Raw genomic sequence first — 72,089 nt, 5'->3', positions numbered from 1 at the left:
TTAATTTGTTTGAAAGGTACGGTCTAAGATTAGGCCAGCACTCACATCCAAATATTTTAAAAAAATTATAATCTGGTTCACAATGATGAACAAGAAAATGAGGTGATTTATTTTTAATAGCTGGAGAAGGGAGAAGATTAATTAAGTAAACGACGGTTTCCAAGGCATCAGCCCGGTACGAAAAAGGTAAAGAAGAATGGGCTAAAAGGGCTAGTCCCGTTTTGACTATATGTCGATGTTTGCGTTCAACAAGCCCCGTTTTGTTGATGAGTGCGATGGCACGAAAAACGATATATAATACCAAATTTTTGACAAATTGGAGTAAGGGATTTGAACTCCCCACCACCATCAGTTTGAAGTGTTAAAAGTTTGGTATTAAATAATTGTTCAAGATAAGGTAGAAAGGTAGAAAAAATTTGAGCAACACCAGATTTTAATTTGAGTGGAAAGAACCATGTATAACGTGTAAATTGATCTACAAAAGAAAGATAATACTTAAAACCAAGTCTAGAAATGTGGGGAGCTGGCCCCAAACATCAGCACATAATAATTCAAGAGCCTTGGTATAAAGTAGTCCGATTACTACAAAATGGTAATTGATAAGCTTTTGCAACTGGACACTCATTACAAAAAAAAGAAGTAGAAGGACTAGAGACAGTGGGTAGACAATATTGACGTAGAACGTTGGAAACAAGACTCAAAGAAAGGTGTCCAAGTCTTCTATGCCATTGGGCCGTGTTTGTCCTTTCACCAAGATGTGTAGAGGGGCTTGAATTTGGAGGAGAAATTGAGGGAAAAACATAGAGTCCATTATGCATGGGCCCTGTGAGGAGCACTTTTCCCGTCTGTTTGTCCTTCACAGAAAAGTGAGATGAGTGAAATTCAAAATAACAAGAATTATCTATGCAAAAACGCATATTAGACACAAGATTTTTTGTTATGGCAAGAACATGCAATAAATTTCTAAGATAGAAGGAGGAGGTGTTAGATGAGAAATAAGAGTCACTGAAATTCTGGATAGGTAAGCCCGAGCCATCTCCAACACAGATTGAGTCACTACCATTATATTTTTCTGAAGAAATATTCAAGTTACTGAGTTCATTTGTGATATGGTGCATGGCGCTAGAATCAGAATACCACGAGGCTTCAGATAAAGAGCTAGGAGCAGTATAATGAGCAGGGAAGGATTTTGGAGCTTCAAACTGATATGAGTGATCAAATCTGTAACGACATTGCACTGCAACATGTCCATATTTGCTGCAAACTTGACATGTAGGGCATTGGGTGTTATATTGCTATGATGAATTTGCTTGAGAAAAAGAGCGGCCTCCTCGATTGCTGCTAAAAGAGCGTCCCCGTCCACGTCCCTGTCTGCCTCCAAGAAAATTTCCACAGCCATGCTGATCCTTATTTTCAGATATACTGAAATTCACAGAGGGCTCAAGAGAGGAGATAAAACTCCTAGTTTGGTGAGAAAATCGACTTTCATGAATAAGAAGCAATTGATATAATTCATGAGAGGAAAGAGAATCAACTCGTGTAGTTACAGAAGTGGTAAAAGTTTCATATGAGGGACCCAATCTATTGAGAAGGTAAGTGACAACTTCCTTGTCAGGAAGAATGTTGCCAGTAGTAGTCAAGGACTCCACAAGGGAACGTACCTTCCCAAAATAACCTGAGACTGTTTGGTCACCTTTGGAGAGGTTGGTGAGTTGAAATCTGATCTGAAACTCTTTGGCTTGAGAGTGGGATGCAAACATAGACGCTAGAGAGGTCTAGAGGGAATGAGAAGTCGTCAAGGAGAGTACATGAGCAAGTATAGATTTGGAAAGGGAAGAGAAGATGACACTTAGAATTAACTGGTCTATACGCTGCCATGATGAAAAGGCTGGGTTGATTGTAGGTGTGGGACTGGTAGGTTCTGGAAGAAATTTAGAAGGAGGAGGAAGTGAGCCATCGACATGAGCATAGAGCTCTTGTCCGTGTAGATAGGCTGAGATCTGCACCTTCCAGAGAAGGTAATTGTCATTTGTTAACTTGGTTGTAACTAGGGGTGTAACCGGTCTGATCCGGTTTTGGACAAAATTTAAGACCGAACCGGTATGTACTGATTTTGTATTTTTCAAAACCGATTACGCATCGGTTACCCTCCTAAACTGGTACTTCCGATTTTACCGGTTTCCGGTCTGTTCCGGTCTGGTTTTTAGATTTTTTTAAAATGTAAATTTCACAATTTGTCATTAAAAATTTGTTTATAAAAAAAAAACTTTTAGTATTAATTATAAGTATTAGTATTAGTTATAATCTTTTAGTAAAAACTTTTAGTATTAATTATAAGTATAACTATAATCTATAGTCTATATTAGACTATTAGTATTATTTATAAATTTATATATTAGTATTAACATTTAAGTAATAATTTATAAATTATAATATGAAATTATTTCATATATATGTATATATATGAAATTATAAATTAACATTTAATGTATAAATTTATAATTATACATTATATATAAAACTTATTTATATTAATATTTAATATATATTTAAAATATTTTGTATAAAACTTATATATAAAAATATTATTTTTTATTTTTTTAATCAATCGGTCCGGTCCAAAAAATTTCAAAACTGGAACCGGACCGGAATCGGCCGGTTTTTACATTTTAAAAATCGGTTTCGGACCAGACCGGTCTGGTCCAGATCGATTTTTCGGTTTTCCAGTTTGAGTTTACACCCCTAGTTGTAACAATATGAGAGAAGGAATAAAGGGTAGAGGAAGCATATGAGACAACCATGGATTCAGAGTGACGTTAGTCATTCATTGCTTTGATACCATGTTAACAGAAATAAGAAATGGAGAAACTTCTCTAATTTTCATAGAGTACATTGAGTGGTATTTATACACAAGAAAAGAATAAAGAAATGTTGGTTTGTTATAGATAACTTGAGAGAAAGGATAACCAATTTCTCTACAATACTTATTCTAGAATATTTCAGATTCTGTTGTAATGCGTGGCTGATGGCAGAGCTCTGTTTTTATGCTTGCAGTGATACGCCTGTGATGCCTGCCTATTGTTTGTGCAAATGCTCAGTTGAGTCACTGAGCTTGATATTAAGACACTAAGACTCACCACCACCTCTATTCTCTTCAAGCGAAGCTAGAGAGAAAACTAGAGAGTTGACTTATATATATATATACACATATATGTATATATATAGCCTAAATGCAGTAAATTCACCCTTAAAAGAACATGTGGAAAATTAGGTAAATCTAGGCACTCCCTCTTGATTTATATTCCCAGCATTTGACTTACTGTTTAACCATGAATAAGCGTCCTCCACATCGCACCACTGTCCATGTACCACCGTGTACCCTTCCGTCTGTACATGTAGTTAGCATCCAGAGTGGACAAAAGAAATGCATCAACAATATGCTGCTAAGCATTAAACATTGGATTCATCAGAAGCCAACACATCTTCAAAATTTGAAGAAATGTAGATAAAATCATCTACATTTGCTTCATCAAAATGCAAAAGTTTGAAGTTTGAGTTATAGTGATTTTAAGTACATATTTCAGATTCTGTTGTAATGTGTGGCTGATGGCAGAGCTCTGTTTTCATGCTTGCAGTGATACGCCCGTGATGTCTGCCTATTGTTTGTGCAAATACTCAATTGAGTCACTGAGCTTGATATTAAGACACTAAGACTCACCACCACCTCTATTCTCTTCAAGCAAAGCTAGAGAGAAAACTAGAGAGTTGACTTTATATACACACACACATATGTATATATATAGCCTAAATGCAGTAAATTCACCCTCAAAAGAACATGTGGAAAACTAGGTAAATCTAGGCACTCCCTCTTGATTTAGATTCCCAGCATTTGACTGTTTAACCATGAATAACCGTCCTCCACATCGCACCACTGTCCATGTACCATTGTGTACCCTTCCGTCTGTACATGTAGTTAGCATCCAGAGTGGACGAAAGAAATGCATCAACAATATGCTGCTAAGCATTAAACATTGAATTCATCAGAAGCCAATGCATCTTCAAAATTTGAATAAATGTAGATAAAATCATCTACATTTGCTTCATCAAAATGCAAAAGTTTGAAGTTTGAGCTATAGTGATTTTAAGTACATATTTTAGATTCTGTTGTAATGCGTGGCTAATGGCAGAGCTCTATTTTCATGCTTGCAGTGATATACCCGTGATGCCTGCCTATTGTTTGTGCAAATGCTCAATTGAGTCACTGAGCTTGATATTAAGACACTAAGACTCACCACCACCTCTATTCTATTCAAGCAAAGCTAGAGAGAAAACTAGAGAGTTGACTTTATATATATATATATACACACACACACACACACATATGTATATATATAGCCTAAATGCCGTAAATTCACCCTCAAAAGAACATGTGGAAAACTAGGTAAATCTAGGCACTCCCTCTTGATTTATATTCCCAGTATTTGACTTACTGTTTAACCATGAATAAGCGTCCTCCATATCGCACCACTGTCCATGTACCATCGTGTACCCTTCTATCTGTACATGTAGTTAGCATCCAGAGTGGACGAAAGAAATGCATCAACAATATGCTGCTAAACATTAAACATTAGATTCATCAGAAGCCAACGCATCTTCAAAATTTGAAGAAATGTAGATAAAATCATCTACATTTGCTTCATCAAAATACAAAAGTTTGAAGTTTGAGCTATAGTGATTTTAAATACATATTTCAGATTCTGTTGTAATGCGTGGCTGATGGCAGAGCTCTATTTTCATGCTTGCAGTGATACACCCGTGATGCCTGCCTATTGTTTGTGCAAATGCTCAATTGAGTCACTGAGCTTGATATTAAGACACTAAGACTCACCACCACCTCTATTCTCTTCAAGCAAAGCTAGAGAGAAAACTAGAGAGTTGACTTTATATATATATACATACACACACATATATGTATATATATATAGCCTAAATGCAGTAAATTCACCCTCAAAAGAACATGTGAAAAACTAGGTAAATCTAGGCACTCCCTCTTGATTTATATTCCCAACATTTGACTTACTGTTTAACCATGAATAAGCGTCCTCCACATCGCACCACCGTCCATGTACGATCGTGTACCCTTCCATCTGTACATGCAGTTAGCATCCAGAGTGGACGAAAGAAATGCATCAACAGTATGCTGCTAAGCATTAAGCATTGGATTCATCAAAAGCCAATGCATCTTCAAAATTTGAAGAAATATAGATAAAATCATCTACATTTGCTTCATCAAAATTTGAAATTTGAAATTTGAGCTATAGTGATTTTAAGTACATATTCAAATTTGAAAATGTACTGTGCATCATCAAAAATAATATTTTATTATAGAAATTAAGGCCAACTTCTTTCTTGCGTATAATAGTTTGTTCTTTAAACAATAATCCAATTAAATTCGTATAAAGTTAATACTATAGAGTTGTAGCTACAATAATTTTTATTTGTTATAATAATATAATATTATTAGATAAAAAATCTTGTGCTCCCATCTAATTTCAGGCCAATAAAAAAAGTTGCCAATGCTATCTGGGATGCCTTTTGTTTAATTTTTGATTATTAATCGTTGGGCTTTCTTTAGATAGTGTAATTACAAAATATGAAAAAAAAAATTAAAAAATTATTATTAAAAAAATAATATTATATTATTATTTTGATGAATCTAATGAGTAATCCAATGTGGGGTTATGGATATGAAGGTTTTGGAATTATGGAAAATATGTATTTTTCATCAAATTTTGAAGATAACTTTGATAAAGCCAATGCCAAGCGTCCTCCAATGGCTTTGAAGATGACTTTGACTAATCTAATAGCAATTGACATTGATTTCATCAAAGTCATATTCAAAATCTGATAAAAAGTACATGTTTTTCATAATTCTAAAATCTCTCTATCTATAACCTCACATTGTATTAGTAAAAATAATAATATAATATTATTTTTTTTAATCATAATATTTTTAATTTTTTTATATTTTACAATTACATTAACTATATGTTAATTTATAATAATATTTCTTCTTTCACATATTTCAAAACTGAACATAAAAATGAAAATGAAAGGGCATTCGAGGAAAGTGAAAATCATGGGAAATGAAAACTGAAATTAGGGTAATTTTTATAATAAAATATGACTTTTGAAGATGAATAATATATCTTTAAATTTAAAGATATATTTATAAAGATATATTTAAAATTATTGTAGCTCATAATTCAAATTTTTATTTTTTAAAAAAATTAATATAAAATATTTTATTTATATTTTTTTAAATTTTGAAGATGCATTGACTTCTCAATATCAATGCTTCAAAGTAATGAGTATTGTTTCTTTTATATATATATATATATATAAATGAACAACGTTAAACTTTTACTGTGCGATTCTTTTCAGTTAATTATTGCCTCTTATATTAGATATAGTGTACACTTTATAAAAAAAAGTGAATCCCATGATAACGACAAAAGTTGCCTCAATAATGTGCAAATTAATGACAAAACCCACAAACAATTTGACCTTCGTAACAATGCAGGTCAACCAAGTGATTGCTGAAATATCGTTGCTGAAATATTGAAAAAAAAGGGTGAAGTGAGATGATTTTAAATAAATTAAATAAAATATTAATTTTTAATATTATTATTATTTTAAAATTTAAAAAATTTATTATATTTTAAATAAAAATTTAAAAAATTTAAAATAATAAAATAACAGAAGATGAAACAAATTAAAAATGTACGAATATCTAAACTTTTGGCATTATCTATTACCTCTTCATTGTCTTTGGGTTTTGAGATAGAGAGAGAGATGGCTGCTGCGGACGAAGGGAGAATCCTCTTGGAAGATGATGCTCTTCAGCAGGTTCTAACCCATGATCTCCCCATCTCCTTTTATTCTGTTTATGCATCTCATAATTCTACTATTTGATCTCTTTAACCTCTTCTCCAAGCTTTATTTAGCGTGAGTGAGTGCGTTTGTTTCTTCCTTTCTTTTATCGTCTGAGCTCCACCATCTTGACCTCCATCGGCCGTAAATCTCCAATTTGTGGCCTTGGATTTTTGCCTCTTCTTAAAAATCAAGGCTCTGTTGGGGGGTATCCCAGATTAGAAGACATGGCTCTACAAATTTTCCAAGCAACACAGATTCCTTTTTACTTTCTCGGGCAAATGGTACTTCTCGTTGAAAATATTAGTATTTCTCTGGATGTTCACCAATTATTGTATGAACCCGTAGAACTCGCAAAAGAAAACAGTAAGACAAAAAAAAAAAAAAAGTCGCTAAGATATGACTGACACGTGGCTAAAAGCTTGAGATGATCATTTGATTACTCAATTCATCTCAATTTATCATTATAATTTTTTTAAATTTTGATATAAAATATAATAAATAATTTAATTTTTTCAAATTTTAAAATAATAATAATATTAAAAAATAATATTAAAAAATAATATTCTAATAATATTTTATCATCTCAATTCAATTTAACTCAATTCAATTCAACATCCAAACGCAACCTAAGACCCTCCATCATTCTTTTCATTGATTGGATTGGAACTATTTTTGACCGTTTGGTGTTGACCGTAGAACCAAAAAAATGGACGATATTTATTGTGGTTTTCTACAAAAAATCTACTCAACCTCCTACTATTCACACAACCTCCACACTCCACATTATTTTTAATTTTTATTATTTTTTTCTTTTATTAAATATTTATTATATGAATAATGAATAAAAAATTTGAAATAATTTAAAAAGAATAAACTCAAAAAAAAATTTAAAAAAATATTAAAAATTTAAAAAATTTAAAAAAATGTGGAGTGTGGAGTGTGGTGGAGGTTGTGTAGCAAAGCTCGGTTTTCTAATTTGCATATACTATTTTAAAATAATAATTTTGGTTTAAATATATATATTTATTTTAAGGAAAGTGCTAGTATTTTTATTTTTTATTTTTTACTTAATAATTAATACTGTATTCTTTTAATAATATTGTGATTTAAAAAAAAACATTTAAAAGCGTTTGAAAAAATACAAATAAAACGCACTATTGGGAGCTCCAGTGCTATAGAGCCACCATTATTTAATTTTATTATTTTACATTGAATTCAACACAATTTCACAACCACACACTTAGGGCAGGTTTGGGACCTCAAACCAAACACAAAATTCTCATCTCATCTCATCTCATCATTACACTTTTTTCAAATCTCCATACAAAATATAATAAACAATTCAACTTTTTTAAATTCCAATACACATTTTTCAAATCCCAAAACAATAATAATATTAAAATTTAATATTTTAAACTTCAAAACAAAACACAAAATTCTCATCTCACCCCCCAAATCTACCCTTAGGACTCGTCTTGGTAATGAATTGATATGAGAGTACTATGAGTGAAATGATTTGTGAATAATGATAAAATAGTTTGAATTATGAGTTGTTTAGATTAAGAGTTGATCTCAACTCATCTCATCTAATCATTACAACTTTTCTAAACTTTTAAATAAAATATAATAAACAATTCAACGTTTTCAAATTTTAAAATAAAAACAATATTAAAAAAATTATATTATAACAATATTTTATTCAACTTTTAACTTTTTCTCATCTCAACTTAACTCACTATCCAAATTTTCCTAATATGTTTTATTGAGTTTTGAGAAAAAGAGAGATAAATTTGAATAAAAATATTATAAAGTTAAAAGATTATTAGAATATTTTTTTAAATATTATTGTTGTTTTGAAATTTGAAAAAACTTATATCGTTTTTTGTGTTTTGTTCAGAAATTTAAAAAAGTTATAATGATTAGATAACGATTAGATAACAAAGTTAAATATTTAAAATTGAAAAGTGTTTGTAATTGACTGATATTTGTGAAGGAAATTTTGAGACGAGATCATCTCACTTCCCAAACAAGTCCTTATTCCATCAAGAAAATATTTTAGCAACAAAAAGATCTCACAAAAGTAAATCTACAAGCTGATATAGCTTGGTGTGATACGTTAAATTGTAATTAAAACTACTTTTATTGTAAAGCAGATCTAACATATCATACAAAATCATGTTAATTTAATGGTTTATTTTTATAGAATCTCTCTATAGTTGTAATATTTCTCATTCAATTAATTCTTTCCTTAACTTCGTTGAATCTAATTTTAAATTAACGCAAAAATTACATAAAATTGATAGAATTTAAGAGTGGTTCAACTCGAATTATCAAAGAAGAGATTTTCTAGCATGGGACAACAGGTGATTTAACTAAAATTTATATTTTTTTTCATAAATAATTTACAAAAGTACCTCCTCCGATTAGTTCTTCCAAAGATTTATCAAAGTGATTCTTTACCAAGTGTAATGTTACATATACTTATGTATATTTGGGTTATGCATATTTCATTAAAAAAAAAAAAAAAAAAAGACTTCTCGAAGTGATATGCGGAATCTACCTTGAATGCACACATTTTTTTTTAGGTTTTATAGCATATATACTACTTATTATCGATTTATTATTTAATAATTTCTAAACTATTTCTCTTTCCAATCTTGTTAATGCATACGAGAAATTATTGATCTACATAGATTTTACAAAAGTGAACTTATAAACTAACGTCCATTGATGTGCGATGCATATAGAATTTAATAGTTTTTTTTTTTTCACTCATCTCGTCTTTCATTTTTTTACCCCCATTTCTCTCATCTCTTTGGCTCTTCCCATTTTTGACTTAAAATAAATAAGAAAAAGCTAGCAGAGTAAAATTAATTAGGCAACGGTCTCTGGTTCATTTTTTACCTAAAAGGAAAAAGGAAAACTCAATGGCAAACCCCATTTTTAGTCGTTATGATGTCAAACTAAGCAATTATTAACCGACATCAGTTGAACTACAAAGCTGAAAATTTTTAGAGAAGCCAAAATTAATTAGCAAAACGATTATTTTTAAGCTCAATCTCTGTACTAGTGCTCTTGCTCCGGGTAGAGGGTGTTCTAGGAGCTGTAATCAGTTTAATTTTTATGAACTTTGAAACTACATTAAAGGGTTGGTCCCAAGCATGAGTTGACCAATGTACATATATTTTTTTTATTTAAGAAAACTTGCATTAAAATTAAAATTGAAAATACAAGAGTAAGGGGGAGATTCCCAACAACAAAAACTCATTCCATAATAAACAAGGAAAAAAAAAAAAACATACAAAACTGGGTAGGAGATCCTTTACCTACATTTTCTCCCCTATGATGATTGATATTATTTGATATCTCTTCAGAATGATGAGGTCACTGGAGATGGCTCAGTTGACATTAAAGGGAGGCCTGTCCTGAAGAATAGTACTGGAAAGTGGAAAGCATGCCCCTTCATTCTAGGTAACGATTCTTCTCTATCCATTTTTGTGCTGTTATTATTTACCATTTAACAGTTGTAAAACACGGTACAGGTAGTGGAGGTTGTGAACGTTTGGCCTTCTATGGGATTTCCTCTAATCTTGTTACCTATCTTAAAAGCAAACTACATGAAGGAAATGTCTCTGCTGCTAGAAATGTTACCACTTGGCAAGGCACTTGTTATTTTATACCCCTTATTGGAGGCGTCTTAGCTGATGCTTACTGGGGAAGATATTGGACAATGGCAGTTTTCTTCACTTTTTACCTTATTGTAAGCAGATGCTTAAGTTACCATTAACTGTATACATTTTCTATGCAGAGAATTATTTCAATTTTAGGCACTTGATCAGCACACTGCCTCTTCAACATCCTACATGTTTCGAATCAGAAGAGCTATAGCCTTATGCTCTTGTTTTCCTTTTCATATAGTTAGTTAATCGACTATATGGCTCTCATTGCGTCATTTGGACTACAACATTCATTCTATATGATTTGGAGGGAATTCTACTATATGGCTGGATATGTAGTTTTGTTGAGCTGTATTAGATTAGGTCAATGCATGTTAGAAAGGTTAAGGAAATTTCAATGAAGTAAACACTGATTGTAAAAAAAGCTCTTAGGATGCCATTGCTGTCTGTCTGTCACAGTTGTTTCTTCTTTATAGTCGCCATTGGTTGCCTCTATTTACATTTGGTTTGAATAGGTAACTCTAAGCTCTTGGTTCATTGTTTTTTGTTCAGGGTTTGTGTACATTGACTCTCTGTGCATCAATTCCTGCATTACGGCCTGCTGAATGTGTGGGTACAGTATGTCCTTCAGCTACTACAGCTCAGTATGCAATATTCTTTATTGGACTCTACTTAGTTGCGCTTGGGACCGGTGGGATCAAACCATGTATTTGGCCTCTTGGGGCAGATCAGTTTGATGATACTGATCCTAGGGAAAGAGGAAAAAAGGGATCCTTCTTCAACTGGTTTTACTTCTTCAATAACATTGGTGCTTTTCTATCAAGTAGTCTAGTGGTTTTGGTTCAAGAAGATATAGGGTGGGGTCTTGGATATGCCATTCCTACATTGGTTATGGCTATTGGCATTGTAATCTTTGTTGCAGGCACGCCCTTCTATAGATTACACAGACCAGGGGGAAGTCCTTTTACAAGAATTTCCCAGGTCTTGGTTGCATCATTTCATAAGCGAAATTCGGTGGTCCCAGAGGACAGTAGTCTCCTTTATGAAACACAAGACTTGAGATCCACCAGTAAAGGAATTCGTAAGCTGGACCACAGCAATGAGCTCAAGTACTCTTTTTCCTAATTATAGTGAGCTCAAGCAATATGGTTATCATCGATCATCATAAAACTTGTTCATTTGGACAGGAATAATAACCCCCACATTTATAAGGCACTGTTCCTGCTATTAGTATTTGGAATGCTATTGTGAATGACTATTACATTCCAGACAAGAATGTAATGAATGACTTCTGCTAGATTCAGTTTACTTCAACATAAACATGATAGCTATTTTCAATTTTGCAAAAAAGAAAAAAAGGATGGGTATGATTTTTGCAGAAGAGATATGCTAGGAGTATATTATGTATTTATTTTGTCCTGTATTGCAGCATCCAATCTATTGTTCCTCTTAGAGAGCTATGAATTGTATGTTATTATTTCCTGAACTAAAAGCTGAACGACTTGCATGGAAGTTAATATCTTGGTTTTTTGGACCTCCTAAACTGCAAAACAATTTCTGCTTTGTTAAAGCTTTCACTCCATCTTTTTTGTAGGTGCCTTGATAAGGCTGCTGTGGTCTCAGATTCTGTCTTCAAAAGTGGAGATTTCTCCAATCGTTGGAGGCTTTGCACTGTGACACAGGTGGAGGAATTGAAGATTTTGATTCGTATGTTTCCAATCTGGGCGTCCGGAATTATCTTTTCTGCAGTCTATGCGCAAATGTCTTCATTATTTGTGGAACAAGGGAAGATGATGGATAGAACAGTAGGTTCTTTCACCATTCCTGCAGCCACTCTCTCTAGTTTTAACCTCATCAGTGTTATTATTTGGGTCCCAATCTATGATAAGATAATTGTTCCAATTGCAAGGAAATTTACGAGGAAGGAAAAGGGATTCTCAGAGTTGCAAAGAATGGGAATTGGCCTTTTTGTGTCAGTCCTTTGCATGTTGGTAGCTGCTTTGGTAGAGGTTATGCGATTGCAGCTTGCTAAAGAGCTTGGTTTAATTGATGAAGATGTTGCAGTACCAATTAGCATATTCTGGCAAATTCCCCAATACTTCATGTTGGGTGCTGCAGAGGTATTTACATTCATTGGACAGCATGAGTTCTTCTATGAACAAGCACCAGATGCCATGCGTAGTTTATGCAGTGCATTGTCACTTCTGACAAACTCATTGGGGAATTACTTGAGCTCTTTGATTTTGACTATTGTAACTTACATCACAACCAAAGGTGGGAATGTTGGATGGATACCAGATAACTTGAATGAGGGCCATCTTGATTATTTCTTCTTGCTTTTGGCTGGTCTCAGCTTCTTGAATATGTTGTTGTATATTGTTTTTGCGAGAAAGTACAAAGAAAAGAAGGCTTCTTAAGGTTTCTTCAAGAAGCTACAGCTTTATGAAAACTCTTAACAAAAGAAGCGCTTGAAGGGTTGCAGAAGGAACATCTTGAATATGTTGGTGTATAAGAATCAAGTTGTTTCATGAGGTCCTTGGTTCAAGTCTTATTGACACCTCCATTGTTGTTTCAATTACAAGCTAGGGGTGTAAACATATCGTTTGCTTTGGTATCACACAAGTCATAAAACTCCATTGGGTACTGAGAATAGTATTATCAGAATATCTCACTATTATTTATTATTTTATTATTATTTTTCACATACTTTTCATTACTATTTAATATTCTATCATTACTTTTTCATTACTAATCACATAATAGCTGAAAATACTTCACTACTCAAACGCAATTTAAAATACCAATATCTTTTTACACTAGCTGATGTGGAGGCTTCCTTGTCTAGGGTGTGTTTGGTACTGTCTCAATAAGCAGGCTTACAAATAGAGTTTCTCAGATGCTAAATTTGCTACAAATTTTATAACATAAGTGTTACAAACTCATTGGCAGTTCATATGATTATTGATAGATCTTCAATATAATAAATATTTGATTTGACTTGACTTAACTTTTGATTAACTTTGATTGGTAGCAAATCTATCTGTGAAACTTATATAGCAAGTCTTTTAGTACTTCTAGCACTACTCAATGATAATTATGGGTTACTTAGATTGGCATGGATAGATGTAAGAGAAGGACGTTGCTCCCTGGAAGCAACCCTTAAGTTTCTATGGATGCCATGCAACTGATCTAATAAAGCCACGACATGAAGGCGTTGCTCGCTGTCGAACTTAGCATATCTCAAGTCTTAGGATCAATATATAAGTTGGGTTCGGGATTGTCTGATATAGAGTCACCGTAGTAAATCCTTAACATTCAGATATGTTTTTCTAATTTGTAGTTGGTATAAGCATAGAATTTACTGATTTATATTAGCTCTAGTATATTCTAGAATAAGTTTTACATTTTTGTTGTTTTATTGTTTACTTCATTCTCTTGTAACTAAATTGATTCCCTTGTAAAGTGTATAAATGCACACTGCCTCAATACAATGAATACAACTTAGAATTCAGGAAAATTGTGCCTCTAACATGGTATCAGAGCTACTTGACTAGCAGTCTCCTTGATCCATGGCTACGCCTGTCTCCTCTCTTCCACAACCAACTTCTTCCAATATTTCTTCCTTCTCACATGTTGCTACCATCAAGTTAACAACATAAAATTATCTACTATGAAAAGTTCAAATATCGGCATACCTTAGAGGACAAAATCTCTATTGCTATGTTGATGGAACTCTCCCTTGTCCAGATCAATTTCTACCTTCCATCTCAGATGGCTTACCAAAAACCAACCTAGATTTTCTTTCCTGGATGCGCACAGATCAGCTGGTACTCAGTGTTCTGTTTTCATCCATTTCCGATTCTATCATTGGCCATGTTCTCTTTGCTAACACTGCTAGAGAACTTTGGCTCTCTCTTGCATCCATGTTTCCTTCACATTCTCAAGCAAAAGAATTCCAGGTATGATTTCAACTTACCAACATTTCCTAAGGAGATCAATCTATTTTTGAATATTTTGGGAAAGTTCGGACTCTTGCTGATACATTGACTGCTACGGGTAACCCACTTCCAGATAAAGAATTCGTCACTTATTTGCTAACTGATTTAGGTCCAGTTTATGAATCTTTTGTGACCTCTGTCACTACAAGATCCAAACCTCTTTCATCTCATGAACTATATCAGTTATTGTTAATTCATGAAAGTAGGCTTATTCACACTGCCAAAAATGTCTTTGAACCCTCAGTTAATTACAGTGCACATGGTGGTAGAGATCAACATGGCAGAGTTTCTTCCATGCTGGTCGACAAGGCATAGGCTGAGGTAGATTCAATGGCCGTGGTGGTCGATACTCTTCTTCTCCTTCAAGCAACTATCATCAAACACCTGGTGGATAGCGTCCCACATGTCAAGTATGCAACAAACCAAGGCATGTTGCCCTCCAATGTCGGCACATATTTGATCATGCTTATCAAACAGAAGCACCTAGATCCTTCTCTGCAAATTACACCACGCCTAGCTCCCTTTCTGACACCACTTGGTACCCAAATTCGGCTGCTACCCACCACATTACCAATTATTTGAGCAACCTCAACCTATCCACTGAATAGTACTCTGGTAATGAGACAATCAGAGTTGGTGATGGATCTTGCCTTCCCATTCAACACATTGTTGACTCCTTTCTTACTTCAAGCTCTACATCTTTCATTTTACATAACTTACTTCATGTTTCGAATATCACCAAAAACCTCATCTTAGTTCTTCAATTTTGTGTTCATAACTCTAGTTTTTTTTAATTTCATGCCACTCATTTCTCCGTGAAGGACAATTGGACGGAGAAATCCATCCTCACTGGACCCACACGTAATGGGTTGTATGTCTTCCCTTCAACAATAAATCAATCACCTGCTTCAGCTCATCTTGGTGAATGACCGTCTCTCCCTCAATGGCATCGACGGCTGGGTCACCCGTCCCTTGAACTTGTCTCTAAGATTTTGCATACCAACTATTTGCCTGTTTCTCTCACTCCCTCTGCGTTCAAGTGTTACAAATGTCCTCTAGCAAAAAGCCATCAATTGCCTTACTCATCCAGTCGGGCCACATACACAAAGCCTTTGGAACTTGTTAGTGCAGGCATTTGGGGCCCATCTCCTGTAGTTTCCAGAAATGGATTTAAAAACTACATTTCTTTTGTAGATCACTTTACTCGCTTTACTTGGTTTTTTCCATTAAAATTAAAGTTTGATATTCAACAAGTATTCTCAACTTTCTTGCCTTTTATTGAGAGTTTATTTAATACTAAATTAATTATGCTTCAAACTGATGTTGGTAGTGAATTCAAACCCCTCACCCCACTGTGTCACAAACTTGGCATCACACATCGTTTCTCATGCCCTCATACTCATCTACAAAATGAATTAGTAGAACACAAGCATTGACATATTTTTGAAACTGGGCTTGCTCTATTAGCCCATGCCCCTCTTCCAACCAAATATTGGGTTGAAACATTCGAAACTACTGTGTACTTGATCAATTTGCTCCCTTAAAAAATACTAAAAAATCAATCTCCATATTCTCTTGTCTATAATAGGGATTTGGATTACAACCTTTTAAAGGTGGTTGGATGTGAATGCTGGCCCAATTTATGTCCTATAACCAATACAAATTAAATTTTTGTTTCATATCTTGTGTTTTTCTGGGCTATAGCACCACTCACAAAGGATACAAGTGCCTAGAACCCAAATCAAATAGACTTTACATCTCAAGAGATGTAAGTTTCACAATGAGGCCTCCTTTCCTCTTTCTCATTCGAAGCCCACTCCCCAACACTTATCCAATCCATCCAACACGGCCTAGACTCATACTTCATTCCCTCTCTTTACAACCTCCATCCTCGGTCCAGCTGAAGCCCAGGTTCTCAATCTCCTTCCTTTATTCCTTCCATAAGCCCTAATTTCTCCTTAAGCTCTAATTCCCCGTCCTCCATTCCTTCAATTTTTGAAAATCCTCCTGGTCCCGATTCTCATTTTTCTCATTCAACCACTCTCATTCCGTCCAGAAATGATTCATCTCCTTTCATTCCACCAAGATCTCCAATCATTACTTGAAGTCATACCAACTCCTCGCGACCACGAGTCATCACAGATGACATGATCCTTTATCCACAACGGCACTGTCTCAGCACCACAGTAGCTGTTCCAGATGAACCCTCCAGTTTTTCGGCTGCCTCCAAGTTCTCTGAATGGTGTGATGCTATGACTCAAGAGTACACTGCCTTCTTCAAAATCAAACATGGAGTTTGGTACCCCCTCTCCCTTCTTTTAATATTCTTGGTTGTCGATGGGTGTATTGCACCAAATTAAACTCTGATGGCTCTTTTGAACGTAGAAAGGTCAGATTGGTAGCCAAAGGCTATCATTAACAATCGGGATTAGATTATCATGAGACTTTTAGTCCAGTAGTGAAATTGACCACCATTTGTTTGATAATATCTCTTACTGTTAGTTAGGGATGCCTCTACGCCAAATAGATTCAAAATACTTTTTTACATGGTTCATTATCTGGCACAGTTTACATGTAGCAGTCTCAAGGGTTCATTGATCTGAATTACCCTAATTACGTGTGCAAATTTAACAAGACAATTTATGGACTAAAGCAGGCTCCACGAGCCTGGTTTGCATAGCTCAGCTCCTGGTGATTGAATATGGTTTTTCTATCTCTCGTGCAGACCCCTCTCTGTTTATTTTGAATCATGGTGATCTACGCATCTTTGTTTTGATATATGTTGATGATATGGTTATCACCTCTTCACAATAGAATGCTATTGATTCTCTTATTCGTGATTTGGCTACTGTTTTTCCTGTTAAGGATCTTGGTTGACTATCATACTTTCTTGGGCTTGAGATTGATTATTCTGCTTCTGGTTTATTTCTTTCTCAATGAAAATATATCAATGATTTGTTAATTAGGAGTAATATGCTTCATGCCAAATCCATGACTTCTCCTATGGAAATTTCCCTTAACCTCTCTCAATTTGATTATCCTCAATTTGATGATTGTACTTTGTTTAGAAGTATTATAGGAGGGTTACAATAATTATCTCTAACAAGACCAGACATAGCCTTTGTTGTAAACAAAGTATGTTAATTTATGCATTGCCCTAAGTTGTCTCATTGGTCTGCTGTTAAAAAGATACTAGGGTACCTCAAGGCCACACTTAATCATGGTCCGTTTTTTAAATCATCTTTAAGTCTGTTTTTTAAATCATCTTCAAGTCTTACTCTTTAAGCCTACACAGATGCAGACTGGGCAAGCTGTCCAGATGACAGACGATCCACTAGTGGCTTCTGTGTATTTCTGGGGCAACACCTTCTCTCATGGAGTTCTAAGAAGCAAAAGATTGTTGCTAGATCAAGAACAGAAGCTGAGTATAAGTCTCTTGCATCTACTAATGCTGAGTTAATTTGGTTATAAAATTACCTAAGTACCCCTGTAACGCAGCGGGAATATCTACCAATTTACTCAACAAATCGGTTAGTCGTCAAATATGCAATTAATTTGATAAACAATTAAATACATAAAATAAACAAAATGGGTAACAATAAGATTGGTATTGAAGGGAAACTCTTTAAAGGTAAAATCCTACGGGGTAGCCAAATCTAGAAAAGTCAATTTTATTTTTTGAAAATCAATTACAAATAAAGCTCAATTACAAAACATTTGTCAATTGACACTCTTACTTGACCAGACAAATGACACATTTGTCTTCTACCGCAGAAACAGCCAGAACCTCTGACAATCTTCAAACATTGGCTTTTCTTCTAGAACTCCGGTGGTTGAACTCGATCACCTCAACTTCGATACGGAGTATGCACGCACTCAAAAAGAGAGATAAAACACAAGAAAATTCTTTTAAGAATTTTTTCACACTCAAGTACTACTCTCTGAGAGAAACAGTATAAAAATTCTCCAAGCAATTTTCTCATCAAAATATGCATTGAAAAGTACTCTAGAAAATATGCAGATCTGAATCTCTACTCATTCTAACCAATAGGATCCCTTAAATAAACAATCTGAAAATTAATTCCAATTGTAGTAGGATTTTGCTGACGGAACAAATCTGATAGGAGTTTGATTTGCAGTAGGACTTTGCTGATGCTCGCGAAGTCATCTCTTGACGGAATGTTGACTTTCCGCGATAACTCTTCAATGTAGTAACAGATTTCAGATCAACCTCTTCTCTGGATAAGTGCAGATTCCTTGGGATTCGATTTTCCCACTTATGCCTTATCTAAACAACCTCTAATACCTCATAGATAAACTTAATATTGTTATAGATAAAATCAATAAATAATTTACATTCATCCAAAATTAGCAACTTAATGATAGGATAAACTCTATCATTTTAGCCACCTAATCCTACACAAACTTATCAATTTAGTCACCTAGTCTTAGCCAAATTTTTATATCTACAGGTTACAAACCATGCTTTAGGAACTCGGCATCTCATTGTCTCAGTCTCCCACATTATGGTGTGACAACATCGGGCTACTTACCTCTTAGCTAATCCAATTTATCACTCTAGAACCAAACACATGGACATCGACTATCATTTTGTACGAGATAGAGTTGCTGCGAAAACTTTGAAAGTTTCTTTCTGTAGTTCAAAAGATCAGCTGGCTGATGTCTTCACCAAGTCTTTAGTCTCAAAAGAATTTCTTAATTTTCGCACGAGTCTCACTGTTGTTGACACCCCACTGGACTTGAAGGGGCGTATTAGCATACAATCTACTGATTTACCTTAGCTCTAGTATATTCTAGAATAAGTTTTACATTTATTTTATTTTATTCTTTACTTTATTCTCTTGTAACTGAATTGATTCCCTTGTAGAGTGCATAAATACATATTGCCTTAACACAATGAATACAACTTGGAATTCAGGAAAACTGTGCCTCTAACAATATACTAGAGCTAATGTAAATCAGTAGATTCTATGCTAATAGTTAGTATTATATATAAACCAATCACTGCATGCACATTCTTATACATTCATATGGTAATATTCAATAGAAGCACTAAAATATGTATATCACATAACAGTCCTTCCATTTTGTCTTGACTTTTCAATCTTCCACACCTTTTCTAAGACACAAACTTTGGCTTCCTTTTCCTTTTTGGATGACTGGAAAGTATATGATCTTTGCCTTCATCTTGAACTACTACTAACTAAATCAATAACCACAAACTTCCAAATATTTCTTCGACTTTTTCAACAGTCTCTAAGTCAATAACTAAAAGTTCTAAATACTCTAAGAACTACTCTACATTAAAGACATGCAATGACAAATTCACATATATTAAATATCTAATTATGGGAGTATAGTTGTGTTTGTTTTGAGTTATACGTCTATAGCCAAAAATTGACAACTCTTTTAAAAACCTCTCAATTCGAACATAAAATTTCTAAAACCAATTCATAACCTTGTCTTTAAAAAATCTAATGCATCACTCGAGTTGCCATGAGTGAGGCAGGGGCATGTCCCCTGCTCCTTGCATGCGGCCACCATACCACTAGTCACGAGAAGGAAGAGATTTGCAAATTGCTACCTCCCTTGCATGAGGCTGCCATGTTGTGGGCTGCAGAGGGGAAGGACCTTCCCTTTGCCAATCCTCTCATCACCGCACATGGTGGATTGAGATCCCTCAGTGAAAATGTTTTTGAAAATAGTTAGGAAGCAAAGAAAGTTTAACAAGCTATGATTGCTATTGGGGAGAGCAAGGGTGGCTCAATGTAAATTAAGGCATAAGTCAAAAATTTAAAATAAGACAGCTAGATTAAACATGACATCTTCTAATCTAATTTATTTTTTTAAAGAATTGTAGGTTTTTTCACTCATCAATGCATCGATTTACTATCATCATCATTATAATAAACTTATAACATTTATTCTATTTTGGACCTTATTAATTTTTTTAAATATACTAAAATATTTATAACCTTTTTGGGGCCTTGAGCAACTGCCCATTGAACCATCATCGGAGAAGTGTTACTTTGAAATGCTGTATAAATTGCTCTTGGTCTTTCTCTTAATGGAAAGATCATTAAATTTTAAAAATTAAGATAAGATGTGATGATTTTAGATGAGTTGGATAAAATATTATTAGAATATTATTTTTTAATATTATTATTGTTTTGAGATTTGAAAAAATTGAATTGTTTATTATTTTGTGTGAGAATTTGAAAAAATTGTAATGATGAGATGAGATGAGATACATGGGTTGAGAGTGTTTCTCAATCCAAACAACTCCTAGTGTTGATACCCTCTTAAAGAAGAGCTCGAGTCAAGTTAAAGTAATTAATATTTTATCTTTCACTTAAGTAACTTTAACTAGTGCTTAGCATGTCTGCATCTAGTATTTTTAAACACTAAGTAGCAAGGAATTCATTATAAATCTAATAATAATCTCATGTAACATTTGAAGTGGATACATTAAAAAATGTGTATGATTTTGAAGAGACCAGAGTGATGAAACGGAAGTTAACCCGACATGAGTCCAAATGACCTAAATCGAATATAATGACTTGACATGAATTCGAATGATAGAGCTTGGCTTACAGGTTGATTATATGAGTCGAGTAAGGGTTAAAAGAGATTCGTTTGTTTTCGCAGATGAGATGAGATGAGTTAAGATTAAAGTTAAAAAGTTGAATAAAATATTGTTAGAATATATTTTTTTAATATTATTTTTGTTTTGAAATTTGAAAAAGTTTAATTGTTTATTTTATTTTGTATAGAAATTTGAAAAAGTTGTAATAATTATATGAGATGAGATGAGATGAGTTGAGTTGAGAAGTTTCTCAAAAACAAACGAAGCCTAAATAACCAAACTCGATTGACTGGATAAGAATTTGGATGACTTAAAACAAATGGCCACCTACTAAAACATGAGTGATTTTCTAAGTGCTGCGCATTCTTTTTGAAAAAAAATAGGGTTTATTACTAAAAAATTAATTTTTCATGAATCTTATATTTATTCACTTTATTTTGAAAAAATGCGTAACGCTTGCACAATCTATAATTGCAAAGAGAGATTCTTATTGCAGTCCACATTTGGGGACTGCTTTGCAGGTTTAATGAAATGCAGTGTTTCATAGCGTCTCATTAAATCTGAATCCCTCCCTTCTGAGTTTTGAAATTCAAATCTCTCCCCTACTGAAGATCCGTCCCCTCCTCAATCGAAGTGTTCCAAGTTGATCTCCACCAATTTGCGGTCGTCGTTGCCGTTGCCCTGGAGTCAGATGGAGTTTAGAGGTCAACAAACCCAGTCTAACATGCTGTCCCTAGAGTCCAACGGTTTCTTCTCCGCCGGGATTTGTCCCCTGCTTGCTCGATTCCGTCGTCCACTTCATCCCCTTTTTCATCCCTAAGGTAAAACACATCTCTTACATTTTATCGTTTCTTTGTTAGCCCTGCTTGAGAAACGATTCTGGTTTCCTTGTCTTCTTTATTTTTTGATTCACGAAAATAAAATAATTGATTCAGACAAGTGCTGATTTTCATAATTTAGTTTATGGCTAAAAGTTTTGGAGATTCTAAAAGCTTCCTATCTAGGCCAATGGCATTGGATGGTTCTGCCTTGCTGGTCGGGAATTTGCAGTTTGTGAATAGGTTGCAGTACTTTTTATGATTTTGAATCTCCCTTTGTTTTTAATGATCATGGTTCGATCTTATCTCTTGGCATTTTGTAATTCAATATGCATATATATGTGTTTGTAACGTTACTATAGACATGCCATGAATTTGAAGCCATTGCAATTTTGAGTAAATATTTATATTTTCCTGAAGTCTTTCACCTTGTATGCACACAAAGTTATTGTTCTATTACTAAGTATTAATTATGGCTTGTTTAACTTAAGTTTTAAATCCTAATAGGTCATATTTGTTTGTCAAGCAAGAAATTCTTGTGATGTAGAAATGTATAAAGAAACTAGTGAATGGAGGGCACCAGGAAGAAATGAGTTTGTAGTTGTCCTATCATGGATGTCATGGTGAAAAGTTATGAGAAAGCAAGATTTGAACTTAAAAAAAAAAGATGCGACATGATTATTTATAATATATAGATGAAGTAGGTCTACATGGATTGAGTATGACCTAGTTTTCCCCTACTTAGGTGGGATTGTAGAAAAAGACATTTGGGGGTTTGGAAAGATTTCCTAAGCCATAGGAAACTGTATTTTGGAACATTCAATCCATTAATTTATAGTAAAATTAAAGAATTTTCATTCAGATTACCAAACTTTGTGTTGGCACTTGTGTGTGTGCATTGACACAAACATTGAGACATATATATATATATATATATATATATATCTACTGATAGTCATATATAGGCTGATATATTTTATTGTTAGTTCATATGAACTTGTTAGAACTGGAAATCATGTGAGTTGGAAGGGAGAACAAGTAATTCTCCTCGTAGCCATGGAATTTATGGATTCATTGCTTTTTTATTGTATGTTTATTACCTTGTATTTGTTGCAAAGCATGTGAAAAAGGTCAAAAAAGAGAGACCCCATTAGTAAGCCTACCTACAAGTCTTTGTTTTAGGCTCTTATCCCAACTAGTCTTCATTTGATAATGTCATATTTTGAGCAAATGGGCATTAAGTGTGATGCAGTCTCACTCTTAACTTGATCATCTCTAGCCTGTCACCAAACACAATTTGCCATAACATGATACAAAGGAGTAATGATGAAATCTTCCCTTCTTTTCAGTTGTCCAAATCCCATCCATTTCATGAGAAGTACCCTATAATATGTAGGATGAAAATACAATATGGTACTCTCTGGCTCACAAAACACATGCAAAAACTATCTACACAGATGGGAAGATGCCAAAATGCAACCAAATGTATTACAGCTACACAAGGAGAACAATGTCATATGCATGCACATGGTTAAGACAGATTGAGGTACCCTGACCAGACATGCATGCAATATGCATGATGCTGCTTACAATCTGCCCCCCCCACAATCTGCATTTATCTGGTTTGATAAATCTGGATTCCATATGGTAATTCCAGTGTATGTGTTTGAATACATTTGTGAATGAGTTATCAACATCACTAGTTTTTGGTTGCTTGGTATGAATTGCACCATGATCTGTCATGTCCATATGGAACCCATTTGTGAATCAGTTAGCAATATCATTCTACTTGTTTGTAAAAACATGTGTAAAACTGTTTTTTAATATTTAGTATAGGATGCATGCATTACTATTAAATTGTTTTTCAATATTATCTACTATAGGCATAATACAGTTCTAATACAGTGCTGAAAACTGTTTCTATTTTTTATATGTAATGTTTCATCGCATTCTTCATCTTGTTTGGTTATCGGAATCCAAAATGTTTATGCAGAGAGATGGCATGTCTAAAATTCTCGAACACCCCAAAAAATCTAAGGCGACCTTTTTATTCTTGTTCATTTTATAATAGAGAGGTAAACACTAATTACTCTTGTTTGTGTAACCTTTTTCAGACAATGAACTTGGCATTGTAATTTCCTCAAATTATTTATACAAGTTGTTTGCTGCAGGGAAGGCCATACTGTGAGTTCTTTTTATGGGCATATATTGAAGTAGAAAATAAAAGAGAAATTGTCTACGAAAAATAACGTCGCCTCTAAAAGAGAAAGGAAAAACTCCAAAAGTGAGAGGAAGAACTCCAAAAATCAGAGGAGGACATCCAAAATGATCAGGATGAGCTTCATGGTCTAATGAAATATATTAACTATGCACGCATGCAAACCTGCTTGTATTGAAGATTTGCAATTCTAATATTTTATTGTTGGATAGGATCAAGAACAATTACAGATTAAGTAAATATGTATCAAACTGTGTAATGTTGTTAAGTAGGTTGTAATATATTGGTTTATCACCTTTATCAATGTTGTACAAGGGATAAACCCAGCACTTGTGATTGGAACTCTTAGAATTTATGATATCCTTTGTTATATTGTAACTGTTTGTTGTTATGCTTTTAGACAATTTGGATTGCTATGTTTTTAATATTAAAAATATCAATGATAGCAAACTCAACATGATGAAGATTATAATGATCAATCTCCACCAATTTCATTACAAAATAGAGTTATACAACTGATGATAGTTTGAAGTTGTGAATATAGTTAGCATGTACAATCTACAACGTCTTCAAATCTCATTAAATAGTCAAAATGCAATAGTCTACAATGTCTTTTGCAGCAGTCTACAATGTCTTTCATCAATTATCGAGAGGGCCATGATATTCAAAGTTCACTTGCAAGTAGTTTGAAATATTTTGTAAAAATAATGCAAACTACTTGGCATTATTTGTTCAGAAGAATATAAATAAATAGATGCAAAAGAGAATATTATTTAACATAGACCTGAGAGACAACGCTTTGTTGTGTACCAGGTAGTTGAGATACAACACTTTGTGGTGTACTTTGCAATATTACTGAATCTGTGGGATTTAATACATCTTCCATACGTGATGTTGCTTACACATAAAAAATAAAATAAATTGGGCATAAATTCGTTAACATTATATCAAAATCATATTATTTAAATCTTCTCTCATCTTTTCTTTGTCGCTTGCCATCACCTTTTTTGTTTTTGGTTTTCAACTTCTCTATTGTAGGTTGTATCCTCTTTGATGAGGGCCTCCATTTGCCTCTGACAACACGAGGACTCAATACTTTCTTCGAACTTCCAGTTTCGACATCAATGAAAGTATCAGTGCTTGCAACTATGGCTTGGGGCTTTGATTTAGTGTAAATTGAATTCATTGCCTTGAGCTTCTATGTCATGTCCAGAGAATTATCTTCGCTTTCAAATGCATTTGTAGCTACTTCGTAACATAATTTTATCAAACCAGAGTATCGACTAGTAGCTGGTTTACCACTCAAAGTCATCGTAACTGCTTTGAATGAGAGCATATCTATGTGTAATGTCCTTCCTCCACCTCCCCATAATGTACTTTTTCGACAACATTCGGACATCCCTTGCGGCGAAAATGGAAAGAATGTGCCTACATGTGATTCCTCTAATCTTAAATAGTCCATACATGCACTTCGCCTCACACTCATCTTCATTAAAGCACGTCTGCAAAGTTGACTTCTTGATGCCATCTTCAACTTCCCTTTGGCCATTAACTTGATACGCGGTAAACGTCCCTTCTATTTTTATGATAACACATTGAGAATAGATAATCCCCGTTACTTCTGACTAGACTTCCTTAAATTTAGAAATTGTGTACACTTCTTGAAAATTTTTCTCCATGGGTAAATGAGATATACAAGGAACTGTGCAATTGAATGAGTAGAAATCCGCTGCCATCTCATTCTCTACTTTCTACCTCAGTGCATTGTCAAACTGATCGACGAATTCTTTCAACGTAATCATTGAATGTACATATCCATAAAGAAAGGCATTCATGCTCCTCTTAATCGTGTTTATCCCAGCCCAAAATGTATCTTTCAGGTATACATGAACCTAGAACATTCGCTCACTATAGAGATTCTGAAGCCATGCATTTTCATGCAAATTGTAAGTGTCAACAAACACCTCACAAGACTTCTCAAACCTGTCAGAAGTCTAAGAATCATAAACACATCTCTGCAATATACTTTTCAACCACACTTAAATTCAACATGTGAGCCCAATTTCTCTAACAGTTTTCTCATTATGTGCCACAAACAGTATCTATGCCGGGTGTTTGGAAAGACTATTGCAATAGCATTTTTCATGGTTCTGTCTTGATCAGTGATGATAGCTTTTGGCGTGCTCCCATCTATACATTTCAACAAAGTGTCAAATAACCAAACAAATGTTTCAGTATTTTCACTACTTGATATCAAGCATGCTCTCCAAAAGTATTGACTGCCCATGGTGGTTAACACCAACAAACGGGACAAATGACATATCATATTTATTTGTTAGGTATGATGTATTGAATGTAACAACTAGGGCTGCAAACGGGCTGGTCCGGTCAGGTCCGGTCCGGTCCGGCGATGGACCGAAAATTTTCGGTCCATTATTTTTCCGGACCGGACCGGACCGAACACCCATAGGGACCGGACCGGACCGATAGCTATCGGTCCGGTCCGGTCCAGTCGGTCCGCCCTCTTTTTTTTTTTTTTTTTAATAATTAATAAAAAAATTTATTTAAAATACTAAATTAAATTAAGTGACTTATTAATGTGGATTATGTAACAAACTCAATAAAAAAATATTTTATATGGTCAATGATAATAAATTAGATGAAAATTATATTATTAATTTATATAATTACTATATAATTAACTAATTGATATTATATATTTATTAATTCATAGAATATTAACAAGTGTTAATAGTATATTTAAAATTTTATATTGTTAATAGTGATAGGTTAAATGAAGATATATATAAAATATTGTTAATTTATAGAATATTAACAAGTATTAATAATATATTTAAAAATTTATATTGTTAATTGTACAATTATTATATATAAAATATATATAAAAAATATTTTTTTTTTTAATTTTTCATTCGGTCCGGTCCGGTCCGAAAAAACTGTGGACCGTGGATCGGACCGAATGATTTCGATCCTCTAAAATATGGACCGGACCGGACCGGTCTAAGTCTCGGTCCGGTCCGGACCGAAACGGTCTGTCCGGTCGGTCCGTTCGGTCCGACCGGACCGTTAATCACCCCTAGTCACAACATCCCCAAAATACCCATATGCCGCTCTGCTGCGTGCATCGGCCTAAAAGACATTTTTTAATCGACCATCATTATCCAAAATCATCGATGAGTAAAACCCATCATTCTTATACTACATCATCTCAAAATAACCAGGAAGTGTATCAGCATCACCTTTGTCAAGTCTAAGGTGTTGAGTCTTGTCAATATAATTCATTACATATTTCTCAATAAATGGAAGTTTCTCAAAGCCACTAGCCTCGACAACTAATGCATTAAAAATTTTGGTCATATCTATGCCTGCCTTGTCGTTTATATATAACTATCTCTTTACGGAATCATCAATTATGCGATTACATCTAAAAAAGCTTGCATTTTGTGGACTTAACTCATGGTTGTGTGCATTATAGACAATAGTTATGCGTAAGACACTATCAACAAAAATTGCATTAATCTTCGCCTTACAATCAATCTTCATTGTCGGGCGGGGTTTAGAAAGGTTAGTAATACGTTTCTTTGCCTTACCATCACGAGCGCAACCAAGTGTTACATATCTAACACTTCCATCATCTTCCCTTTTACTTGTTTGGATCATTATGTTAAATCCATTCTGTCTCCCACATTACTTGTTGTAGTAAATTAGTTCTTACTCAATTTTAAAAAACATCATCGGCGTTGGCTCTGACACCCCTTCATCATCATTTTTCAGTGTTGGCTCTGACACCCCATCAACATCATTTTTCGACGTTGGCTCTGAAATCCCATCATCATCAGTTCACGACGTTGGCTCTGAAGTCACATCATAATCATTCCTCAGCACTACACCATGATCATCAGTTACTTCCTCATCATCTCTAACATTTGGGGTATTGCTTTCTGAAAAAAATAGCGGTCGCCTAGTAGTAGATGTGTTTTCTTCCCATTTTTCCATCAAGAACAATCTTGATATATTTAAGCACAATATGAAAGTAATAAAAATAAAAATAAATAAATACTCAGAATATATAAGTAGTTTGATATACAAACTAGTTTACAAATTAAAAGATAAAAAAATTGTCTCAAGTGGCTTTTTTTCCTTATGACAGTTATGTTTTCTCACTAACCAAAATATTTGAGCACAAAGCACAACATTTGAAAATACTTTTATGCATAAGACACAAAAAATCAGAAAGAAAACAAACTGTCATAAGGAAAAAAAAGGCAAAGGTAATGCTAATTAAGGATCATGATATTCAACTTTCTTTTATTTTTCGAAGAAAATTAGAAAAAATTAATGTGAAAATATATATTTATCCTGTAGGCGATCTTCATTGGAAGATTGTCTCTATTTATATTCATCGAACGAACAAGGTGAGTCTACTCATAAGAGTAACTCGTTGCTTCTTTTTTTTTTTTTATCAGCTTTTCCACTCTTTGTTTATTTCAGTAATAACACATATTAATTCATAATGTGTTGATTGTAGATCAGCTAAAAATGGTTGGGGGCGCAAGGCGTATTACAGAAGAGATTTAAATGTTTTTGTCTATTTTGCTTTAGGTTGAAAAGAAGGGTAATGTGGCCATTTCCTGCTGTAAAATGGAGACAGTTTAGTCATTTTACACATTGGGACTGCAATACGGCTGCTAGATTAGCTCAGTTTGGATTGAGAAATACTCTCAATTCATCTCATTTCATCATTACAACTTTCACAATTTTCTATATAAAATATAATAAACAATTCAACTTTTTCAAATTCCAAAACAATAATAATCTTAAAAAGTAATATTATAACAATATTTTATTCAACTTTCAACTTTTATCTCAACTTAGTTTATATAATCTCAACTCACTATCCAAACATAACCTAAAACATGACATCTTCTAATATAATTTATTTTTTGAAAGAATTGTAGGTTTTTTTCACTCATCAATGCATCGATTTACTATCATCATCATTATAATATACTTATAACATTTATTCTATTTTAGACCTTATTACAATTTTTTTAAATATACTAAAATATTTATAACTTTTTTGGGTCCTTGAGCAACTGCCCATTGAACCATTATCAGAAAAAGTGTTACTTTGACATTCTATATAAATTGCTCTTGGTCTCTGTTTTAATGGAAAGATCATTAAATTTTGAAAATTAAGATAAGATGTGATGGTTTTAGATGAATTGAATAAAATAGTGTTAGAATATTATTTTTTAATTTTATTATTGTTTTGAGATTTGAAAAAATTGAATTGTTTATTATATATTGTGTGAAAATTTGAAAAAATTAGAATGATGAGATGAGATGAGATAAAATAAGATGCATGAGTTGAGAGTGTTTCTCAATCCAAACGACTCCAGTGTTGATACCCTCTTAAAGAAGAGGTCGAGGCAGGTTAAAGTAATTAATATTTTATCTTTCACTTAAATAACCTTAACTAGTGCTTAGCATGTCTGCATCTAATATTTTTAAACACTAAGTAGCAAGGAATTCATTATAAATCTAATAATAATCTAATACAATATTTGAAGTGGATCCATTAAAAAATGTGTATAATTTTGAAGAGACCAGAGTGATGACAAGGAAGTTGACTCGATATGAGTCCAAATGACCTAAATCGAATATAATGACTTGACACGAATTTGAATGATAGAGCTTGGCTTACAGATTGATTATATGAGTCGAGTTAGGGTTAAAAGTGCCTCATTTGTTTTCGCTGATGAGATGAGATGAGATGAGTTAAAATTAAAATTAAAAAGTCGAATCAAATATTGTTATAATATATTTTTTTAATATTATTTTTATTTTGAGATTTGAAAAAGTTGAATTGTTTATTTTATTTTGTATGAGAATTTTAAAAAGTTGTAATGATTAGATAGGATGAGATGAGTTGAGAAGCTTTTTGAAAACAAACGAGGCCCAAACTGGATAAGAATTTGGATGATCTGAAACAAATGGTCACGTACTAAAATATGAGTGATTATCTAAGCGATGCATATTTAAAAAAAAAAAAAAAAAATTTACTATTAAAAATTTAATTTTTTTTATAAATCTTATATTTATTCACTTAATTTTTAAAAAATACATAATGTTTGCATAATCTATAATTACAATAATTTATAATTACAAATATAATTTTCATTCTAGATGAGTTAACTGATTATTGAGATAAGGCTTGATTAATGAGCTTTATCATAGTTAAATATGCCAGTCCCATCTGCTAGTTGGTTTTCTCCGTACACTATGATTGTAGTAAGACAGGAAGAAGATCGCAGATCATATCTTTGTTTTTCTGTTATTTCTTAAAAATGATTTATATACAATATTTTTTTAATATTTTATATAATTATATTTTAAATTATATATATATATATATATATATATTCTGAAAAGGAAAATTGTTCTAAATTAATAAGTTGTTCTGAACGGAAGAATAAAATGTCGAATCATGGAAAGAGGAATATCCGAATAAATTAGGAGATCTGAAAGAGTCACTCAAAGCAGATAATTCATGTCACTGTAGCTACGTGGAATACACCCAGACAGTGATAAAGAGTTTTCGATAGGCGGCCTTGGCCACCCCCATTGGCCACGCTGGAGCTTCCGTGTAGAAACAGAATTTTCATGTCTAGAAAAAAGCAGAGATAAAAATAAACAGTGAAATCAAATAATTTTAGATAAAAATTAAAAATTAAATTAAATCTTATTTTTTAATATTATTATTATTTTAAAATTTAAAAAAATTAAATTATAATTTAAAAAAATTAAATTATTTATTATATTTTATATAAAAATTTAAAAAAATTATAATAATAAAATAAGATGATTTCTCAATCTAAACGGAATATAAAACAGACCAAACATACGGTATAAACAAAAGAAAATGAATTTTGCATACACACACCAAACATTTCTAGAAGGGGATCGAACACCAAGTGAACATCACATTAATGCTCACACGTACAATCATGCATGTATGTCTATACCATATATATTCATCTTCATCGTAAAACAGTTATTTCAAAATGTTGTGTTAAAGTATATATGATATTCTAGATATATTATTTTTTCTATTTAAAAGAAAACCCCTTATATATATATATATATAGATATCTCTTTGGAAATGGTAGGATATATAATATATTGAAAGTGAATATTGGAATTATGATTGTGAATTAAAATGTTGAGGTCCTATATATATATATTAAAGCATAAGATTTTTAACATGAAAATGGAAAAACTGATCTTTTTATTGACAAGCATATTCCTAATTAATATACTATATAGTGACATTCAATCAGTTTGGTATTTATACCATATACCATAGGCAAATGGCTTTCACCACCACCACCACCTTCGATCATGCATGCCCTAGGCGCTCTACCTACAAAGTATCATAAAGATTGGAAAGCAATAATATTCCCTCAGATTAGGCTTACACACACACACACATATATGTACCTAGACATATATTATATGCAACTTCCATTAGCTAGTACTCTCGGTATCTTATATTTAGACGTTATAATTAAGAGTAACTGGGATTGCTTTGATCATCTCTTTTGTTTTTGCATTGGAATATTGCCTGTATATATATATATAGAGCTAGCTGTAGATAGTATAGATATATTCCAAAGACAAACATATTCATGCAAGCTGTGAAATAGCTAGGCACAGAGAGAGAGAGAGAGAGAGATGGAATGGAGGAAATGTTATCTGGATATGGCGCTTGTGCCTTCAGGTGTGCTGATAAACATTGCCTATCACGCATGGCTATGGTATAGAGTCCGTATGCATCCGCTCACCACCCTCATTGGAACATATTCAAAGGCACAGCGCTTCTGGGTCCCCGCGATGATGAAGGTACCATAAATTAATCATGTTTTCCAGATTTTTCATGTAGTTCACAGTACACTCATAGCACCTACTTATACTGTCATGCACCCACATAAGCACAATCGTAGTACATTATATATGACCGGTCCTTGGTCCAATGTGGTCGATCTCGCTGCATCAAATGGTCTTAACAATATTTATTGAATAGTGAATATTTTTCAAGAAGTTTACACGGATATCAATAAATATTGTAAGATACAGTACTTTATGTATTTATCTTAATTTTCTCATCAAAGAAAAGTATTTTTTTTCTGATCAGTTATAGTGCTTTAGGTATGATACAAACAGTAAAGTTAGTAACAAGATCAATTAAAAGAAAGATTAAAAAGAGATTCTAACTCTACTTTGGACTCATGGTGCTGTACCATAAGCCAGAATCATTTGTGCCAATTTCTATTTGAAACAAAAAAACCTTTGAATTGTTGGCAGGACAATGACAAAAGGAGCATCCTGGCAGTCCAAACCCTGAGGAACATGATCATGGGATCAACCTTAATGGCCACCACCTCCATCCTTCTATGCGCAGGCCTCGCAGCAATCATAAGTAGCACATACAGTGTTAAGAAGCCACTCAGTGACACTGTTTATGGGGCTCAAGGGGAATTCATGCTATCTTTAAAATATGCCACCCTCCTAATTATCTTCCTATTCTCCTTTTTCAGTCTCTCTATGTCTATTACTTTTCTAAACAAAGTAAACATCCTTGTTAGCATCCTAGAGGACCCTATGTCCTTAACGACCCCACAGTATGTTTCTGATGTTTTAGAGAAGGGCTACCTTTTAAGCGTTGTGGGCAATAGGATTTTCTATGTGGCACTTCCTTTGCTACTTTGGATCTTCGGGCCAGTACTGGTTTTCTTGTGTTCTGTGACAATGGTGGCAGTTCTTTACAACCTTGATTTCCTGGACCAGTGTGGAAATGGAAAGGTGTTTCAGTGTAGAAATTTGGACTCAGCATAATTGTAGACTAATTTATCTATAGTATGAATTGGATTTCCTTTTCATTGATTTGTTTTGTATTTTTTATGGGAGGTGGCGTTCCAAGAGTTGTCACCGATTAAGCAATAAAGGGGGTTATCTGCAAAGTGAGGTTAAGTAGTTGGTCTAATAAGAGTTACTTATTAGACCAACAGGAAGGAAGTGAAGTGCTATAAACCAACAGCAAGAAGGAAGAAGAAGAAGAAGAGGAGGAAGAAAATCACAGAACTCAAAACTTATCAGGAGAGAGAGAGAGAGAGAGAGAGAGAGAGAGAGAGAGAGAGAGAGAGAGAGGTATGAAGAACAAGATCCTGATATTTGGGGGAACGGGGTACATAGGGAAGTACAACCAGAATTTCTATCCGCTTATAACATACCCCTGGGGTGTACATGGGTTGCACGAATAATTTCACCTCGAGGGTAAGAACCTCCTGGAAAAACACAGAGAGAAAGGAATAAGAAAATATAAATACTTTGTATTAGTTTTTGCTTGCCATTACAAGATTAGCAATGCTACGTAACCTCTTCAATTTTTACGCATTATATTTTTTAAAAATTTTTAATTTTTTAATATTTTTAAATTTTTTTTGAATTTATTATTTTTAAAATAATTCAATTCTTCTATCATTATTCATATATTAAATATTTAAAAAAATAAAAAAAATTTAAAATTTAAAAAAGTGTGATATATAGAGATTGTGTAAATAATAAAAAATTGTGTAAATTTTTTCTTACAAGAGAGACTTTCTCTACATATACTAACAGACCTCTTTTAGCTTATCGGCCAAGGACCAACAAACTAAAACAAAAGAAGATAACATAAGTCTAACATGTCTATAACAAAGTAAGAAGTGGGCCATGGCCCAATCAACAATAACATGGAGATGAAAGAGATGGCCACGGTTGCACTTAACCCATGGGCTAAGCCCCCAACTATTAAACTCTTATTACCCAACCTAAGCCCACTATGGCTTTGGCCCCTGTCACTGTGACTCCCACAAATTTTGATTGGGATTTGACGAAATTTTGAAACGTTGAGACATACAACACAAAGTTATATATCCTCGTTCATGATAGTTTAGGATGCAATGTACCTAACATGCATCTAACGTTATGCAATAAACATAGCGGATACATTTTTTTCTTTGAGCAATACACAATGTACTAGAAATATTATATCCTAAAACATAATCATGATGTCATAGTATTCACATATTCCAAAAGTTATAACAAGTCTTAATCAAAATAGGTACTAGAGACAACGCTCCATAATATAGACATGAAATATAAACTATTGAACTAAATCACTAAGCCGCTCACGTAGCTCGGCTATAATATCCAAAATCATATCCAAAAAATGGAGTATTGTCGCTATCAACTCCTCGTCATCGCTTTGTGGTCATTTGATCACATCCAATTGGTGGTGCATGGATTCTTTAAGTCCTGACACATCGTCTACCATTTCGGGAGGAATAGTAGTTGAGAATACCACAATGAGATTATAAAATCTCAGAAGGTAAGGCTCCTAAGCTACCAATAGTATGAATAGGCTTGCATGATAGTAAATTATTTGTATACTTCATGATATGAGCTTGCACATGCGTGACATGACTTGACAATTAGCATGGCTATACATGAACAAGACGTGACTTGATATAAATATGACCTGATTTGGCATGAATATGACCTTCTTATATATACATGTTTGATTAACGAGAAATCGCGGATGCTCCATGACTATCGATGGTCATGTGCTACTGCCTGTACCGCATCACATTACAGACATCTACGTTAGTTGTGAGTATGCCATAATAACTGAACGAATCAACTGTTAAACTTGTATTTGGCACCATCGTCGTTGGGTACTTGAATTTGCTCTAGTAACTAGTTACTTAAGTGTTATTTAACACCTGTTGACTATACTTTGTCAGCACAGGAGATTTCACATCCAATTTAAACAGTCCAGTGTGTACAGAGGAATTTAACTAGAATAATTCATCATCTTAGTACTTGGGATCGTGATAAAATAAAAGACTTATGCATTACTTAGACGTAACTCATGTAACAAATGACATGTCATTCATGGCATGTAACAGATAAATATGTAACAGATGGCATGACATTCATGACATGTGACAGTGACATAACATTCATGTAATAGATAAATGTATAACAGATAATCGTGTAACAGTAGTAGATGACATGACATTCGTGTAACAAATAAACATGTAACAGATAACTAATGATATGACATGATATATTATAACATTTACAATAAGCATAAAAGACATGAATAAAAACAATATAACTATTACCACCATACATTAATAAATATACCGAGAGTAAGTTAGAAGCTAACTTACAGTGATATAACATAACATAAAGCAAACGTAAAAAGTGCAAGAACCAAAATGAGATATTTTCTTGGGTTATAAAATCCCACTAAATTCTTATAACATAAAATTTATTAATTTAGCGCTACATTTGTAAAGTTACCCTTCTACTTGTGAGAAATTAAAAATCTTCCCCTAAAATAAGGATTTTCCAAATGAATTCTAAAACTTACCAAAATTTATATGAAGAATGTAAATTTTGTCATAAATCTAACGTTTGGGTAGTGAGAAGTATTGAGAATAATTGTGAATAGTAGTAAAAAAATAATAATAGAATATTCAATAGTATTGAAAAGTAATAAATAATAGTAAAAAGTAGATGAAAAGTAATAATAAAATAATGAATAATAGTGGAGTATTATGAGAATACCTGAGGTATACCTGATTTTTTAGCAACTCTAAAAAATTATATCCTAAGTTCTAAAATCAGGACAAGACACCAATTTACACATTTCATGAAAACTTAAACTCACTACACCATAGAAAATGCCAAAACATTAAGATAAGGTCAAATAGAACCAACTCATGATGTTCTTGGTCTAACACTTTCAAATCAATTCCAATGACTCCAAAAGTTCAAAAATATTATTCTAACATGTTCATCATTCAAACCTAAGTGATAATATACTTGACCAAATAACCAAAATCACAAAATACAACTTAGAACTATCGGTTTGCATAAAAACCATGAAACCGAGTATAGCATGCTTTGGGCTTGAAACAAAGTGATTAGATCCTTAATTTTTATGCGATAAATTTTCAAATAATATAACCATATACCTCACATTCAAATTCAAATTCTAACTTGATCTAAGTATTAAATCTTGCATGTCATAGAACACTTCATAAAAAATATGATCAATCCTGAGAGCCTCTAGATTGAGTTTTAAATAAATTCTTGCATGTTCATCAACACTCCATCAAAGGTCTAAACCACAACTCTTCAAAATAAACACTTAACACATAGATCAAAGATTCAAGAACAACATATGAAAATTAAAGACATAGGATCAAGTTCATATAACTAAAATCACAACCTAAGCCAAAATAGAAACTATTCTTAGCCGATTGGTTTCTAACACTTTGTATTCATGCAAAACTCCTTTATAAAAATACTAACATGCTTTGAATCAACTCATAACTTGCATATAAACATGTTAGCACTTCACAATATCAAGATATACCTACTATTTCATAAATAATATCACCAACATTTCAAAGTTCCACACAAACATCAACACTGTCAACATCGAAACCTTTCCATCATCAAACCCAACTTTCATCTATCAAGACTCCAAGAAAAATTCACCAATATACACCCATGTAAACTATTCTCAATAATAAACAAAATAAAAGAGAATTGAGCCAATACAATAACTTACTAAGGATTGAAATGCTAGAACACAAGCTGCCAAAAAAACTCTCTCAACTCTCTCTCTCTGTTTCTCTCTTGGAAGACAAGTGAGAAAAAAAAATCAAAGTGTGGGAAGCAAATGGGGCAGACATGGGGTATAGGTTAAGGGCTGACATGGTGAGTGTTTGAATGACCCTTGGATGGGAGAGTGGCTGCTGAAAAAGAGGAGGAAAAAGGGTTGCACAGCAGCTGAGTTTTTATTGCTGTTCTAGTCAAATGGATAGGGGCTGATTGACTTGCTATCAAGCCACTATTTGGGGCCAATCATAAGGTGGAATGACAGCCATGGTATGGCTGTATAAGGAGGAGAAAACTTGTTCAAGAACCTTGGGCCAAAAAGTGGTTTTGGTTTAGCCCAAAATGGGCTTAATTTGGGGTTTCAATGGGGTTTAGTTAGGGTTTTGGCTAGGGTTAAAGTCTAAATGCAATTTTTTATTCGTCAAATGTAATTACAAAGATGTAAGGGAGTGATTAAGGGTGTAAGTGTGTGAAACTAGTTGTGTGTGGAAGTGATTCAACCAAGTGAGAAATCAGTTAATCAAAACGAGTGGTTTAAGGTTTGGAACCCAATTTAGGGTTTTGGTTTTCTCCAAGGATTTAGGGTTTCGGTTGCCTTCCAATGATTTGGGATTTTATTGGGGTTGAAACCCTCTTTTGGTTGACCAAATAGTGTTTAGAGTAAGAGACATGATCACATGGCTTGATTTACACTCTGACACTTGCACATTTGTCCTCCACTTGACATGTGTCTTAGGGTTTCTACGTGGATGGTTAGGATTATGCCATGTTTCCAACTATAAATTATTCCTAGCGATCGTAAGTGGCGATTTGACAGCTATTTGAACCAGTTGCCATGTGGCGATCTATTGAAGTGTTATTATTCATTTGAGAAACTCAACTTTTTATTACACCATAAAATCTTAAATATTCCTATGAGTCTAATGGTGTAATTTGTCTCGTAAAATCTTACTCCTAAGTACCTTGATTAAAGGACCTTGCCCACAAGGCGCTGATATACTTTAAAACTTCCTTTATAGTTGAGACAAGTTTCTTGCTTTAATTTCTTGAACTGACCAACAACATTCTCATTAATGGCATCACACTTGTTGATCAAATTCTTGTAGATAACCCTGAAGATTTTGTCTTCCTATAGCATTTCCTGGAGATTTTCAGGGGAAGGTCCTCATAATTCACAATATCCTTGACAAAATCTTCAAGAAGCCACACTAGCTTCAGAATTTGGAGGTGTCAAACTTTAACAAAAAGATAAAGAAAAATTATTAACTTTAGCTCATTATCAGTGATCCAGTCAAAATTTCCATCCTCTACACCATTTATTGCAAAGCCCATAATCATAACATTGAAGGAGACAACATATTGGGAGAACATTTGGTCAAAAAACTCTTTTGTAGACTCATCCTTCCCAGCTTTCTCAAACCCTGACACAAGGGTGGTGTAAGTACATACATCAGGCTTAACCCCCTTCCGAAAGGATGAAGTCATTTTACTACTCAACCTTTTATTTTTTCTTGCACGAGAAATGGTCTCCTCGAGAGTACTTGTCAAAAACAATTGAAAACGTGGGTATTCTAGATTCAAGCACTAGTTCACAAGATAAACTTGAGAGGCAAACATGATATCCTCCATATACTGCTCTAAAATCCCTTCCTCCTCAAAGTGGCTCAAAGTTCTCCATACATTAGAAAAGAAAATCCAGTCCCTTTGTCCAAAAACAACATAAGACCAAGCAATATTCCCTATTAATACTGAGTACATAAGATCATAAAACTTGATCAGAGTTGAGATTCTTATTGCTTCCTTCAATACCATCTACAGTTCTTAAACTCAAGTAGCCTTTAGATTGGCTAGAGTCCTTGAAGACACCATCCTGGGACTCAAGCAAAAGGTCAACAAGCTCCTCATATGGTGATCTCATAGATTTTGAGAAACTAGTTGTAGTGTTTTGGCTTCTTCAAGCCTCTACATCAGCTCGATCTATCATACCTTCACTTTTGCTTGCTTTCTTCATCCAGTAATTATTCGCAGCTTCTACTACTTCACTCCCACCTAGACCCAGACAAAGACTAGCAGCTGCCTTTTTATCTAGAAAATCATCAAGATGACAATAATAAACCTTCTCAAATGTATCCATCATTAAATCAAAAGCACCCTCAGAAACATGACGATGAATATCATTCCTCGTAAAATACTCATTATTGAATTTTTCCAACCACTTCTTGTCTTCAGAATCGATGTTATAATTTGGAGTTCTCTTTGTCATGGCTCTAGAGACCTCATCATCTTTTATAGAGATGTATCTGCAAAAAATAGGATTGTTATCTCCATAGTCTAATACTTCAAAAACCTCTATCACTAGGATGTTCTTCACATTAGAAGCAAGAATATTTTGGTACGAACATTCATTGTAAAAATCTTAAAAATATGTCCATTCGATTGGGAAACTCTACCTTCCAACCATTACCCAAATTCCACAACATAGCATTTGTTAATATATTGCAAGAACACAAACTCATAATTTTTTGTGCTGTTAAAGAAAATTCCAGCTCTAAAGCAAGAAAAAGAAAGACCACCAAATTGTGCAAAGAGCTCTTCCACCTGTACCATTTCGCTAATGAGTTTAAAGCCCTCACAAAATCGCAATTTCAAGTCTTCAAGTTGGCTACAATACTTTTCAATAGTAGCTAAGCCTGGATCTCCAACATAACAATCCTGTACATCCAGAGACTTCAACGATCTACACTTCTGAACTATAGATATTAAACCCATACTTGACACATTATGGAAACAACCTAAGCTCAACTTCTCAAGCATTTCATCAACATCTTCCTCGTTTAGCTTACATGAATTCCAAGACTCAGCGAATTTTGCAAGAGAAAGGTACCTTGTGCCTTTAGACCTTCACCTCCATCTGCAGAGAAGTTGTGCACCTCATCATCAACCTATGGTCTTTCACAAAATTTCATTGCCTTTAGAACGTAGTTGGCATCATGGAGCTCAAATGGGGTGTTTTAAGAGTCAAAATGCACCAGTTGCATATCCTCATTCATTCCTCCTTTGAAGTACTTCTCGAAAGCAGTAGATGCATCATGAGGGCCCAGTGAACCTTCTGTCTACTTGGTACAGCTCTTACTAGGCATTTCCACCAATCCTTCTGAAGCATAACAACTATATGTTTCAGACAACGAAACATGAACAATCCAAAGTTTATGGGTTTTCTCTTCACTGCCTTGGCTTGTTTGAAACTCATTTGCAACCAACTCATCCGAATGATCAATTTATGAGAACAACTATCCTCCTCATCTTCATTTCTTGCCAAATTTTGATATTTGTGAAAATGACAACAGACCCTTCGTATCACTGTTATTTAACTTCTCTTTGGATATATTTGGAAGCGACTTGCACTTCACGCAATTAATGTACTCTCCCACCATGTACACCTTGAAAATCACCCAACCGTGGTTTATGAACTCCTATAGCACGATTGGTGTTTTCAGCCTCTTCAACCCATTCAGATTTAACACCAAGCACATCTCATGCGAATGCGAGCTGCCGTTCTCAGACACCAGTTTCACTATCACCAAAAACCTTATGTTGTATGTATGTTTGAAGTTACCAAAATATAACAACTCTAGCAAGATATTCGATGGAAAGGTGTTGAAAACCCCCACCAAGTGCGCTTCAACCACCAGAGGAGTCAAGAAGCCCAGTAGATTTGGGACGGACTTTCATGGAAGATGCCATACAAGATGTGACCCTTTGTTTGGGATTCCTTCCATGGGGGAGATTTTCTCAGTAGCAGCAGACACCTAAGCTTTATTAATACCTAATGGTGTGTTGATTTCAACACGATCATGTTACCACACACTCACAAAAGAGTATGTAATGCTGAGATCCATCCCGATCGCTGGGCCTTTAGCTTTTATAGTCATTGTATGGTTGTTGCTAGGTACGTCCGATGAAATGGAAAGAAACGGAAGGAGAGGGCGATCTGATAGTTGAACAAAACTCTTTGGCTCCTTGGATTCATTTTGGCTTGCAGCTATAACCGTGGCAAACGACGTAAAACTCGTTTCAATCTCGGTTGATTCATGAATAATATTTTCGATTGCTGTAGAAATCTCATCCATAGTTGCATCCATGGTTGCAATGGTTTCTTTTTTTATGATAGCAATCTTATCTCCAAACCTTTCTAGTTGTTGCTAATACACTTCATAACTTTGTTTCCAGTGTCTCTTTAATACCAATTTGTAACACACCCTTAGGGGTTGCACGAATAATCTCACTTAGAGGGTGAGAACCTCCTAGAAAAACACAGAGAGAAGGAAGAAGAAGATAAAAATGCTTTGTATTAGTTTTTGCTTGCCATTTCAAGAGAGGCATTCTCTACATATACAAACAGACCTCTTCTAACTCATGGGGGCAAGGACCAACCCACTAACAAAAGGAAGATAACATAAGCTTAACACGTCTAAGAAGTGGGCCATGAACAATAACATGCAATAGAAAGAGATGGTCATAGGCCAACACTTAACCCACAGGTTGAACCCAACTATTAAATTCTTATTAGTTATTACCCAACCTAAACCCACGGCTTTGGCCCCTACTGTCACACACTGTTATAGAAGTGTGACACCTCTACAAAGGTCATTTTTAACCCAGCTAGACCAAATGGATTGTGCGTACAGTTTCGAATTCTAAATTTCACATATAGTACCACTGGTGTGCGACAAGAATCGGGTGAATTAAAATAATTGCCAAAAAGGATACAAGTTAATAGCTATGAGTTGAAAAGATAATAAGCCTTTTTCCCATATGGTACAACAACTCTGAATTAATTTGAGTTTCTACCAACACAAAATCTACAGAAGTTGCGTGATTTCTTATCAGAAGTGACCATAACAAGAACCCAGCTTGAGAAATACCAGCAAGCGTAAAGCTGCAATAAGGGGAATAAACCAATTTGGTCACTCCTGCAAGACATTGATCACTTTAGCTTCAAAGTAATTTCTTGTTCCTTCATGAAAATGAAATTAAGACCTCAATAACAATGCGGCAGCAAGCTCGACGCATTCCTGTGTACGTAGTCAATAGATCTTCAGTTCACAAAAGGCACCCCAGAAGAAACTCCTTGGGCATATTCCACATACTGGGACCCAAAGAATTGCCTCAAGAAATATTCTTCATATGGAATTCTTTGCGCAAAGAAGCGCCAAACAACAATTGCAAATGCAATTGTTGATATGGGATTACAAAGCATTATCTGAGTACCAACAAACCAGATGAAGAATCCACAGTATCCAGGATGTCGTATAAACCTATAGATTCCATGAGTAATCAGTTTGTGATGCTCTTCATGATAAACCTTGATAAGATGTGTGAATGCCTGACCAGCTGTAATGATTGCTGCTTTCCGTATCACTTCGCCAATTATAACTATTGCCAGGCCCAAGTTGCTTAGCCACCAGTGTTCTTTCAACCCAGGAAATAATACAATTTCAATTAAGTACTCCAGCAATGAAAATAACATTGCCAAAAGGTAGGCTTTGCTGATCAGAAGAGACTTAAGGGTGATGTTTGATCTCCCATGCATGGCAACTGCTAAAATGTATTCAGAACTGTGAAAGAAGAGTATTGCAAGGAACATCTGAGATAACTGTCTGTAAGCTGTGTAACTGAAGATTTCTATCATTTTTTTGGAAAACAAATGGATTTAATTTGTTTCAGATGCAATGTAGTGAGACCTCTAGCATTTAGCTATCTCAGCAACAGGCTAGATCATGAAAATTTCCTGGGATTCACTTCAGACATGATAAAGATGCTGAATGACAAAACATTGGTACTGAAAAATGAATCTCCAAATCATCCCCGAGATGCTTTAATTAGGAGATCGCCTGCAAACTGGAAATAAGATCACAACAAGAGTTTAGAGACCTGTGTACAAACTGTACAGATGCAGTACTTCAAAATTGCATATTATCATCCTCCAAAATGGCATCTGCAAGAAAGCACAACACTTTCAAGGTAAAATGGAAAAAAGGTAAGCTAGTGTAGCCATGAAGACATCTGATGGAATGAGGAGGGGCCCTTACATAATTCATACCACTCACCATAAAAAATAATAGAATTGAACTGATATGAAACCATGAACAAACTGCTCAGAACCTTATCAAGGCAAGAGGGGACTACTACACTAGGAGTGAAAGAATCATACACACAACCTCAGAAGTAGTTTTGGGAATGGATCTATATGATTGAGATGTACTTCGGGTAAAACATAAGAGTTGAAAACATGGGATTAGTCGACATTGATCTCCTCGTGGAACCTAAAAGCACAATGATTTTGCTATCTTGGATCATCTATCAGTAATATTAGAAAGGAAATGTTTCTCACTGAATGGAAAAAAAAGTAGAATTTTCTGGCAGTTTGTAAAAGGCTAAAGATATATATTTACTTATATTCCAAGAAAATAACAAAAGAGAAACAAGAGAACCTCAGTTATTTACGAATAATTCTGGTTTAAAAAGAAAAAATTTAAAAAATGAAATCATGCAACAATTGACTCCATAGAAAGATCCGCCTTCTCCATAATACCTACGATTGTGTACATGAAGGTGGTGAATGGTAACCCACATTGCTTGGAAATGAGAAGTTCAAGCCTTTTATAATGATTTCAAGAAATTTCATATGTAACCTTGACTAGTCATTTTGGAGTATGAGCCCAGATGTGGCTTTGGCTTTCCTAGGGTCATTATAAATGTGGGACTTGAGCGGTGCCACCAATGATGGAATGGCCCGGCAAGGACGTTGGACGTTTAAGGGTGTAAGATTGTAATACCATGAACTATGTACAAGAAAATGCCAGATGAGATCCTACATTGCTTGGGAGGGAGATGTTTAAGCCCTTTATAATGATTCTAAGGGACTCATTATAACCTTGACTAGTCCTTTTGGAGAATTGGCCCAAATGTAATTTGAGCTTTCCTTGGGTTGTTACAGTCTCCATATTTCTTTTATGGGAAACCAAAACAGCATAAAACATAAAAAGTCAGTTTTAGTTTCTTGAACGCCATAAAATAGACACATCAAGGCCTTTTCCTTTATTTACAGTCAAAGGCAATTTTATAAAACTCAACTGCAGGAAACTCGAATGGCAAATTTTTTTTTTTTTGAAAAGTAAAATCGAATAGCAAATTAGATGAGAAAGATTATTCTTAATAGTTTTCAATTAGAGATGTCAGTGAAGGTGTAAGTGAATTTTACAGGTTAGTCTTAGCTTTCACCCATTAATAAAATAAATCATCCCGAACCATTCACTGATCTTTCTGGAAGCAGATCCCTATCTATCATCAAAGAACCTAGTCTTGAGGACAAATTATGGTTCTCGGTTATCCAGTCAGTTAATGGCTATTCTACTTAGGTCCATTTTCTATGAAATCCAGACAGTTTTGGAGGCTTCCATTTATGCCATGCACACTTCTAGATCTTCATGACACCTCCACCACCACGGCATGAGCTGGGGGCAGCTCTGAATTGAGGCCTACTTAAAACTTCACTTTCAACCTTGCCAACAACACTGAAATTTTTTTTTGGGATGTAAAGTTTGGTTACCCAATTATCTGATTAGTGGTTGAAATTAGGTCCCTTCGCTCAACAGTGGTCTTGGAAACCACAACCGAGGCTCCCTTAGCATCCAAGCAAGTAGTGAGGTAAAAAACCTAGATAACAAATTCCTAGAGAGCGTATCATCACACATGGCCATTCTAATACTAGAGTAGCATGTTTAGAATTTCTAGTAATCTTTTAGTCACATATGAACACAGTACACATCCCCATATGCTTATTCTAATACCAGAGTACGTTCCTAAAATTCCCAGTGATTTTATTGTCATATATGAAGACACCATGCCATACCTGAGCTCTAAGGACTTAATTTGTTATATTTTTCTTTCATTCTGCTTGATTTTTCTTAAAAAATTGATATTAATATTGTGTTAGTACTGATTGATTGTGTTTAATGTTGATAGGCACCAATAGGTATCATGTTAATTTCAGTTTTGTGTTTTATATGCGGATTTGTATTTAGGTGTCAGTTAATGTAGTATTAAATGCTGACAGATTTCATTTATGGTAAAAAAAAATTGCTATGGAAGGCTTAGTATTAAAAAACTTGCCAAATTGGGACAATATATAGACCTGTAAAGAGCAGGAAGGGCTGCCTGGAAGCCCATATAAAGCTTTAGGTTGAATTTATGAGTTCGAAAAGAATGCCTTGACTGAAATCAAGGGAAAGAGCTTCTAGAATCCACAAATCAAAAAATTCGACCCACAACTTTCTATGCAATTCCAGGCAGCTCCTCCTGCTTTGTACAAGTCTAAATATAGTCCCACTTTGGAAAGTTTTTTATACTTGCCTTCTCTAGCAGATTTGAGACCATAAACGAAATCTGTCAATATTTAACAATACACTAACTAAAACTTAAATACATATCGGGTTAAGATCCCCTCAAGTTATTGCCCGAACGTAAGGTTCTGAAGTGGAAAAGTGTATAGACGCATAGAGCGAGTCCTCAAGAAATTATTGAGCATTTACTGCTGTCCAAAAAATCCTCTCAGGCAGCAATAAATGTCATCCTACTTAATCTGTCTCTTTCTCTGCCACTAAGGCCTTCAAATTCGGAATAGGATTTTCTCCATTTCACTTGAAATGGATGGTATCTATTTAGTGTAAAACACTGGGTATTCTAGTCGTTTCGCATCATGTGAAATGACTAAAATATCCCATATTTTACATTAAATGGATACTATCATTTCATTTGAAATGGAGAGGATCTTTCTCCCTCACCAAGAATCGGGGGGGATCTTTTCCATACAAATCATCACTTAGAAACACAATAAACAGCAATTAACATGGTATCCATTGGTGCCTTCCAACATTTATAACACAATCAATCGGCATTAAAGTGATATCAAGATCAACTTTTAAGAAAAAATAAAGCATAATTAAAGAAAATATACTAAATTAAGTACTTAGAGTTTAGTATGACACTGTCCAAAGCCTACAAACATATAATCTTCAGCCTTTTCAATTATTTTTGTCCCTAACAAAAAAGAACAGAAAGAGGAGAACATTTGTCTACCAAACAAAAGAACTAATAATAGAAATGACAGTGAGCAAAAACCAGGAGAAAAGAACCTGAGCATTAGTTTTTTCACGTCTTCAAATGAACTAATTCTAGCAGCTGTTTCACTCTCACTTGAGGAGAGAATTCATTTTCTCAAAGCCCACAAGGCAAAACCTGAGACCCAAATTTCCAAATAACTTTTTTTTTTTTTTTTTGGATAAGTAAGAATGAAGTTTTATTGAATCAAGTAAATAGGCGTAGCCCAAGTATACATGAAGTATACAAAAGTGAACTCCTAGTTACAATTTAGGGACTAGAAAAATAATTTCCCAATAACTTTCTATTACAATCAGCATACAAAAGAACAGTTATTATTATTCTCTTCGAAAGCAGAATACAAAATCACAACCCAGAATTCATCAAATGAACCAAATCACATGAAAATTAATGTACACAGAAACATACAAATAATTTGAATCTTATGATCTCGTTATGGTCATTTCAATTAAACCCAAATAGTCGTACTAAACCCAGTCAAAATGAAGAATTCACATTTTATAAGCTTCACAAACGGCAATCACAAAATATATCATACTCAATAATTCAACTTTTCTGCCGAAAAAACCTAAGGTTTTCTCCGGAACCAAACAGTACCGTTCTCATTTCTCTATTCAACCGCACACTAAATATATCACAACCCAACAATATAAGCAAACTCATTGTCACATCATATCCAAAACTCATCAAATTAATTCATCGAGGTAAAGCTTGATTAAGAATTACCTGTTTACTAAGAGCTTACTCTTTCCAGAAATAAAGTGGCTCGGACGACCTGAGGAAGTTGACGACAACTTTCGAAATGATAGAAGATTCACTGAGGGAAGGAAAAAAGAAGCACGTTTCTGATGTTCGAGGGTGCTTCAGATTCAGTGCGCCAACCAGATGCTGGGAATGGGGTTTGAGAGAAACAAAATGCACCAACGAGAGTTGCAGGCAGCGCCGGTCCAAACTTTTTTCTAAGAAATGCTTAGATAAAAGAATTTTGTAATAATGTTCTTTTTATTATAAAATAAATTTAATATATTACATATATTATTTTATTACTTTTTGTGATATATTTAAATTTTTTTACATTTCAGATCTATTAAGATGACTTGAGATGAGTTGAATTGTGAAATGTAGTATTTTGTTGGTCTTATTGAGATATATTTAACTTTTTTAGGTTAGATAGATTTAACTTTTTAGGTTGAAATGTATGAAGTAAGTTGAGTTGAGTTTAACTTTTTTTTATGAGAAATTAAAAAAGTAGTGGTCCCATTAATGATTGATTTGAGATGAGTTAAAATGAGTTGAATTGGATTCAACAACCAAACACAACATAATATTTCTTGGAACATTCATTAGTTAGAAACTTCTAAACCGCCGTGGTTGGCTATCATTTAGTCAATCTATAGAGAAAACATAGTCCGGATTAATTTTTTGACTCCCATTATCCCTTTTTGTGTTTTTAATTAGAGAGTTCTGCTACGTACAATCAATTTTGTGTACTTCTTACACACTACACTAATATGATTGGCCAAAACAATTATTTTACATTAAAAAAAATGATGCAGCCAATTATAGTAGTGAAGTGCAAAAAGAGTACATAAAAGTGACTATTTTTGTTAATTGGATACATTGTTGAATTGGTGCATATTTTTTATACCTTTTCTTTGAGAGTGGTTCTTTGGTTCTTACTGATTTTTCAATAGGGTTTTATTAGGGAAATGGGTGTGGAGATATCAATTAGAGAGGGGAACTCTATAGAGAATAGTTATTGACACAAAATCTGTGGATACTTAGGGTGGATGGGTTTCGAATGAGGTGGGTGGAGCACATGGGGTTGGGCTTTGAAAACACATAAAAAAATGATGGAGAACTCTATCGAGACACTTTTGGTTTGAGGTGGGCAAAAGAAATCAAATTCTAGCATGACACGTGGTACGACGATAGGGCCATCAAGGATGCCTATCCAAGTATATTTGGAATAGAGCGGTTGCAGTATGCTTCCATTGCATATCTTCTAGACCTATCCAGTGGAATCCCCCAATGGAAGGCCACATTCTTCAAAGCTGCGCAAGATTGGGCGATCCATTCATTCACTGAGTTCTTCAACCTTGTCTATTCCACAAGGGTGAGAGTGGGAGAGACAGACAATAGAGTTTGGAGTCATTCGAAGAAAGGGAAGTTCTTTGTCAACTTGCTCTACAAGTCTCTCACTGCAAACAACACAACTCTATTCCATAGAAGAGTATATTGAAGACTAATGCATCCTTTAAAGCAACTTTCTTTGTATGGACAACCTCCTTAGAAAGTTCCCCACCGTAGATAATCTAAGGAAACGCCGGGTAATCATAATGTATTATTGTTGCATTTGCAAGAAAAATAGAGAGAGCAGATCATTTATTTGTGCATTTCAAGGTGGCCACAACCCTATGATACAATTTTTTTTGCTAGAGTAGGACTATCTCGGGTGATGCAAAGAAGGGTAATTGAGCTCCTAGCTAGTTGGAGAGAATTAAGTGGTAATTCACAAATTTCAGCAATATGGAAGATGATTCCCACTTGTCTTTGGTTGTGTCTTTGGAGGGAGAGAGGGATGCAAAAAACTTTGAAGATTGTGAGTGGTCAATGAAAGAGTTTAGAACCTTCTTTTTTAACCTTTATTCCATTCGTTAATTGTAATAGATTTCAATAGTTTGAATTTCCATGACTTTCTTGTATCTCTAGAGAATCATGACTAGGAAATGCACATGTATGTCCTGTGTACTTGAATTATGCCAATTTCTAACAATAAACTTGCTTACTGATAAATAAAAGTCATTTTAATAACATGACCTCAACATCCTAGAAAGTTAAATGATAATTTTAGAAATCATCCAAAGAGAAATTTGCAAACGAGCCAAAATCTAATGGACTATTTAACATATAACCCGCAGTATTTCTTTTCTTATTACATACAAGCATCCATATTATCTGTATTGCTATGCATGTGGGTTTAGGTCTGCATGTAAGCTGCTCTGCCCAAATTAAACCCCTAAAATAAAGTTTGACCTAGCGTTGTGATGGGTGATAAAACTTTAAGCAGTTAATCATACAGGGCCACATAACTTAGGGTTATCTCTTTTAGAAACAACATAATTAAGTAAAAATTAGTGATCTAAATAAAAAAAAAAAAACTCACTTCATTTATGTTCTTTTTGGAGTTGTTCATATGTGAATTGAACTTATCTAGCATCAGATGGGGCTTCGGGAGGTGTTCTAGTGATGTGGGATAGAAGGGTGATGGAGAAAATAGAGAAATATGTTCCTTTAAGAGTGTGGAAGATAACTTCTTGTGGGCTTTTGTTGGTATCTACGGGCCGAATTTAGACAGCACCAAAAGGTTTTTATGGGAAGAATTAGCTGAAGTTCATAGCTAGTGGGACTTTCCATAGTGCATAGGTGGAGATTTTAATGTTATAAGGTTTCCAAGAGAAAGTTCAAAAGAAAACAGGTTGCGACCAGTAATGTTAGTATTTTCAACTTGAGTTTGGTGGACATTCCTCTCATGGAGGGAACATTCACGTGGTCCAATAATCAGACATGGTTTAGATTGGACAGATTTTTAGTCTCATCAGAATGGAAAACTCATTGTCCAGACGTATGTCAAAAAAGGCTGCCTCGTCTCTGTTCAAATCATTTTCCTATATTTTGGATTGTGATGGTATCTAAGAAGGGCATCGTTACTTTAAGTTTGAAAATATGTGGCTAAAAATTGAAGGTTTTGTGGACAGGGTCAAGCAATGGTTGTCCTCATATCAGATTCATGGCACCCCTAACTTTAGCTTTGCATGTAAACTGAAAGTTTTAAAAAATGATATAAAGCTTTGGGACACTCTCTCCTTTGGTGACATAGATGAATGGAAGAAATCCATGTTGGATGAGCTACATGAGTTAGAGAGGATACAGGAGGGCCGGGTTCTTATCTCAGAAGAGTTATCTTGGAAGGCAAAGTTGGTATTAGAATTAGGAGAAAATATACTTACAACCGTGAATTGCGTAACCGCCGCGTAATCGTTTTGAAAAAAATGAATAAAACATGGGACCCACATAAAAAAAATTAATTTTTTAATAGTGGATCCCACTCTTTTTCAAAGCGATTACGCGGCGGTTACGCACTTCACGGTTGTATGTAGAATTACTCTAGAATTAGAGAGGGTTACCTTATTGGAGGAAACTTCTTGGCGTAAAAAATCAAAAGCTTTGTGGTTGAAAGAAATGGATCAAAGTACAAAGTTCTTTTATAGAGTAGCTAACTCTTATAAGAAAATCAATAACATTGAGATGCTACATATAGATGGTGGGGCTTGTACGGAGGTCCTTGTGATTCAAGAACATGTTACTGATTTTTTTTTAACATTTGCTTACTGAGCAAGAGTTGTGAATTGAGCCGCATAATGTCTCTTGGTTGGAGATGCCTTTTGAGGAGATGAAGGTTCATGGAGTGGTGAAGAAAATGGTAAAAGACAAAGCACTAGATCCAGGCAGTTTTTCTATGGGATTCTTCCAATCATGTTGAGATGTTGTGAATGAGGATCTAATCAAGGTGTTCCAAGAATTGTTATCGGTTGGAAAATTTGAAAAAAGCCTTAATGACACTTTTATTGCACTTATTCCTAAGAAGATCGTTGCATCAGAGGTTAAGGATTTAAGGCCCATTTGTATTGTGAATGGGGTATATAAGATCATTTCCAATGTGCTTGCAAATTGTCTAGGGGAGTTATTGGGGAAAATCATCACAAAATCCCAAAATGCATTTGTAAGGGGTAGGCAAATTCTGAACTCAATTCTCATTGTCAATGAATGCATAGATAGTAGACTAAAATTTGCCAATATAGGTATCCTATGCAAGTTGGATATGGAGAATGCCTATGATAATGTTAATTGATATTTTCTACTTTACCTACTTGGGAGGTGTGGTTTTGGGAAGAGATGATGTTCGTGGATCAGATGTTGCATATCAACGGCAAAATTTTCAATTTTGGTGAATGGTAGCCCAGTTGGTTTCTTCAACAGTTCCCTAGGCCTAAGACAAGGAAATCTATTATCCCCACTCCTCTTCATTATTGTCATAGAGGCAATTAGCAGAATGATCTCAGCTTTGGTTATTAATGGCTTCATGACTGGATTCTTGGTTGGTTATCTCAATAGGTGTACTCTTAACATTTCTCACTTGTTGTTTGCAAATGATACACTAATATTTTGTGAGGCAGACCAAAACCAGATTCAGGCAATGAGGGAACTTCTACTATGTTTTGAAGCAGCATCAGGTTTGAAAGTGAAATTTGACAAATCAGAGTTGGTGCCAGTTGACAATGTTCGTAACATCCAGTAATTGGCTAACACTCTTGGATGTAAGGTCTCCTCTCTTCCTATGAATTACTTTGGTCTTCCGTTGGGGACTGCCTTAAGGGCTAAATCAATTTGGGATACAGTGATTGAAAAGATAAAACGTAGATTGACAGATTGGAAGAGACTGTACTTGTCGAAAGGTGACAGAATAACCTTAATCAAGAGTACCTTGTCTAATTTACCAACGTATTTCCTATCGCTATTCTCAATTCCAGCTTCTATTCCCAATTCCAGCAAGTGTGGCAACCCGAATTGAGAAATTTCATCATGATTTCCTATGGAATGGCATGGGGGATGAATTCAAATTCTATCTAGTCAATTGGGATAAGATATGCTCTCCAATCTCATCTGGTGGCTTGAGAATAAGAAATCTAAGGATTTTCAACCGAGTTTTACTTGGAAAATGGTTGTGGCGATATAATATGGAACCAGAAGTCCTATGGAAGTTGGTGATTTGTAGCAAATATGGAGGTGGGTGGGTGGGTGGGTGTGGAAGGGGGGGGGGGGTTGGTGCACTAGAGAGGTAAGTGGAGCTTATGGGGTAGGAATTTGGAAGCACATTAGACGAGGGTGGGGGGTTTTCACTCGTCACACTAGACTCTTTTTGGGAGATAGTTATAGAATAAAATTATGGAGTGAAATTAGGTGTGGGAATAATGCCCTAAAGGAATCTTTCCCTCCAGTTTTCCCATTGCAAGTGAGAAAGAAGTTTCAGTGGCTAATTTTATTGTGATATATGGGGATCAATTCCAATGGAACATCAACTTCAATAGGGGGCCCAAAATTGAGAAGTTGGCAGTTTTGAGGAATTTTTTAGTCTTTTGTATTCCATGACACTGAGCACTCAAGGTGTTGACTTGCTATGGTGGGTACCCACAGGTAAAGGCACATTCCCGGTTCACTTTTTCTATGAGTGTCTCACACAATCACAGAACATTCAGTTTCTATGGAGAAGGATTTGGCAAAACAAGACTCCTCCCAAAACTGCATTTTTTGCTTGGACAAATTCTCTGAATAAGATTTTGATGACGGATAACTTGCGTAAAGACAAAGCGATCATAGTAGATTGATGTTGCATGTGTAAGAAAACTGGTGAGACTATGGATCATCTTTTACTGCATTGTGAGCTTGCTAGGGCGTTATGGGATAAAGTTTTTCGCAAATTAGACTTAGCTTTGGTTATACCCGCATCAGTGGCAACGCTATTGGCCAGTTGGACAAATCTAGGAGGTATCCCACTAATCAAAACCGTGTAAAAGATTATTTCTATTTGTATTCTATGGTACTTGTGGCAGGAGCAAAATGATCGAACGTTTGTAGATAAGAAACGCACAATAGAAGAATTTAGATCTTTTTATTAGAACTCTATTTTTATGGGCCATAGTTGTAGATTTTACTGACCTTGATGTTCACGACTTTCTTGTATCTTTTGTTTTGTTCTAAATAGGTGTTACCTTTTGTTATCTTGTGTACTTGAATTATGCCTATTCTTATTAATACAATCGTTTACTTACCAAAAAAAAATTATGTTCTTTCTAGGAACACATGACAAAATCACTGCATCAAAAAGCGTGTTCTACTACCATTGTGCACTCTCTCCAAGCAGACCATTGAGTGCCTTGGTTATATGCATCTCATACATTTCCGTCAGTGGGGACATTCTACAGATATCATCTGGGCAACCACTCAATGGTGTTCCAAAAGTATCACGGAAAACAATACCAAACTAGCTCTGCCACTGTCAAATTCCAAACCTCTAACCTAAAATAACTTGGAAAGCATAATGAAACCGTTCAGTTACAGATTCTTGGCTGGAAACATCTCAAGCAATAGGAATTTTAGGTTCGCCTAAATTCACAAATGCCTCAGCACGGGCCATGCGTCCCGTTGCCACATTCCAAGACACAAGGTGGTTCATAAACACATTCACATATTTGCCTCTATCGTTCTGTATAGAAAAAGCACGGGGATCATTATGGTAGGGTCTCGCGGTGGTGAAAAAATGGTAATGAAGTAATGCTTGCTTACCTTGTAATCCAGATAATAAGCATGCTGCAAGAAAGCAAGCAGCAGCAGCATAATCAGCATCTTGCAGCTAAATAACAAAACTACTGTAGAACTCCCCCTCAGAGAGAGAGAGAGAGAGATCATTTACATACCTCCCACATGTCTAAACTGATGATTGGCTGCACAAGAGAAGATTAATACAATTGGTAAGATAGAGACTGGAGAATCTAATATAGGAAAAGAGGGATTTACTTACTATGTCATCCCAAACAAGCGGGCAAACGGCATTTGATGTTTTAATAACGGCCAGTCGTCTCTCTTCTCTCTTCACTAGTCAAACAGACAACAGCAGTCTAATCTCAGCACAAACACTTGGAAACATATTATATTTTTATTTTCTATGTAATCTTGAACCTAAAAAAGAAAATTTTACTTTCTAACATGAGCATAGATTCCAAACCGTGATTTTTAGTGCTTGATAATCTGAGACTTGAAATAGAAAAAGAAAATGGAGGAATATAGATGGAGATGTGAAACATTGATGATGAACAATTGTTAGTCTAACACTCTAATCCCCCTCCCTCTTGCCCGAAGTAAATTCTTATCCAATGTGGTCTTTAATCCTCAAATTGAGTACCACACGTGTCAAAGTTTATTAAATTTCCAAGGCCTTTTCTCTCCCCCTCCCTCTTTTCCCAGTTATGGATGTTTCCCTCGAGAAAATAATCAAGAAATGTATCATCTGCATTTGCCACTCATAGCTATCATAAACATAGTGAGGCATCTTCACCAAGAAGCGTGAGATCCAAAAGTTGAAATTGTTCCAGTATTGGTACAGTGATGCATGTCCCCAACATGAGGCAATTATACAATAAAAGATCTTTGAACTAGAGAATAAAAGAGAACAAAAGAGCAAAGAACCACGGCAAAGATATATGGAAGAGTCTCGTCAATTCTTTGGTCAGGCATGATTCCATCAAGAACATACACCCAAAGAAAAAACAGAAGTCCTAATTTCTAAAATTCGAAAATCTAAAGAAATCAAGCAGCAAATTAATCTAAAATTATATCGTGTCTTGACACATGATAAGGTTAAAGCTATCAAGTGGACCGGTCAGGTTAAAGCAGTAGAAAAATGAAAGGAAATTCTATGGCCCTGCTAAATAAAAGAAAGAACAAACAGAAATGGTAACAACAAATGGTGAAAAGTTCAGCAGCATTTAGTATGATACTAAATCTTGAATTTAACAAAGAATAAAACGTTTATCTTTTTACATAAGTTTATAAAAAGATGAATTACTTATTTAAAAATAAAAAGATGAAATAGACAAACCAGCCCAATATAGCAGAACAAGTTAAGAGTCAAACTCACGTAGCAGAAGACTGAACAGGCCAGAAAAGCCTGGACGTAAGTTTAACAAGTTAAAGTTAAAGTCAGTGTGCCAATCTATCTGACAATACCTTTAGCCAGTGACACAATTTCCTTCACATATTCCCATTTGTATAGTTAAATATAGGGAAAACCTAATTGTCATGTTTGTAAAATTATACGAGATTACAAAATCAGAACTCCAAAACACACCGTTGTTGCTTAACAAATCAACTATATTAAGGACTTACAAACAAGCCAAACCCAGCCAGAGCCGAATAGTGTGAGCGCTGATTCTACAAACTTCTCCCTGAAATTTGTAAATGAACCAAAGTCCTTTTCAATCTGCTGAAGAACACCCAGTTTTGGCATGTCCCCTCCTCCAGGTTGCATGCTATCCCAAAAGAAGTCATGATTCCAAACCTGCAGATGAAAATAACTCAAATTTTTCCTTTTTATTTTCTTTATTTTTCTGTGTCTTTATTTTCCTGGGGGGGGTCATGAATTGAATTCACAATTGAATTTTCATAAATAGATGAATATGAGAGATTTACAATAACCAACCAAGTAGGCATTCGGGTTGACATATGTCCATAAAATAAGGAAAAAAAAACTGCTGAAAGCTTTGTTTGAGAATATTAAAATAGATAGAAAATTCATAGAAATAGGAGATTTCCCTCATTTATTTGGTCAAGTTTTATTCAATTTGAAAAAACGATGTAATCCAAGTACACATGGAGTATACGATTAATGCACCTAACATTAAAATGAATATCAATATCACAAATATATATATTTTTTTATAAGTATATCAATATCACAAATATGAGTGGCCACACATAGATAAAAGGTTCTAAGAAAAAAGACTTTAAGCCCTTTCATTGATTTCTCATAATCCTCAAAATATCGATCATTGCTTCTCTCTCTTTAAACACCACATTGGGCAAGATGAAGTGAATTTGCACAAAGCTTCGCAATGATGGTGACCAAACTTTCCTTTCCAACAACCAAAGAGATCTGCTGCACTTCTTGGTATTACCCTATCCATTCCAAATAGATGGAATATATGATTCCACAAAGCATCACCCACTTCATAGGGAGGTAGAAGATCATCAACGGATTCCCCACTTCTTCAACACATACAATTCCAATCAATCACCAATACATCTTTCTTAAATTGTTCAAATAAGAATCTTCCCTAAGGCAGCAGTCCAAACGAAAGAAGCCATCCTCTGTGGAGCCTTAGCCCTCCAAACATTCTCCCAAGGAAAGGAAGTATAGCATGTGGATATATGGCATAATAGACAGATCCGGCTTCAAAGACTCTATGGTTAGAAGGGGTAGGGGTCCACCTAATCTTGATTTCTCCCATTTATAACCAGAGACAGAAAGAGAACTTTTTTAGGGGTCACAAGAAAGAACAAAAAGGGAAAAAGAAAACGATGCTAGTGTATCAATTTCAAAATCAGTTGCTATTACATTGCCTTGCAAAATGGATTGAATAGTATATGACACCACCATCACACTTCAATGAGCAGGTAAATAATACTAGGTTCAGTTTCTCACATCGAGTAATACTTAGGTAAATAATACTAAGCAGAGTGACTCCATACTCCAGAGACACCAGAGACAGAAAGACAACTTTTTTTGGGGTTACAAGACACAAAATTCTATTCTCATCTCATCTCATCATCATAACTTTTTCAAATTCTCACACAAAATATAATAAACAATTCAACTTTTTCAAATCCCAATTCAACTTTTTCAAATCTCAAAACAATAATAATATTAAAAAATAATATTTTAAACTTTCATCTAAAACCAAAAATTCTCATCTCACTCTCCAAACCTGCCCTTAAGTTACTGCTCCCTGCCCCCAACAAAACATAAAACAAAAATTATACATGACAATTAATTTCCTATATTTTCTGGTGTATTTGGAGTGAAAGGAATGATAGATTCTTTGAGGATAATGAACGCTCCTCGGAGGAGTTTAGGAGCTTTTTTTGGAAGACTTTATTTATGTGGGCCATTGCTTTAGAGTTAAATGGTCTCAGCCTCCATGATTTCCTTGTAACAATTTCTAGTTCTTAATTTGGTGTACTCATATGTATACATCCGGTGTACTTGGGCTATGCCTATCTTTATCAATACAATTGCTTCTTACTTGTCAAAAAAAAAAATTAATTTCCTATATTAACTTGTCTTCCAGCAGAGAACTTAAGTTTTCGTGAAAACAACATTCTTATAAAGTCTGATGTCAATATGCCAGAGCAACAAAACTTGATGCTAAATCAAGTTTTGCGCATAAATTAAACAATGAAAATTTTGACTGAAAGATAATTTATCAATATCTCTAAATTGTTCAAATTACTAATCACTGGCTAATTCACTCATATTATTTAGCAGTATACCAACGAGATGTCAATCTAGTGTGTACCTGGGCAGCATTATTGAATTCGGGTAAGGGGTTTCCGTTGTTATATGTTACTTTGACAAGCTCATCCATAGTGCAGCCATACAGTACTTCGTTTTTCTCCAACTGCTTGTTCAATCCTTCTACATAATTCCAATGATGTCCTCCCCAATGCTTTTCCAGTGTTCTCCTACTCATATACGGTTCTAAAGCATCCTTCAAATGGAAAAGAAGTGCACGAAGTCAACAAAACAAAGAACCCTTAATCGAGGAGAGACACCTACAGGGAATTGCTACAAATTCGAGTTACTAGGTATTAAATCCTTATCATAACATAACTTCTTTCTTCTTTCTTTTTCTTTTTTAATTTCAATGGATATTTTTGAATTGTCATATTCTCCGAAACCTATTACCGGGAAATTCTGATTCACATGTTAAAATAATTTTACTTTCCATCTAAACTTATCAATAATTTTTTTAGAGAACAATAAATGAAACACTTCATGCTGAAATAATTTTATTTTTTTAAATAAGGAAGCACTTAATGCTGAAACAATTAAACTAACGGAATTAAATTTTGAAGAACCATCTCTTACAGATGAGATACATCAGGTTTGATCTACCTGACAAATATGGTAGAACGGATTAGAGTTAGTAATTCTGTTGCAATTTAGTTAGCTTAGTTAGATAAAGTCAGAAAATTTAGCTAATTTGTTAGTTAGTTCATAGCTTTGACTCTCGTATAAATGTAGCGCATTTAATGTACAGAAGCTACATGAAAATATAGAAAATTTTCTATTTTCAGCTTTCATTCTCTCCATCTCAATAGCTTCTTTTCTTCTTCCAGGTGCAATTTTAACAAAATGTAATTATAAGTCTTGTCTTTTGATCATTTCAGATTTTTTATTTTTTGATGAAAAATTTATGACGGCACTTTGCATAAATTTGAAGCTTATGCCATCTGTAAACATATTGCAGTCAGAGACGGGTTTCATTTTACAGGGAAAAAATTTGTAAAAAAATTTACAGACGAGCTTGTGATTTTATAAGAAATAAAGTACAAAAAAAAAAAGACAAAAATCCGCTACAGCCAAACAAAAATTATTATGGATTAACAGAACTGAGTGTTTTGACTCTTAATTGTCTTGAGTGCACCTGTAATTGATATGATAGAAGTGACTAAGCGGAACTTATCATTATGGTTCTACAAAAGGATTATCATCTGTGATGTATATATCAGTAGTTCCATGTTTATCCCTTTTTTCCCCACCATTTCCTTTCCTTTTTCATTTTCTATCTTTTTTTTCCTAGGCAGTGCACTGTACACCAAAGAAGTTAGGCATGATATTATGAAATAATTACTTACAAGTTTATAAGGAGGTGCCCTCAAGCCATAGTAAGCAAAAACTTTTGAAGCTCCTTGAGATCTAGAAAACCATCTTTCTTGCTGTTTGGACTGAGTGCACAGAAAATTATGAAACATGGTAAATAAAAGGAATAAATAACCATTTGACTTAAGACATCTTTACCAGATGGTACCACATCTTCCATTAAATGATTGAAACAAAAAACAAAATAAAAAAAATGCAGTGTAATGCTACTTCTAGCAAAGAATTATAAACCCATTCATTATGGTTGGGCTTTCAATAAGTATACAAAGAGCCATGAGTGCTACTTACAAATTATATCAAACATATGATTTCAATTAGCAAGAGCTAACAATATAGGTGTAGCCACTCCGAGGAGTAATTATTCTGTTGCCAAGGGGTGCCAATACCAAGGTATTCATATAAGAAGCGTTTCTAAGAAAAAGATGAAATGTAACAACCACCTTTGGCAAGACTCCAGAAAGACTCGTCAATGGTATCATTATAAACAGCAAGAATTCCTCCCTTCCAAGCAATGTAGGATCTCATTCATCACCTATACTCACTCAATATGGGGTATTGCATGAAACCCCTCCACTAGAACCCCATCCAACCCCAACGCCGTCATGCCTTGCACCCTATTACCTCATGATATTACTTTGATGAGTAACATCTAGTCTAGCTGAAAAAAATACTTGCAGTTTACTAATTTTGGGTTTGGATATAGCATATCAATTAAAACTATCTAAATCCTTGTTGAGGGACTGTGTACCCCCGGGATTAGTTGAGACTTTGTTCTCAGACAACCGGTGCCAATAAATAAAAAAAACTATCTAAAAGCTTAATCTGAATACAAATGGTCATCTTTAGCACTACCACTTTTTTCTGTTTAGAAATCATATCAGGAACAGAAGTAGAAAACGAAAATCTTGTGACAGACATTAGTGAAGCAAAGAACAATGCAAATACTAGAACTTACCAGATAAGGTAGCTTGGGGCTCTTAAACCCCTGAGAGAAGTCAGAGACTAAAAGATGCGAGCTTGCTGGGAATGTATGATAACAAAAGGATCCCATTTCAGGTTATTTCCTCTCGCAACTAAGTAAGCATGTCTGCAGAACAATGGTTTATATTTCAGCTCATCATGATACGAGAACTAGTTTAGCTTTCAACGGCAATTCAACTTCCTAATTTGTGTCCTTCATTATATAGTGAGACTCAAATCCAAGCCCCCACCAATCCTTAATACGAAAGGGGACTGCTAGGGCCACCGAGAGGTGGTCTTGAGAATTTCTACCGAGAAGTGCAAAATGCACTTTTTTATTTTGTTTTTTTTTTCAAGCATTTTTTAAACCCCTTTAAATATTTAAAACAATTTCACAAACTCATTTAAAAACACTTCCTTAACAATTAAGTAAAAAAAAAAAGAGAGAATTGGTAGCTTTTATTGGGATGCATCATTTTTCAATACGAAATCCTTATTGTCGTGTTCGACATGCACAATGTATAAGGTATAATCTTTTACTGAGCGTTCTTAGAACTTTTAGGCTCAATACAATAAACTCCTCTCTGTTTTACACCGCATAAATTCAACAGAGAAAAAATCATATCATAGCATCATCTCTGAGACTACCCGGAGCAATTAAATAAAAAGTTGACTCAGATTACGTTCAACATTTTTTTTTCCTGATTTCTTAATTGTTGGAACTCAGAGCACCATAAACATTCCAGGGGCTGCCAGAAAGTTCAGATATATCCATTTTGCAAACATTTTCTACGCAACCAAACAGAGACCTAAAGTGCCTACCTAGGCATCGCCTTAAAACTGTGCGCACATCTTCGGATATAACATTCCAAGTGTACTCTCTTTGGTGTCCAAACAAAAAGGATAGCAACATAAAAAAGGAAAAAGTGAAGAGATTTTGGAGATTCATAAGACATCAAGAGATGAACGAACTAAAGAGAGGTAAAAAAAAAAACCTCACCCTCTCCGTCGCTTCGCAGTGCAGTGCAGCTATCTTGCTCTATCAAGCGTGTTTTCTCCCGCTACAAAATGAGTTTGCAGGCAGGAGATAAACATATGCAGTTTATTTTCTCAAAAAACATAAAGTAAAAAAAGAACCATCAGCTTATATATATATTTGTTAGAGCTTTACTACTCATCATTTGTATATATTATACATTATATTTTTATAAATTTTGTTTTGTTTTATTTTTCTTAAATTTATTAAATTCGTTTATTTATCATTCATAAAATACATATTTAATAAGAGAAAAATATAAAATAAAATAAATGTGATGTGTGGTGTGGTGTGGTGTGTATAGATAAAATTTTTCTTTTGGTTATAGAGTGCCAGGAAACTGTCTCATTAGTTATTTTTATTTATTTATTTTTTTTATCAACAAATTGATGAAAGAACTATTTTGTTTTTTTTTTAAGAAAAACATACTTTTGTATTACTTACAGATCAACAATGAGGACTGTTAAAGACACAAAAGAATCTCATAAAAAGATTCCACACATTGATTTGGTGTACTGCCAGTGTGTCACGTCTCTTTTTTTTTTTTTTTCTTCTTTTTTTTCTCCCCCTCTTATGTGCCTCTTCCTCCCCTTTCTCTCGTCGGTGATGTTTACCCCCTAGGGTGGTTCCCAACCAGCCTAGCAAAAGGACGGAGACCGTCAGCCACGCAAGCCATGACCACCCCGACCACAACACAGTGCACGACAAGCTCACAGCACTGCCGTGAGCTCCCATGTCCCCATCGGGGGCTTATGCCCATCCTGAGGTGGTTCTCGACCACCATGATGGGCACGAGGAGGGGGAAGAAAGTGAGGGAAAAAGGGAGGAGGGGAGGGGAGAGGCACGAGAGAGGGGGAGAAAGAAAAAAAGGGGGGAGACGAGTAGTGTGCCACATTAATGTATGGAAACCCTTTGTGAGATTCTTTTATATCTATAGTATTTTCCTAATTAAAAATGCAGTTCATAATCTCAAAAAGTATGCATATTATACGGCGAACATACCGTGACTTTGGTGTATGTAGTGCATTTTGGCCTAATATTTCGCCTTTGGTGTATTTTTGTTGTTTCTTGCTCAAACCTTTATTAATTATTGTTTTCTCGCTTTCTTGGTTGATTGGTTTGACCATTCTTTTTCCATTCGAAAGAATCCCTAGCTTCAATGGCTGCTACAAATCAGTCTTATGCTTTGGTGCTTTGAGCAAAGTTGAGCTTTCTTCCATTCCCATTTATGATATTTCTTTACCTCTAAAGTAGTTGTGATTTAGGTTGTGTTTGGATGTTGAGCTGAGCTCAACTGAGCTTTTATGAATAGTAGTGAGTTGAGTAGTGAATTGAGTTATGTGGGGCCATCTGACCTGAGTTTAAAGTATGTTTAGATATTAAGATGAGTTTAGTACTTTTTTATGGAAAGTTGAAAAAGATTGTGGGTCTCACGTATAAAGATGTGTTAAGTTGAAAAAGGTTGTGAGTCTCACGTGTAAGGAGGTTTTGAGTTAAGATGAGTTTAGTAATTTGAGAGTTGAGTATTTGGATATTAGACTTAACTTAAAATTAGACTAAACTCAGCTGAGTCTTGCAACCAAACACAACCTTAATAATGGAAAGCCATTTGATGTTTTCTTTAGCTCCATTGAAGTTTAAATTTTTTCAACTTTTTAAATGGTCTAAGAATTTCTCTCCATCATTGAAGCCTAAATATCTCCATTTTGGATAAAGTTCCCCTTACTTCCCATAAATTTTTGTGGCAATCCAACTTGAAAGCAGATCTTTACCCTTTGGAAAAAAAATTGGCCGCAGTTTTACCTACTCTAACACATTCTAGGCCATATTTTGCTTAAGATTATGCTGAAATAGATTTGACAATGCCTAGAGAGGGTGCTATATGAATAGTTGTGATCAAGGAAGATCTTTGGGCAAAAACTTGTATATAAAAGATTCCCTAGTTTTGCATGCATTGTAAACTGCATAAACAATCTGATTGTGAGAAGCTAAACCACTATTCTATTGAAAAATATGTAGCCATTTGTGATTGATTGAATACCACGAAGTCTAGCCACTTATGATGGATTGAATAACAAGACGTAACAGCCCACCAAAAATTAAGTGGATGAATTTATTTAGGCTTTAAGAACATCGTAAAAATTCCAGAAATGTCTCACGAATCGAGCAATCGCGTATGATTGAATCTGTCAGCATAATCATTTTCTAGCTCACTTAAGTGTCAGAAATGCATTTATTTATTTATTTATTTATTTGAGGTACTTAGGAATGTGAGAATGAGAAACGGTCTATGACATTAGTCTTAGATGAATATTTAGGAATTTACGGCATAATAAAAAGATTTTAGTTTTCCAGACAACTGTTCGAAAACGCATTTTGATTTGTTCGACGCACTTAGGAGTTGAATTTCACGAAGCAAAGTACGCTCACAGTTTCGTAAGATTATTTTGGATTTTATGGTGCAAAGTTATTTTCACCATTTTTAGAGTGAATAGTAACACTAGTGTTAACACGCAGTCCAATTGTTTTTAGAACATGGTGTGGAATGTTCAAATCAGTCTAGAGAAGTTTCATTTAGACACTTGGCACCAAGAGGAACCATGAGATGGAAATGTGACGGAAATGAAGGAAAAATCATGCTTTATGATCATGCCACCTAAACCAAACACTATTTCATCCAACCATTCATTTTCATGCCAAATCAAAGAGGGTTTCAACCTTATTGTGTATGTGTGTTGTTCAGAGAACAGTTATACATATTCTTATGCTCTTATACATGTCACATTATTTTATATCACAAAATATTTATATGTTATATATTATGCTATGTCACGAAATGTTTATTAGTTACACATTATGCTATGTCACGAAAAGCTTATTTGTTACATGATACGCCATGTCATGAAATGTTTATCTGTTTCATGGCATTCATCACACGTACATGTCATGTTACGTTATGTCATGTCATCTGTCGTTTCGTTTCACAACACATCATGTCTCGAGTATAGAGTATGTCACGAAAAACAGTATTTTTTCAATGAATAATGTTAGGTACAAGTCTCAAATAGACAAGTCTCATACAAGCCATTTGAAAAAAAAATGGATCCTTCTAATAAAAAATAGTTTTTTTAACATTTTTTTTAGGTGAAGTCCACTTTTTTACAAGGGCTTGTATGAGCTTGTTTATTTGAAACTTGTACAAATCATTTCTCTTTTTCAATCAGACATGCGTAGGATACTCGTGGCATAATCACTATAATTTTTCGAGTATCTTCATTGATAATCCACGCAAGGTACTTTTGATGTAATCATTTTGATTGTTAGAGTACCTCTACCAAAATGTTCATGGCGAAATTATTCTAATTGTCAGAGTATTTTCATTAAAGCTATTACTAGGTACTCCTGGTATAATCATTATGATTGTTAGAGTATCTCATTGAAAATACTCATGGCATAATCATTCTGATTTTCTAAGTATTTCTGATGGAATAAGTTGGACGAAATCATTCTGATTGTTCACTTTTCCTAACAAAACAGTTGGTGAAATCAATATGATTGTCAGAGTTCATGTTTAATTTCACGTTCATTTCATTTTTAGTTTCAGTTCATGTCAGTTACAGTTCATATTTAATTAATCAGTTATTTATGAACAAAATTTCAAGTTCATGTTCAAGTTCAGTTTCACATCATGATATTTTACGTTCAGTTTAAGTTCACGTCAGTTTAGTCTCAAGTTCACATCAATTCAGTTCAATTCATGTTAGTTCAAGTTATGTCAGCACATGTCATGTTATTTGTCAAGTCAAGTTCCGTTTATTCATATTCACTTAAGCATTCATCTTTTTACTATCATAAATGCATCTATACACTGCTAGTTAAAGTTATTTGTTAACTTGTTGAGATTTATAATCAAGTCTCACTTGATAATCCTAACTATCATATCCCCCATTTTCTAGACATTAATTTGGGAGTCATAGTTGAGCTGCGTGAGCGGCTTAACGATTTAGCATAATAATTTTATTTCTAGTAGTTATGGAGTTCTGTTTCCCGTACTCTTTATGTTATAAACTTGTTTGACAAATACTGTAGCTTTTTGGATATCAGTTATTACGTGAATTTTATGAAGTATGTTTATATTTTGGAATATATTACTCTAGTATATAGTATTGTTCAAAGAAAAAAATTATCTGCTGCAAATATTGCATATTATTAATTGCATGCTATGTGCATTGCATCTTTATTTGTCATGAACGAGAGCAGATAACTTTATGTTGCATGTCCCGACATTTCAAAATTTGCTAAATCTTATGCAGAATCTAGGAGTGTCACACAAGAAGTCATGAAATATGCTTGCATATAAGCCTTTGAGACCTAATTGTGGTGAAAATGATGATGGAAAGCTAGGAGAAGCTCTGATATCTTGTTCTGCCAAGTCTGACTTTGTCGATTTCATTGACTCAAATGCATTGTATTATTTTCCTCTCATCGACTCCAAGAATAATTGATTTTATACAAGGGATGGAGTATTTACTTGGTGAGAATAGATCCTTGGACAACCAATATTGGACTTTTGTATTCCTTTTAAGTTTTATTATTCTATTTAGATAAGAACCACTATCATTCTCTTGTCTTGCTCAAGAATACTATCACTTGTAAATTTAGTGCATCTTTATTTAAATTCTAATGAATGTGGTTCCCACATTATGTTCCTTTATTTTTGTCCACAAAACTAGAATCAGGTTTGCTTTAAGAAGAGTCTTAAGCAATTGATGGGTTTTATTTTTTTAGATGGGAATGAATCTGGTCAGAATGATAAATAGAATCATAAAAGTGTGTTTCTCATGCACATATGCTTCTAGATTTAGAAGAACAAATTGTTGCTAGTGCCATTGATTGATTTGATTTTATAAAAGGGCCATTCCCAATCACATGCTTGGGTGCTTCCTCTTTATTGTTGACCTTTAACTACATCTTTACTTTCCAAAATTAAAGAAAAATGTTGCAAGTTATAATGGGAGGCTACTGCTCACTAGTAGTAAACTCTATCTTATTAATTTTGTTTCAACTTTTGTTCCTATAAAATATACATATATCTCTCCATGCTTAAGCCCCCCAATTATTGATCTCATACATTAACATTTGCCAATTTCTTTTGGGGAGAATATGAAGAAAAAATGGGTTTTTGTAGATTGGGTAGAATATGTCGTGGGTGCAAGTAACTCAATTTCGATTCTTAGATTCTGTGAATATCTCAGTATATCTTGCGAATAATAGTGAAATAGTTTGAGTTAAGATATTTTATTAGATTTTGTGAAAGGAGATAGAAAAAATTGAATAAAAATATTATAAATTAAAAAAATTATTTGAATATAATTTTTAATATAATTTTTTTTTTAAAATTTGAGAAAATAATATTATTTTTTATGTTTTGTTTGGGAGTTTAATAAAGCTGTAATGATTAAACGATAATATTTGAAAAAGAAATCTATGAAAATACTTGAGAACAGATATATTGTAAAACAACCTTAGCCTCTTTCACTCTACCATCATCCTTCCACCCTTTACCTTGCACAATGGAAGGAGGGATGAGACATCTCTCACACCTACTAGTATACTACATGTGCCATGTGGTAGATGAGAGCTCACCCTTTTGAGTGGGATTTATGTTTTATTTTAGTACATATTAGAGCATGTAATGGATGTGATGCATAAAATTGGACATGTGAAAAATTTTCTTCTAAGATTTAAGTGAAGTCAACTGTGGGGTGGATGAGAGTGAATTCCATCCTTCCATTTTTTTTTTTTAATTTTAGTTTTTCTATTTTGTTTTGAGTTAAGCAATGATTATTTTGTTGCCCTTAATGTTTTTAAATTTATCAATTTTCTTTTTTGATTTTTAAATTTTATCAGTTAGGTCTTTACCCTATACTTCCACCCGAGTATTATATTGATATATACACAACATATTTTTACAATACATTCTACAACAATATTGTAAGATGCTGATATTTCTGTAAAGTAATGTTATTTATATAAAATATTTTACAAAATTATTCCTCATTTAATACATTATTATAAAATGTATTATGAAAAATATTGTGTATGAATAATTGTTCTTTCCACTAACTAACCTAACAAAATGACAAGGTAACATACTTTTATAAAATGCTTTACAAAATTACCCTTCATTTAACGCATTGTTGTAAAATGTATTGTGAAAAATTTTGTGTATAAATCATTTTCCTTTCCAATAACCAATCTAATAAAATGAAGAGGTAACATGATTAGACACTTTGCTAAAAAATAATATAAAAGTATAAAAAATATTTAATAACATTAAATTTTTTAGCCATGTGTAAATAAATAAATAAAAAAGGAAACAAGCGAAAGTAAACATACAAATATTTTTAAAGATAAAAACATTTACAATGTAACAAATAAAATAACACATAAAACAATAAGACACTAATATAGTCAACCAGAAAAACTAAAAATGGAAAAGAAATTAAAAATGAAACCTAGAAAAATTGAAGAACAAAAAGTAGAAAATATGCAAAATATAACGTAGTTAAAAAGAGAAGGGGAAGCTATTATAGTTATACTCATTTTTAATTTTGAGTTTTTTTTATATACCTTTTCAATTTTTTTGATTATCTATTTTTTTTATTAAAATCTTTTATTTTTATAATTTTATATTTTAAGTATATTTCTAAAAAAAATTTGGAATTTTATTATTAAATTTTATTTTGAGTCAATTCTTTTATTTGTGGGTTTGTTTTAAAAACAATATTGCTTTTTCTTTCTATTTCTATTCTTTTGAAAATTCCTTTAATATTTTTATTTTTCAGTCGTATTAAAATAGACGCGTTAAATTGTTAGAGCAAAATGATAAATTAGTTAATAAAAATACAATGGAGGGATCTGATTGATAAATTGATTATATTAAGGCTATGCTTGGATACAATAACCGTTTCATTTCATTATTTTTTATCATTATAATTTTATCAAATTTGTATACAAAATATAATAAAAAATTTAATTTTTTGTAATCTTAAAATAATAATAATATTTTATTCAATTTTTAACTTTAATATTGATTCATTTCATTTCAACTCACTATCCAAACTGCACCTAAATGATAGTCGTGCAAAATAGGAGACTATTCTTGTTTTCTTGAGATTTTTTGAACTTTTTGTTTTTAAGGTATTTTAAGTATTATTTGAAATCGAGTAATGTTACATGCAGTCGTGGAGTGCATAATCGTCGTACAACCGCTTTATAAAAAGTAAGGTCTACTATTAAAAGATTTTTTTTTATATGAATCCTATATTTATTTATTTATTTTTAAATAATTAAATAGCACTTATACACTCATAACTATAATTATCATTTTTCATTAAAATCATATTATTTGTAATTTTATAAAGTTGGACATAGATTCTTAAGTAACGATAGCGGTACATTTTTAACGATAGAGGTACATTTTTTTATAATTTTTTTCCTCTGTTTTCAATACAGAAAATTTTTATAAAATAATTAATTCAACACATAATTATAAAAAGGTCATGTGTCAATATTTTTTTTAGATTTATATTCAGAAATTAAGATGGTAGGATTTGGCACAAAAACCTCTTTATTGATTTAAGATTGATTTGGATACTGAAATGAGATAATTTTTGATAAATTAAATAAAATATTATTTTTTAATATTATTATTTTGATATTTAAAAAAATAAAATTATTTATTTTATTTTATATAAAATCTTAAAAAAATTATAATAATAAAATAATGTAATATAATTTCTGTATCAAACAAAGCTCTTAATGTTAAAAAAAAAAAAAAACTCAGATATTTGTTTGTTGCCCTTCGCTCGAAGCAGGGCCCTATTTTTTTTTTTTTAATTTTATTGTTTTTTCTTCCATACCACCTCCGGATCCTATCAGACAAAAATTGGCAAGAACTTGTTCAAGCTGCCGCCACTGTTTCAGGCTTTCAGCCCTCTCTCCCTCTGTTTGTGCGCTAAAACCTCTCCTGAACTCTCCCAAAATAGTCGAAGACTCTCAGTAAAATCTAATTTTTAAATCTCTCTCTATCTCTCTGTTGTAGTGCATTTGTGAAACTGTTCTGGGATTCTTTCTTTTGTGGGTTTAAGTTTCAATTATTGGGAAGTACTCCTTTGGGTTTTCTTATTGATGGCGTTAAGGGCTTCATCGAAACTACTCAGACATGTTTTGAACAAAAAGCTAATCTCAAGTTCTCATATAAGTGCCAGACATTACGCTTCTGCTGCAGAAGCTGCTCCTAAAATCCCTCACTCTTCCAAGAAAGTATGCTCTCTCTCGCTCTCTCATGTATATGTATGTATTTATGTATGTCTGTAGGTATGTATGAGTTTCGATATATCTGTTTAATTGCTGAGAAAATGGAAATTTTGCTAATTTCTTCAAAATATGGTGGAGCGGTCTTTTATTTCATGAGGTATTGGAACTTCGTTGCTTGTTTATAAGGGGGAAAAGGCATTATCTTGGGACATTCTGCAGACGTAATTTTGACAGGGTTCAGTCAGAGACTATATATCTTCTGGAGAAGATTCAAATTTCCCTAGATTGTCTGTCGGGGTGAAGCATAATTTTGTAGTTAAGAAACTGTGCAACGGCCTTTCAAGGGTTGCTTTTTTTTTGTTTTTGTATTTGTTTTGGTGCGTAAAGCTTGATTTAGTAGCACCTTATTCATTGTAGCTTTTAGTTCAGAGAATAGCTTGGCATCAACTAGCAATGAAGTAAACTTTCTCTGGTTACTTCCTCCCTCCCTTCGTTATCTTAATAACCTCCTTGTTACTAGTTTTATACAGTTTGTGGCAGGGAATTATTTATTTTGTTTGAAGTTTTAGCAACTTTTTCTGTCACCAGTTTCTTTCAGTAGTTGACGAATGTGTTTACCTTTAAAAAAGTGCTGGAAACATGGATCTTTTCTTTTATAATTACATTGTAAAGGAGAATCTATGACCGGAATTACATTATCCTACAAGCAGTTCTCTTAAATGGATTCAGATCCCCTAAAGTTTTTATCCGAACTCTAGGGCCTAGAGCAGGAGAGAGATAACTGCATAAAGTGGACCCCACAACATTTATTGAGTATTTAAGACTGCTCGAGAAATTTACTTGGGCAGCCGTAAATATTGTGGAGCCCACTGTGTGTGTGTCCCACTTTAGGTCCTAGAACTCGGGCAGGAAGTCTAGGGGTTCCATATCCCTCTAAAACACAGTTGCGTTGTTACTCCACAGTTGCAATGTTACTCCTCTCTCTCTCTCTCTCTCTCTCTCTCTCTCTCTCTGTTTTCTTCTTTTGGTTTTGAGTTGCAGAAACTTAGGCCCCGTTTGGATTTCAAGATGATCGCATCGCATCTCATCTCAACATCCAAACACTACAAACACAAACACTTTTCAATTTCAAATCTTCAACTTTTTCATCTAATCATTACCTAATCATTATAACTTTCTCAAACTTTCAAACAAAACATAAAAAACAATTCAATTTTTTCAAATCTCAAAACAAAGGTATATTAAAAAATTATATTCTAACAATATTTTAACTTTATAATATTTTTATTCAATTTTTTCACTCTCATTTCCCAAAACCGCAGAAAACATCTTAACTCAAACCATTTCACTACTATTCACAAACCATTTCACTACTATTCACAAATTTCTCATCTCAACATCCAAACGAGGCCTTACTCTGCTTTGTTATATCCATAAAAATTTGAAGTTTCAAGGCTAAAAGTGTCGCATGATTTCTTTTTTAAAATTATCTATTGTTTTTTTATGACATCCCCATGGTAATTCAGCAGTGAAATGAAATAATTTTTTTTTATTTGCAGCGCATGCCCATTTTCAAGCAAATAAGATAATTTGAATTGTACTATTTTGTTTGTGGGTATTGCCAATTTCTTGTTATATACTTTTTCATTCTATTACTGGTGTACAATTTATAAATGGAAGACTTTGTCTGATTCTGAAATGTAGCCTTTGGTTATTTAAACTGTAGGGAAGGCTATTGACAGGAGCCACAATAGGCCTAGTTATAGCCGGAGGAGCTTATGTGAGTACTTTGGATGAAGCAACTTTCTGGTACTTCATTCAGATCTCTGAGTGATACAAAAATCTTTTTCTTAATTCACGTTAAATGTTTGCATTTTTTTGCCATTACAATGACAGTGTTTCAGTAAAAGTTCGTACATTTAAATGAACCTAGTTGTGATTATCATTCTTACGGAAATTGACATAACACATAATGGGTTCTTCTTAGGCTAAACCTGATGTTTGAAAGGAAATGTCTGTCTCAATACATTGCTCTGAATCTCAGTGTAAAAGCGGCATTAAACTATTACAAGAATGGTGCAATTTGTTTTAGTTTTTGCTCTTTTTTTTGTTGTTGCTCTGTCTGGAGAAAGAAAAATGCTTTCAGGGGAAAATTTAACAGAATTATCCCCAAGAAAAAGGTCTACCATAGCATTTTATTGACTCTTTTCTTCTAGTATTCTAATCGAGAATGTGGTCATTTTTTTTCTTGTTTTTAGTTTTGAGATGAGAGATTTTCTGCACATTGCTCAAGAAGCTCGGGATACACCTTGATGAATAGGATATGAATATTTTTTAGTCCAGTAATATTATTGCGTGTGAGCTTTCTTTAGTTTTCCAAGTATATGAATTAAAATTACTTGGATATTTGATTACGACACTGATGAAATATAAAGTCTAACAATTTATGAAAAAATGTTTGAATACAGAAAACTATAAATATATATTTGTTTATTAGATTTTATGTCATGTTGTATCATACTTCTTGACAAAAACTTGCATTGGCATATCTATACTGCATCCATATCCCATGTTCCTATTCATTCTAGTCTTCATAGGAGTTACCAGTTGGTATCGTACTAATTGAAAAGGTTTTCTGCACTTTCCTATGGGGACGAATTGGGGATGAAATCAAGTTCCATCTTGTTAGTTGGGACAAGGTTTAATCCCCGATATCTTGTGGAAGTTTGGAAAGTTCGTAAAGTAAGGATCTTTAATAAGGCTCTCCTTGGGAATTGGTTGTGGTGGTATGACCAGGAGGTGTTGTGGAGGGTGGTTATTGATTCCAAGTATGGGAGCTTAGTGGGGGATGGTGCTTTAATGAAGTTTGGGGTGCACATAGGGTGGGTTTGTGGAAAAATAATATAAATGGATGGGGAGGGTTTCCCAAATATTTTAGATTTGAAGTTGGTGAAGGCTTTAGAGTTTGTTTTTGGCATGATGTTTGGTGTGGTGATAGGGCTCTTAAGTTTGC

The 72,089-nt window shown here is 33.9% G+C and overlaps 6 protein-coding genes across 9 annotated transcripts in view; 3 read left to right on the top strand and 3 right to left on the bottom strand.

The window, feature by feature from the left end:
* Nucleotides 1–3,231: 3,231 nt before the first annotated feature.
* LOC118344289 lies at nt 3,232–6,917 on the bottom strand. The gene is made up of 5 exons (XM_035684733.1): nt 6,819–6,917; nt 5,081–5,147; nt 4,491–4,557; nt 3,895–4,017; nt 3,232–3,387 (listed from the first exon to the last, which is right to left on the bottom strand). Exons 2-5 carry the CDS (start codon nt 5,145–5,147, stop codon nt 3,324–3,326), a joined length of 321 nt encoding a protein of 106 aa, XP_035540626.1. The 5' UTR covers nt 6,819–6,917; the 3' UTR covers nt 3,232–3,323.
* Nucleotides 6,816–13,249, top strand: LOC108988519 (protein NRT1/ PTR FAMILY 8.3-like). Of its 2 annotated transcripts, XM_035684732.1 has the most exons (6): nt 6,827–6,909; nt 10,311–10,407; nt 10,479–10,696; nt 11,166–11,722; nt 12,208–12,418; nt 12,523–12,758. In XM_035684732.1, exons 1-6 carry the CDS (start codon nt 6,856–6,858, stop codon nt 12,643–12,645), a joined length of 1,260 nt encoding a protein of 419 aa, XP_035540625.1. In that variant the 5' UTR covers nt 6,827–6,855; the 3' UTR covers nt 12,646–12,758. The 2 variants fall into 2 exon arrangements, with proteins under 2 accessions (XP_018817345.1, XP_035540625.1); XM_018961800.2 differs by having other exon boundaries at nt 6,816–6,909; nt 12,208–13,249.
* An 18,582-nt stretch (nt 13,250–31,831) lies between these two features.
* LOC108988492 lies at nt 31,832–33,219 on the top strand. Its single transcript, XM_018961765.2, has 2 exons — nt 31,832–32,180; nt 32,643–33,219. Exons 1-2 carry the CDS (start codon nt 32,013–32,015, stop codon nt 33,171–33,173), a joined length of 699 nt encoding a protein of 232 aa, XP_018817310.1. The 5' UTR covers nt 31,832–32,012; the 3' UTR covers nt 33,174–33,219.
* An 8,895-nt stretch (nt 33,220–42,114) lies between these two features.
* On the bottom strand, nt 42,115–42,714 carry LOC108988463 (protein-S-isoprenylcysteine O-methyltransferase A). The gene has a single exon (XM_035684930.1). It carries the CDS (start codon nt 42,706–42,708, stop codon nt 42,115–42,117), a length of 594 nt encoding a protein of 197 aa, XP_035540823.1. The 5' UTR covers nt 42,709–42,714.
* Nucleotides 42,715–53,133: 10,419 nt separating this feature from the next.
* On the bottom strand, nt 53,134–60,837 carry LOC108988456 (superoxide dismutase [Fe] 3, chloroplastic). 2 transcript variants are annotated; one of them, XM_018961717.2, is made up of 9 exons: nt 60,714–60,837; nt 59,714–59,845; nt 58,734–58,823; nt 57,392–57,583; nt 55,203–55,374; nt 53,839–53,912; nt 53,735–53,761; nt 53,604–53,627; nt 53,134–53,523 (listed from the first exon to the last, which is right to left on the bottom strand). In XM_018961717.2, the coding sequence occupies exons 2-9, from the start codon at nt 59,807–59,809 to the stop codon at nt 53,398–53,400; spliced, it is 801 nt and encodes a 266-aa protein (XP_018817262.2). In that variant the 5' UTR covers nt 59,810–59,845; nt 60,714–60,837; the 3' UTR covers nt 53,134–53,397. The 2 variants fall into 2 exon arrangements, with proteins under 2 accessions (XP_018817262.2, XP_018817261.2); XM_018961716.2 differs by having other exon boundaries at nt 60,719–60,837.
* Nucleotides 60,838–68,676: 7,839 nt separating this feature from the next.
* LOC108988520 (dihydroorotate dehydrogenase (quinone), mitochondrial) overlaps nt 68,677–72,089 on the top strand; it is a 21,197-nt gene continuing 17,784 nt past the window's right edge. For both annotated transcript variants that reach the window (XM_018961801.2, XM_018961803.2), the window contains exons 1-2: nt 68,677–69,082; nt 70,803–70,885. In XM_018961801.2, the coding sequence (XP_018817346.1) occupies nt 68,948–69,082; nt 70,803–70,885 (218 nt within the window). In that variant the 5' untranslated portion in view covers nt 68,677–68,947. The remainder of the gene's footprint in view (nt 69,083–70,802; nt 70,886–72,089) is intronic.

This window comes from Juglans regia, chromosome 13 (assembly GCF_001411555.2).
Source record: "Juglans regia cultivar Chandler chromosome 13, Walnut 2.0, whole genome shotgun sequence".
NCBI classification, from domain to species: domain Eukaryota; kingdom Viridiplantae; phylum Streptophyta; class Magnoliopsida; order Fagales; family Juglandaceae; genus Juglans; species Juglans regia.
Note: the sequence above shows the minus strand (reverse complement) of the source record. Positions and strands in the feature narration are given on the sequence as shown.

Excerpts from the sequence above, each read along its gene's own strand:
- LOC118344289 (XM_035684733.1), bottom strand. The coding sequence starts at position 5,147 with ATGGAAGGGTACACGATCGTACATGGACGGTGGTGCGATGTGGAGGAC. Across the intron at positions 4,558-5,080 it reads CGCTTATTCATGGTTAAACA|ATAGAAGGGTACACGATGGT; the intron begins GTAAGTCAAATG and ends CTACATGTACAG. Across the intron at positions 3,388-3,894 it reads CGGTTATTCATGGTTAAACA|ACGGAAGGGTACACGGTGGT; the intron begins GTCAAATGCTGG and ends CTACATGTACAG.
- LOC108988519 (XM_018961800.2), top strand. The coding sequence starts at position 6,856 with ATGGCTGCTGCGGACGAAGGGAGAATCCTCTTGGAAGATGATGCTCTT. Across the intron at positions 10,697-11,165 it reads TCTTCACTTTTTACCTTATT|GGTTTGTGTACATTGACTCT; the intron begins GTAAGCAGATGC and ends TTTTTTGTTCAG. Across the intron at positions 11,723-12,207 it reads GACCACAGCAATGAGCTCAA|GTGCCTTGATAAGGCTGCTG; the intron begins GTACTCTTTTTC and ends TCTTTTTTGTAG.
- LOC108988492 (XM_018961765.2), top strand. The coding sequence starts at position 32,013 with ATGGAATGGAGGAAATGTTATCTGGATATGGCGCTTGTGCCTTCAGGT. Across the intron at positions 32,181-32,642 it reads GGGTCCCCGCGATGATGAAG|GACAATGACAAAAGGAGCAT; the intron begins GTACCATAAATT and ends AATTGTTGGCAG.
- LOC108988463 (XM_035684930.1), bottom strand. The coding sequence starts at position 42,708 with ATGATAGAAATCTTCAGTTACACAGCTTACAGACAGTTATCTCAGATG.
- LOC108988456 (XM_018961717.2), bottom strand. The coding sequence starts at position 59,809 with ATGGGATCCTTTTGTTATCATACATTCCCAGCAAGCTCGCATCTTTTA. Across the intron at positions 58,824-59,713 it reads GCCCCAAGCTACCTTATCTG|TCCAAACAGCAAGAAAGATG; the intron begins GTAAGTTCTAGT and ends CTGTGCACTCAG. Across the intron at positions 53,762-53,838 it reads CGCTTGTTTGGGATGACATA|CCAATCATCAGTTTAGACAT; the intron begins GTAAGTAAATCC and ends TCTCTTGTGCAG.